Below are 72089 nucleotides of genomic sequence, written 5' to 3'. Positions count from 1 at the left end.
ATCCCTATCCTTTTACATTGAACAGATTAAAAAAAAAAAAAATCCTAACTGTCAAAAAAAAAAAAGATCAAATATCTTTCATATTTGAGGATGGTATCTTTTATCGACTGACAAAGTTTGATCCATGATTACAGATTTTGTGGCCACTGAAAACCCCATTTAATGTAAATTTTGTCATTTAGACTATGGACTCATTATGAAGTGCTGTGCAATGCCAAAAATCCTTCCAATGGTGGGGGTGGGGGGGTGGTCACTCTTCTGGTCACAGGATGATTCAATATGACCGGTGGCACAAGAATCTAAATGTGGTATGCATATACAGTGGGGAAAATAAGTATTGATACACTGTTGATTTTGCAAGTTTTCTCACCTACAACGAATGGAGAAGTCTGTAATTACCTCCGCCAAGGAGGTTATGTTTTCGGTCGCGTTTGTTTGTTTGTCTATCTGTTTGTCAGCAGGATAACTCAAAAAGTTTTGAAAGGATTTTGATGACATTTTGTGGAGTGGTTGGAAAGGACAAGCGGAGCAAGTGATTAAATTTTAGTGGTGAACCGTCACGATCTGGATCCCAATGCTAATGCGTTAGCATGTCTATGGCATTTTCAATGTTAAAAGTTAGCATTAAGCAGTTGAAGCTGTCATCACATTCGGGTGCATTTGTTTTCAAATTGTAATATTTCTTAAATTTATTTTTGTTTATATATTAATAATCTAATGATTATTATATACAATTTTAGAGAAAGAGACAAAAAGAAATAGATCACTGTGCTAAGGAGGGAATCTCTTTAGGGTCAGTGACCCTATGGCCTTGTTTAGAGAAGTGTTTCATAAATGTTAAAAAATTCATATATTTGCAGTTTAGTTGAATAATAAATTGAATTTTGTCTCTTATTTGTTTTTGTCTATAAGCACATGCAGTATCAGTATCAGTGCTCAGATGACAGTAGCTTCTGGGAAAGGTGCAAGTTGCAACAAACTGTGATGCCAAGCGCTAAGGATACATGCTATCCAGTCACAGCAGATGAAACTTTTTTTACTACTGAGCAAACATCATTGTTAGACTTTTTTAGGTTCAATGATTCCACGGCGTGTAGATGTTATGGCGTCAGTGACTCCATGGCCTTGGCGGAATGTTTGCACTCTCTGAGTGCTTCTAGTTTTTATTGTAGGTTCACTTAAACTGTGAGAGACAGAATCTAAAAAAAAAAAAAAAAATCTGAAAATCACACTGTATGATTTTTAAGCAATTAGTTTGTATTTAATCACCTACCAACAGCAAGAATTTTGGTTCTCACAGACCTGTTAGTTTTTCCTTTAAGAATTCCTCCTATTCTGCACTCTTTAACCTGTATTAATTGCACCTGTTTGAACTCGTTACCTATATAAAAGACACCTGTCTGTTACTTTATTTTATGTGATGAGTGATCTCAAAAAGAATTGGACAGGAAATGGACTTCAGAGCTTAGATGTTGTATTGAAAGCTGCCTACACTGATACAGAGAGTATGATATTTGAACAAACCACATGCAATGTTGGAACAAAGAGCCTAGATTTTCTCTCTAAGCTAACTTTTATTCCTGAGTCAAGCCCAGCCCCCATGTGGGTGGGCCGTCCTTAACCTGTCGTGAATCAGTGGCTATGTGATTGGCTGCAAAAGTGAAGTAGGCAGGTATAAGCGGGTGTGTGCTCAGTCACGTTGCGTTCAAATACAAGGGCATTTTGGATGTGCATTGACCATTTTGTGGTATGCATCATAGAACACTGACATGTCGACACACTCAATTAATCACACTCCAACCTATCCACCATGGCCAAGACCAAAGAGGACACTAAGGACACCAGACACAAAATTGTAGACCTGCACAAGGCTGGGATGGGCTACATGACAATAGGCAAGCAGCTTGGTGAGAAGGTAACAACTGTTGGCGTAATTATTAGAAAATGAAAGAAACACAAGATGACTGTCAATCTTCCTCAGTCAATCAATCAATCAATCAATCAATTTTTTTATATAGCGCCAAATCACAACAAACAGTTGCCCCAAGGCGCTTTATATTGTAAGGCAAGGCCATACAATAATTATGTAAAACCCCAACGGTCAAAACGACCCCCTGTGAGCAAGCACTTGGCTACAGTGGGAAGGAAAAACTCCCTTTTAACAGGAAGAAACCTCCAGCAGAACCAGGCTCAGGGAGGGGCAGTCTTCTGCATACAGAGCAAAAAGAGAAAGAAACAGTGCATCATGGGAACCCCCCAGCAGTCTACGTCTATAGCAGCATAACTAAGGGATGGTTCAGGGTCACCTGATCCAGCCCTAACTATAAGCTTTAGCAAAAAGGAAAGTTTTAAGCCTAATCGTAAAAGTAGAGAGGGTGTCTGTCTCCCTGATCTGAATTGGGAGCTGGTTCCACAGGAGAGGAGCCTGAAAGCTGAAGGCTCTGCCTCCCATTCTACTCTTACAAACCCTAGGAACTACAAGTAAGCCTGCAGTCTGAGAGCGAAGTGCTCTATTGGGGTGATATGGTATTACGAGGTCCCTAAGATAAGACGGGACCTGATTATTCAAAACCTTATAAGTAAGAAGAAGAATTTTAAATTCTATTCTAGAATTAACAGGAAGCCAATGAAGAGAGGCCAATATGGGTGAGATATGCTCTCTCCTTCTAGTCCCCGTTAGTACTCTAGCTGCAGCATTTTGAATTAACTGAAGGCTTTTTAGGGAACTTTTAGGACAACCTGATAATAATGAATTACAATAGTCCAGCCTAGAGGAAATAAATGCATGAATTAGTTTTTCAGCATCACTCTGAGACAAGACCTTTCTGATTTTAGAGATATTGCGTAAATGCAAAAAAGCAGTCCTACATATTTGTTTAATATGCGCTTTGAATGACATATCCTGATCAAAAATGACTCCAAGATTTCTCACAGTATTACTAGAGGTCAGGGTAATGCCATCCACAGTAAGGATCTGGTTAGACACCATGTTTCTAAGATTTGTGGGGCCAAGTACAATAACTTCAGTTTTATCTGAGTTTAAATGAAGTTTTACATGAAGCCCCAGCCTCAGTCTGGGGCTTCATGTAAGATCTCACCTCGTGGGCTAAGGATGATTCTGAGAAAGGTCAGGAATCAGCCCAGAACTACACGGGAGAACCTGGTCAATGACCTGAAGAGAGCTGGGACCACAGTGGTTTGAAGTTCACTAGTGACCATCTGGATGATCCAGAAGAGGCATGGGAGAAGGTCATGTGGTCAGATGAGACCAAAATAGAGCTTTATGGAATCAAATCCACTCACTGTGTTTGGAGGGTGAGAACAACCCCAAGAACACCGTCCCAACCGTGAAACATGGGGGTGGAAACATCATTGATATGACAATGACCACAAACACACAGCCAGGGCAACTAAGGAGTGGCTCCGTAAGAAGCATTTCAAGGTCCTGGAGTGGCCGAGCCAGTATCCAGACCTGAACTCAATAGAAAATCTTTGAAAGGAGCTGAAACTCGAAACCTGAAAGATCTGGAGAAGATCTGTATGGAGGAGTGGACCAAAATCCCTGCTGCAGTGTGCAAACTTGGTCAAGAATGACAGGAAACATCTGACCTCTGTAACTGCAAACAAAAGTTTCTGTACCAAATATTAAGTTCTGTTTTTCTATTGTATCCAGTACTTATTTCTTGCAATAAAATGTAAATTATTTAAAAATCATACAGTGTGATTTTCTGGATTTTTTGTTTTTAGATTCTGTTTCTCACAGTTGAAGTGTACCTATGATACAAACTACAGACATCTCCGTTCTTTGTAGGTGGGAAAACTTGGGCAGTCTAAGGCACACCTGTGCACTAATCATGGTGTCTAATCAGCATCTTGATATGGCACACCTGTGAGGTGGGATGGATTATCTCAGCAAAGGAGAAGTGCTCACTATCACAGATTTAGACTGGTTTGTGAACAATATTTGAGAGAAATGGTGATATTGTATATGTGGAAAAAATTTTAGATCTTTGAGTTCATCTCATACAAAATGGGAGCAAAACCAAAAGTGTTGCGTTTATATTTTTGTTGAGTGTACACACACACACACACACACACATATATATATATATATACACAAGGTCTATTAGAAAAGTATCCGACCTTATTATTTTTTTCAAAAACCATATGGATTTGAATCACGTGTGATTACATCAGACATGCTTGAACCCTCGTGGACATGCGAGAGTTTTTTCACGCCTGTCGGTTAAGTCATTCGCCTGTGGGCAGTCTTTGAGTGAGGAGTGGCCCACCCTCTCGTCCTTTTTTCATTGTTTAGGAATGGCTGAGAGACTGCTGCTTTGTTTGATCAAATTTTTTTCAAAACTGTAAGGCACAACTGAGTGGACATCATTCGATAAATTCAGCTGGTTTTCGGTAAAAATTTTAACGGCTGATGAGAGATTTTGGTCTGGTAGTGTCGCCGTAAGGACGGCCCACGGTGCCTGACGGCGAGCTGCGCTTCGAGGCGGCAGCGTTTCACCGTTTCAAGTTGAAAACTTCCACATTTCAGGCTCTGTTGACCCAGTAAGTCATCAGAGAACAGAGAACTTTCAGAAGAAGTCGGCATGAGGAGTTTATTCGGACATTCCATTGTTAACGGACATTTTGTAATTAAAGAACGTGCGGGCAGAGTCGCATGTCGGGCCGGACCCGACCGCGGGGGGTCGCGACAGGAAAAACACCTCCGTTGGAAACCTTAACGGGCAAGTTGGAACATGCCCAAGCTGTTAAACAATTTCTCGTATATACACAGTGGGGAAAATAAGTATTTGAACACCCTGCGATTTTGCAAGTTCTCCCACTTAGAAATCATTGAGGGGTCTGAAATTTTCATCTTAGGTGCATGTCCACTGTGAGAGACATAATATATTAAAAAAATCCGTAAATCACAATGTATGATTTTTTAATAATTTATTTGTATGTTACTGCTGCAAATAAGTATTTGACCCCCTACCAACCAGGAAGAATTCTGGCTCACACAGACCTGTTAATTTTTCTTTAAGAAGCCCTCTTATACTGCACTCTTTACCTGTAATAATTGCACCTGTTTGAACTTGTTATCTGTATAAAAGACACCTGTTCACACAATCAATCACACTCCAACCTGTCCACCATAGCCAAGACCAAAGAGCTGTCTAAGGACACCAGGGACAAAACTGTAGACCTGCACAAGGCTGGGATGGACTACAGGACAACAGGCAAGCAGCTTGGTAGAAGACAACAACTGTTATGATTATTTATTAGAAAGTGGAAGAAACACAAGATGACTGTCAATCTCCCTCGGTCTGGGATTCCATGCAAGATTTCACTTTATGGGGTAAGGATGATTCTGAGAAAGCTCAGGACTACACAGGAGGACCTGGTCAATGGCCTGAAGAGAGCTGGGACCACAGTCACAAAGATTACATTAGTAACACATGATGCTGTCATGGTTTAAAATCCTGCAGGACAGCAAGGTCCCCCTCCTCAAGCCAGCACATGTCCAGGCCCGTTTGAAGTTCACCAGTGAGCATCTGGATGATCCAGAGGAGGCATGGCAGAAGGTCATGTGGTCAGATGAGACCAGAATAGAGCTTTTTGGAATCAATTCCGGTGGAAACATCATAGTCTGGGGGTGCTCTTCTGCAAAGGGGACAGGACGACTGCACCGTATTGAAGGGAGGAAGGATGGGGTCATGTATTGCGAGATTTTGGCAGAGGCATGGGAGAAGGTCATGTGGTCAGATGAGACCAGAATAGAGCTTTTTGGAATCAACTCCGGTGGAAACATCATAGTCTGGGGGTGCTCTTCTGCAAAGGGGACAGGACGACTGCACCGTATTGAAGGGAGGAAGGATGGGGTCATGTATTGCGAGATTTTGGCAAACATCCTCCTTCCCTCAGTAAGAGCGCTGAAGATGGGTCATGGCTGGGTCTTCCAGCATGACAATGTCCCCAAACACACAGCCAGGGCAACTAAGCAGGGGCTCCGTAAGAAACATTTCAAGGTCCTGTAGTGGCCTGGCCAGTCTCCAGACCTGAACTCAATAGAAAATCTTTGGAGGGAGGTGAAACTCCAAACCTGAAAGATCTAGAGAAGATCTGTATGGAGGAGTGGACCAAAATCCCTGCTGCAGTGTGTGAAAACCTGGTGTAAAACTACAGGAAACGTTTGACCTCTGTAATTGCAAACAAAGGCTACTGTACCAAATATTAACATTGATTTTCACAGGTGTTCAAATAGTTACTTGCAGCAGTAACATACAAATAAATTATTTAAAAAAATCATACATTGTGATTTCAAGATTCTTTTTTTAGATTATGTCTCTCACAGTGGACATGCACCTGAGATGATTTCTAATGATTTCTAAGTGGGAGAACTTGCAAAACTGCAGGGTGTTCAAATACTTATTTTCCTCACTGTAGACACACACACACATATATATATATATATATATATATATATATATATATATATATATATATATATATATATATATATATATATATATATATATATATATATATATATATATATATATATATATATAAATATGTGTTTTGGACATGTAGTGTACAGAGGAGCCAGGATATATAGGGAGAAGGATGCTGAGGATGGAGCCACCAGGCAGGAGGAGAAGAGCGAGGCTAAAGAGGAGGTTTATGGATGTGCTGAGGGAGGACATGCAGGTGGTTGGTGTGACAGAGGAAGCTATAGAGGACAGGGTGAGATGGAAACGATTGATCTGCTGCTAACGTGGAGCAGCCAAAAGAAGAAAAACAACATTAAAGATATTTAGCCTTTGTTCTTACGGCTAGTGTGTGACTGAATAGTCATTCCAGACTGTTTCTAAATGTTTTTTTCTTAAATTCTTGTGAAATATGTTTTAAAAATAAATGCAACTCATATAATGGTGCAAGTTATAGTCCAAAACACATGATAAATCTGAATACAAAATAGGTCAAAACCCGGCAACAAATGATTTTACCCACAGCAACACTGCAAAAGGAGCCCAACTCTGAAAGCAACTCCTGGCCATTCAAGGGATTGTAGTCTCGCTCTCTCTCTCTCTCTCTCTCTCTCTCTCTCTCTCTCTCTCTCTCTCTCTCTCTCTCTCTCTCTCTCTCTCTCTCTCTCTCTCTCTCTCTCTCAGCACTGCAGGTTGCTGTTTGTTTGTAACTCACAAACAATATTTGATTCCATGCCGTGATTCCAGCTGACTACAAAATTTGAGTTGCATAGTCCGGGGATACGAGTTACTTAAGAACGAGCTCCACTCGGGCGACTTCACTTGTATTAATATTTGCTCTGATCAGACCGTGGTTTTGTTCATCTTCTCCCAGGCAGCCATCCTCAGCCACTTGGCAACATGATTGCTAATCTCCTAAAAACACACACACACGGTAATGATGTAAGGTATGCATTTTTGTAACAGTTTATCTTGGTCCTGTCCACTGACAGGCCCCTATGGGATATCAGAATTGCTCATACATGAGCTAGTGTTTGTCCACATGGAGCTAGTAGATCTCAGAAACCACTCAGTGGATTTCTTGAATTTGTAGCTTCATGTGACATCAAACTTTCATATTTATGGACAAATTTGGCACAAATCCCAGTGACCATTTAATATGATGCAAGTATCCACCCACAATATAATGTGTCTCTTCATATTTTAAAGTGCCCACACTGCTCATTTATGGCCATAAAATGTTCAAATGTCACAATACAAATTTCGATATTGATATTCAGGTATGATTGATTTACACCTGAAACACCTACTTTCATTTCCATGGCTTTTAATAGTCTAAAACTCTGTTCCCATCACTACACAGCCTTGAGAGGACTACTAGTCCTTATGCTACTAATTGATTCTGCTCAGTGCCATCATTTGGCACTTTGGTGTAATTATGTCTGAAACATCCATGGTCATTTCCACAGCTTTTAACATACACTCCAACAAATTTCTGTTTTAATTTATAGTACCCTACTGGAAGCTAGAATTGCCAGTAGAGTACTGTCATTTAATGTTGATGTACTGTTATATTATACAGTGTGCCTACTAGAACACACAGCAGTTTATCAAAGTACAGTCCCACTTTTAAATGACAGTAAGCTGTGGTTGAAAGATTAATTCTGTAAAAAGAAAAAAAAAAAACACCAGTAAAACAATTCAATCACATTTCACTGGGCTTCTTCCATTTTTCTTGGGGCCACCACAGGAGGTTTGGGATCCACATATTAATTTGATTTTTCTGAATGTAACTCCAGCTGTACAAGGAGGACGGGGCATGACTGAGTAAGTGCACTAACTACATACACAACTAGAAGCACTCCAAGAGCGTAAACGTCCGCCAAGGCCATAGGGTCACTGACGTCACATGGAATACCTTTGGCAAAGAGACTTATTCCACATCGTTTCACACATCTACCCTCATGTTTCAGATTCAGTGGTTAAACCCTTAGATCTTCAGCAAATGTATTTATAAAGAGAAACTGCATGAACTACACAAGTTTTGTATTTTCTAATAAGTTTATTCAATGAGGAGAAACAAATGCTAAATTATTGTTGTGTCATAACTTCATTTTGTTCAGCCTTTGTGACCCATCTTCATGAAGTTAGATGAAAAATGTTGAAATTAGCCCTATCCTGCAATGATAAAGAATCCTTAAAAAATTACTGGATTTGGATCGTGTTCCGGATCATTACCAAAATTTAATGACTTCTAAGTTAGGCCAAGATACACCCCTGGTAAAAATTTCATTGAAATCCATTGAGGATTTTTTTTAATAATCCTGCTAAAAAAACAACCAACCAACAAACAAACGGATGTGACCGAAAACATAACCTCCTTATTGGAGGTAACTATGCCCTGTAAAGTGCACTTGTGTTTGTTAACTTAACTCACCTGTTGAAGCCTCCTGATATACTGTACTCAGTTCTAAACAGACATGATATTTTTCTAAATTTTTCATGTGACCATAAATGCTGAGTGTTGGGGACCCCAGTTGCTGGAGAAGGTCAAGGGGACGTCCACTTTTCGCCTGACTGTGGCAGGCAGATGGTTATTTTAGAGATGTATGAATGGACTGGTTGTCTGCCTGGGTGGCTGCCATCCAGGACCTGGGGTGGGTCTGTGGTATTGTGGATGGAGCAAAGAACAACACCGGCGCATGTTCTCAGACATGCCTATAGAGAGCATTGGAAATACCATGTCTGTTTGGAATTGAGGAGGCCATATCAGGGTAAAACAGATGAGCTAAGCTAACCAATACATTAATACAGTGCACAGTATATGGTGGCGCATGCAGTTAGTGCACTTGTCTCCCAAAGAGTTGCATCAGGAAAAGCCAAATCAACATGTGGATCCCAACTTGAACCTCCTGCAGTCACGCTGAGCAAAACGAAAGAATCCCAGAGAAATCTCATTGAATTGTTTTATTGTATTCTTTTGCAGAATTAGTCTGGCAACCACTGCTGCTTCTACTGTAATTAGCGGGACAGTAATGTAATCTTTTTACAGTAATAAACTGCTGTATGTTACAGTAGACACACTGTAGAATAATGGTACATGACTGGCAAATTTAGCTGCCAGTAGTGTACTGTAAATTAAAATGAAAATTTGTTGCCACTAAGAGTTTTACATGATAACTGCTTTTTTATTCTGCTTAGTGACATCCTTTGGTAGTTTGGTGGAATTACACCTGAAACAGCCATTGTATTTTCTGCAGCTTTTAGCATACGAGGTCTGTCAATAAAGTAACGGTCCTTTTTATTTTTTTCAAAAACTATATGGATTTGATTCATATGTTTTTAAGTCAGACATGCTTGAACCCTTGTGCGCATGTGTGAGTTTTTCCACGCCTGTCGGTGACGTCATTCGCCTGTGAGCACGCCTTGGGAAGGAGTGGTCCCGCCCCCTTGTCGGATTTTCATTGTCTGGAAATGGCGGAATGATTTGGGGGTTTTTTCCATCAGAATGTTTTCAGAAGCTGTTAGAGACTGGCACCTGGAAACCATTCGAAAAATTTATCTGGCTTTCGGTGAAAATTTTACGGGCTTCACAGAGAATAAGGTCTGTTAGTACAGCTTTAAGGACCCCTTTAAGGACGCTCGGCGCGCCGCGCTCCGAGCTGCGATGACGCGGCACAAGCCACCGGACCATTTCTAAACGGATGGCTCTGTGGATACGAGACTGTCGTGTGCTCTTTCTCTGGTTATCACAAGAGCTGGACATCAGCCATTTTCCAGCAGATTTCACTTTTAACAAGAGATTTTGTCATGGAAAGCCGCGCGGAGGCTTCGCGCGTCACGACCGATTCGCTTTGGAAGCGAGACAAAGGAACACCTCTGTTTCGGTGTGTCAGAGGACAATTTAGGACAAGCCCAGCTCTCCACAATTTCACTGATACTTACTGGACTGGTAAGCATTGAAAGCCGAGATAGACATGTCCAAACTTGTCCTCTGACACGCCGAAAGGAGGTGTTCCTTTGTCTCACTTCCAAAGCGAATCAGTCTTTACGCGCGAAGCCTCCGCGTGGCTTTCCATGACAAAATCTGTTATTAAAAGTGAAATCTGCCGGAAAATGGCTGATGTCCAGCTCTTGTGATAACCAGAAAAAGAGCACACGACGGTTTCGTATCCACAGAGCCATCCGTTTAGAAATGGTCCGGTGGCTTGTGCCGCGTCGTCGCAGCTCGGAGCGCGGCACGCTGAGCGTCCTTAAAGGGGTCCTTAAAGCTGTAGTAACAGTCCTTATTCTCTGTGAAGCCCGTAAAAGTTTCAGCGAAAGCCAGATAAATTTTTTGAATGGTTTCCAGGTGCCAGTTTATAACAGCTTCTGAAAAAATTCTGATGGAAAAAAAGTCCTTTTCATTCCGCCATTTCCAGACAATGAAAATCCGACGAGGGGGCGGGACCACTCCTTCCCAAGGCGTGCTCACAGGCGAATGACGTCACCGACAGGCGTGGAAAAACTCACACATGCGCACGAGGGTTCAAGCATGTCTGACGTGAAAACATATGAATCAAATCCATATAGTTTTAAAAAAAGGACCGTTACTTTATTGACAGACCTCGTATATTATACAAATAAATTATGAGTTCAATGGTACAAATATTTCATGAGGTGAAAGATGGTACGTTCAGCCCAGTCTCACGTTTTTTTTTCGTGCTCCCGTCACAAAATGAGTCAAATTTTCGTGACTTTTTTTTAACTCACTATTACTAACGCTACTCCTACCCCCGACCCTAACTTTAACCATAACCTAATCTTAGTCTTTCCCCCCACACACCAGGTACTAACCCTAATGCAAAAGCAAAAAAATCGAGTAGAGTCGAGCCGAGTCGTGCCGAGTAGTACTACTTTTGTGAAGTAGAAAAGCGCCATAAGCATAACCACCCCGACCCCCCCTGCTTCACTTTTAATTTCGTGCAGCCATCACGGAATGAATTAGAATGAATTTGTGCTGCCGTGATGAAAATGAGGTGCTTTTCATCACAATATCACAAACCAATAAATTAATGTATATTTCGTGCTGCTGAACTACGACTTGCCGTGAGACCAACTTGGTATGTTCCATCTATCACCAAATTAAATATTTGTTCCATTGAAAGAATGTAAAAACATTCATTATTTGCTTTGTATAACAGCTAAAATACATCCTTGTCATTTGATATTATATTAATTCATAAACAACAGCAAAGAGACTTACATTTTGGTGTGTGTCACTGGTGCTTTGACATCAACAATCCAACACAACTTTAAATAGGAGTCCAAAATTGTTCTCAGTCAACTTGGAAAAACAGATAGTTCAAAATTAATTCTGACAATGTAGTCTGTGATACTTCCAAAAAAAAACAAAAACAAACCAGTTCTTCATGCCTCCAGATGGCTTATGGCGTAGTGGATTTGTTTGTGTGTGTGTGTGTGTGTGTGTGCGTGTGTGTGTGTGTGTGATGTTGTAGAAGAATCAGCAGCGTCAATTAGCTCATTTAAATTATCGTCATGCTTAGGTAAACGGCACCCCCACTAGTGTGTGAGTGGTTGGGGTTCGCAGCATGCAATAGTACAAAATGTATGGAACCAAATTTGCACAGTAAATGGAATGAATAATCCATGTCACGTAACATGCAAAGCACCAATCAAATGACAAGGATCCACTCAGCTGTTATATAAACATGGCTTAAAGATGTCACAAAGCCCCATAAAAACCTTGACAGAGGTGTCTGAGGCAAATTCATCAGAATGGAGCAGGCGATGCACATTTGTTATGTGCCTGTGTTTGTATGTACCTGTCTGGCTTTCTTCAGAGAGTTGCGGTCAGAGGCCCGTCTGCTCATCATATCAGCACAGTGTGCAGTGTCCTCAATGAAGACAATCTGCTCCTCTTCCTCAGTCCTGCTGTGGACCACTGACAATGCCTGCCACGGATCAATTCCACCTGGACCAGCCGTGGCAGTGATGATATGGATTTGTAAGTGTGTCGATAAAGTGCTACACTGCTGTTTTCCTATCTAATCAGACAGCATGAGGCAGGTTTTGTCAGATATCTCACCGTTGACATAGAGCACTCTGCTCGTCGCTGGTTGGTCTCCCCCATAATAGGTGTTAGTGGAGGCGATGTTTCCAGGAAGGGAGTGCTGGAAAATACCAAACAGCACGGGACAAAGCTTACTCTGGGCCTGCAGGGTCAGCATCCCCGAGAATGGGCAAGTGGCATCCTCACAGGTCTGATCTGCACACACAGGGGAAAAAAAGCCTGCATGGTTCAATATGCATTTGTGCATGTGTGCGTGCATGTGACATACAGAAGCCAAACTCAGTGCAGGTCTGATAGGTCCACAGTCTCTCTGCTCTCCTTTTTGAATGAAGGGACGTGTCCATCAGCTCCTTCACTGTGTGTTCATGGGAAACATCCAGACACAGATCTTCACTGGTGGAACGGTAGACCTGAAAAACACCTCACACACAGAGAAAAGATTTAACGCAAAAATGAAGGAAAAAAAAGTAAAACATTTCTGTATTGGGAGCCCTGGCAGGACAATCTCATTGCAAAGTTCTTCTGTTTTTCTAATAGGAGTAAGACACAGTACCCAAATATAGCTCAACAGCGACATCTTGTGGTTATAACGAGTACATCATGGCCACAGCATAGAGATAAGTAAACACAAGGTACTGTGTGTTTCCTAAAGGTGGTCCTCAGGGACCTCCTATCTCTCCATGCTTTGCCCAAAACTCATTAGCTCATTCAGGTGTTTGTTAGCACTTGTTTATCTGAGCTCACCTGAAGGAGACAATCAGCTCCAGGCAGATCAGGGAGAGATAGAACCAGGACCAAGTATGAGGCATCCAGGGTGTCAAAATAAATAGGAAAATAATATTAAAGCAAATGTTGGAGTACTTAAGAGTGCTACAATAGATGAGAAATAAATAAATAAATATGTCTTTATTCAAAATGACAAAATTCATCACAATAATGGGAAAAAGTGTAAAAAAAAATGTATTCAGAATGTCAACATAAATCACACATTAAATTTTAAAATAACGCACAGGATTTCTGGGAGCCACAAAAATGATAAATTAATTTAAAAATGTTGATGTATTTAAAATGTCAAAAGAAGTCATGAATTAATTTTAGAATAATTAAATACAGGGGCATTTGGAATGACCAAATAAATAAAATTACATTGTGATTTTAAAGTAAATAATGTTGGGTTGTATAGAGTGGCAAAATAAATTATATATTACTGTCAAAATAAATTGCCAAAATTAATCAAATTAATTTCAAAATAAGTAATTACAGGAATACCCCCCCCCCCCACCCCCCAAAAAAGAACAAGTTCATTTTATTTAAAAATAAATTAATGTTGAAGTTTTCAGAATGGCAAAATAAGCCATATATTCATTTTAAAATAAATACTGTGGTGGTATTCAGAACAATACAATGCATCCTAAACTTATGTACTTCTACATAAAGGTAGGGGTAGGCAAAGTGCCAAAATAAATCAAAAATGTATTCTAAACAAATAATTTCAGGGGGTATTCAAACTGCCAAAATAAAGCATGAACTAATTTTTAAAATAACTAAATATGGGAATGGCAGCACGGTGGCTGAGTAATTAACACTGTTGCCTCTAAGCAGGAAGGCCTTGAGTTAACTTCCCACCTGGTCTTTTCTATGTAGTGTTTGTGTGGGTTCCGGCTTCCTCCCACATCCAGTGACATGCAGGTTAGGTCAACTGTTGGCTCTAAATTGACCACAGGTATGAATGAGTGTGTGTGTCTACATGTGGCCCTGACAGCCTGGCAGCTTGTCCTGGGTGTACCCTGCCTCTCACCCAGTGACCACTGGGATAGGCTCCAGCCATGACCCTCAAATGCAATAAGCAGGAATAACAAAGTACAACTGTGGAAACATTCAAATTGCCAAAACAATCTGTGATCTCTGTCAGTACCAGATCCATGCTGTCTGCCAGATTTGTTCTGTATATGTGCACATCAGCTCTGCACATGTGCAGACAGACTGCTTTGGATCAGCAATAACTAGTACTAAGTTGTCTTAACATTAACTGCATACACATAAAACACTCCGTTGTTCCAGGTTTAATGACCAGGCGGTTGTTAAATGTTTTGTGCATTAAAATGTGCATGTGCAGAACAGATTTGGCAGGTGGTAAAGATCTTACAGTCTCCTTACCTGCACTAGTTGAACCAAGTGGTTGTAAGCCTCAGCCTGTTCCTCGTGGGCTCCACTCCTACTGGTCATGATGTCACAGATCTCCTTAACTGACATGAGCACACCTTCCTCATTATACTGCACACTTCCCATGATGATACCAGCCAAGTTTTGCATCAGCTCAATCTGAAGTAAAGGCAGAGAATGGTAGTAACAATGATCATTTTTCTCAAATACATGCTGCATCATAAATGATGGAATAAGTATTTTACAAAATACATGAAGGGAAATAAACATGTTTTGCACATGCAAAGAGAAGAATTGCTTTTTTTTTTTTAAAGAAATCCTCAATCCTCATGGTTTCAAACTGGTTGAATGCTTTAACAGTGAATGGAGTGTTAATTCTGCTCCCAGAGCTGCTTGGAGGTTAACCTAATGTGCATGGCGTAGCACATACAGTGCATCCAGAAAGTATTCACAGCACTTCACTTTTTTCACATTTTGTTATGTTACAGCCTTACTCCAAAATGGAGTAAATTCATTTTTTTTCCATCAAAATTATACTCACAACACCCCATAATGACAACATGAATTTTTTTTTTTTTTTGCAAATTTATTAAAAATTAAAAAAAAAAAAAACGAACTCACATGTACATAAGTATTCACACCCTTTGCTCAATACTTTGTTGACGCACCTTTGGCAGCAATTACAGCCTCAAGTCTTCTTGAATATGATGCCACAAGCTTGGTGCACCTATCTTTTGGCAGTTTTGCCATTCCTCTTTGCAGCACCTCTCAAGCTCCATCAGGTTGGATGGGAAGTTTCAGTCTCTTCAGAGATGTTCAATCAGATTCAGGTCTGAGCTCTGGCTGGGCCACTCAAGGACACTTACAGAGTTGTCCTGAAGCCACTTCTTTGATATCTTGGCTGTGTGGTTAGAGTCATTGTCCTGCTGAAAGATGAACCGTTGCCCCAGTCTGAGGTCAAGAGCGCTCTGGAGCAGGTTTTCATCCAGGATGTCTCTGTACATTACTGCATTCATCTTTCCCTCAATCCTGACTAGTCTCCCAGTTCCTGCTGATGAAAAACATCCCCACAGCATGATGCTGCCACCACCATGCTTCACTGTAGGGATGGTGCCTGGTTTCCTCCAAACATGATGCCTGAAATTCACGCCAAAGAGTTTAATCTTTGTCTCATCAGACCAGAGAATTTTGTTTCTTTAAGTCCAAGAGTCTTTCATGTGCCTTTTGGCAAACTCCAGGTGGGCTGCCATGTTCCTTTTACTAAGGAGTGGCTTCCATCTGGCCACTCTACCATACAGGCCTGATTGGTGGATTGCTGCAGAGATGGTTGTCCTACTGGAAGGTTCTCCTCGCTCCACAGTGAACTGCTGGAGCTCTGACAGAGTGACCATCGGGTTCTTGGTCACCTCCCTGACTAAGGCTATTCTCCCCTGATCACTCAGTTTTGACGGGTGACAAGCTCGAGCAAGAGTCCTGGTGGATCTGAACTTCTTCTATTTCTGGATAATGGAGGCCACTGTGCTGATTGGGACCTTCAAAGCAGCAAAAATGTTTCTGTACCCTTTCCCAGAGTTGTGCCTTGAGACAATCCTGTCTCAGAGGTCTACAGACAATTCCTTTGACTTCATGCTTGGTTTGTGCTCTGACATGAACTGTTGACTGTGGGACCTTATATGTAGACAGGTGTGTGCCTTTCCAGATCATGTCCAGTCACCTGAATTTACCCCAGGTGGACTCCAATTAAGCTGTAGAAACATCTCAAGGATGATCATTGGAAACAGGTGGACCTGAGATCAATTCTGACCTTCATGGCAAAGGCTGTGAATACAGCACGGAAAATAAGTATTTGATTCACTGTTGATTTTGCAAGTTTTCCCACCTACAAAGAATGTAGAGGTCTGTAAGTTTTATTGTAGGTACACTTCAGCTGTGAGAGACAGAATCTAAAAACAAATCTAAAAAATTACATTGTTTAATTTTTAAATACTTAATTTGCATTTTATTGCATGAAATAAGTATTTGATCACCTACCAACCAGCAATAATTCTCTCTCACAGACCTGTTATTTTTTTAAGAAGCCCTCCTATTCTGCACTCTTTACCTGTATTAATTGCACCTGTTTGAACTCGTTACCTGTATAAAAGACACCTGTTCACACACAATCTATCACACTCCAACCTACCCACCATGACCAAGACCAAACAGCTGTCTAAGGACACCAGGGACAAAACTGTAGACTTGTAAAAGGCTGGGATGAACTACAGGACAACAGGCAAGCAGCTTGGTGAGAAGGCAACAACTGTTGGTGTAATTATTAGAAGAGAAGAAACACATGATGATTGTCAGTCTTCCCCGGTTTTGGGCTCCATGCAAGATCTCACCTTGTGGGGTAAGGATGATTCTGAGAAAGTCCAGAACAACACAGGAGGACCTGGTCAATGACCTGAAGAGAGTTGGGACCACAGTCACAAAGATTACATTAGTAACACACTACGCCGTCATGGTTTAAAATCCTCCAGGGCAGCAAGGTCTCCCTGCTCACGCCAGCACATGTACAGGCCTGTTTGAAGTTCACCAGTGACCATCTGGATGATCCAGAGGAGGCATGGGAGAAGGTCAAGTGGTCAGATGAGATCAAAATAGAGCTTTTTGGCATCAACTCCACTACTTGCTGTGTTTGGAGGATGGGAACAGGCCCAAAGAACACCGTCCCAGCATGGGGGTGGAAACATCATTTTTGGGGGTGCTTTTCTGCAAAGGGGACAGGACGACTGCACCGTGTTGAAGGGAGGATGGATGGGGTCATGTATCGTGAGATTTTGGCAAACAACCTCCTTCCCTCAGTAAGAGCATTGAAGATGGGTCGTGGCTGGGTCTTCCAGCATGACAATGACCTGAAACAAACAGCCAGGGCAACTAAGGAGGGGCTCCGTAAGAAGCATTTCAAAGTCCTGAAGTAGCCAAGCCAGTCTCCAGACCTGAACTCAATAGAAAAACTTTGGAGGGAGCTGAAACTCCAATCCTGAAAGATCTGGAGAAGATCTGTGTGGAGAAGTGGACCAAAATCCCTGCTGCAGTGTGCAAACTTGGTCAAGGAGCTCTGTAACTGCAAACAAAGGTTTCTGTACCACATATTAAGTTCAGTTTTTCTATTGTATCCAATACTTATTTCTTGCAGTAAAATGCAAATGAATTATTTAAAGATCATACAATGTGATTTTTTTTTTTTTTTTTTTTTTTTTTGTCTCTCACAGTTGAAGTGTACCTATGATAAAAAATTACAGACCTCTACATTTTTTGCAGGTGGGAAAACCAGCAAAATCGACAATGGCTCAAATACTTATATGCCCCACTGTATATGCAAACACTGACAAAAGGCAAGCTCTCGTTCGGAGGCAAGTATACTAACAGCTAACCATGCATCACACTGCTGCCCATATTTCTTGATACCTTTGATATAATCCTCAAAATATTAAAAACAACAGAAATAGACAACATACAGTGGCAATATGTTTAATAAAATGTCCACTCAATTGTAAAAATGAACCCTTCACCTGATCATCAAAATTCTTGGGGATCTGACAGCAACTGAAATCCTTGACCACCTGGCTGATGTTTCCAATCACGAGTGCTTCTTCCACAGCTGCAAATGCTCTTCTCACGGCTACAAAACACTATGGACAGATGATCAATTTGACCTAATCACATTTTTGTCATTTACTGGCCATCATGTCACTGACAGGCAGCAGGCAGCAGGCAGCAGCCTTCATACCTTCTCTGAGCCACCAACTGCTGTGTTCTTCAGACTCAAGCCAACAATCTGAAACAGAAATGTACAGATGTGAGTGTGAATTAAACTGGTCCTGCCAAAATAAAAAGGTCTATGCTGATGATACATTGCTGTTGCTGCCATTGGTTACTGTCGTTTACATTGTTGTATGCAGAGAAGTCCAGCTGAGCCTTGACAGGAGCAGAGGAGGCCACAGCTCCATACACCAGATGGGGAAACTGCAGTGGAATGAAATTAAATTTTGTATGATTTATTTTGTTGTAACTTTGAAATCTTAAACAGTTCATATTTGGGTTCCATTTTGCACCTTTCCTCTGAACCAGGCAGACAAAGCTCCGGCATAGGAGCCCCCAAAGGTTATCCAGGTGTTTCTGTGGCTCAGACTGAAGCTGTGGCAGATATATCGGTGAAACCCTGCCAAATCAGTAAGCCTGGAAAGAACAAACAAGAAGACTCTTTTTAGCCTTTTTGGCTGCAATCTGCAAACGTCACTTTACAAACGTTACTTTGTACAAATGTGAGTGCAAAACTCAAAGACGTACATTTTGTCAGTGATTTGTGATTTGTTTTTTCTCTGTAAGGATTTGGTGCGTTGTAACATCACATATTCTGCTTAGTGAAGATTTTGTCATCAAGGAGGACTATAAACTGAATTGTGTAAAAAATATCCAAGCAATTAATTGTGCCGTTTTCTCCAGTGTGGAAGGTTTCCGGTTCAAGGCCACCCATGCTCATTCTCCATGTAATATGGAGTTGCGTCAGGAAGGGCATCAATGTAAAACTTGTGTTAAATCAACATGCAGATCCACCTCAGATCAAAAAAAAAATATACTACCCCTGGCAATAATTATGGAATCACCGGCCTCGGAGGATGTTCATTCAGTTGTTTAATTTTGCAGAAAAAAAGCAGATCACAGACATGACACAAAACTAAAGTCATTTCAAATGGCAACTTTCTGGCTTTAAGAAACACTATAAGAAATCAGGAAAAAAAATTGTGGCAGTCAGTAACGGTTACTTTTTTAGACCAAGCAGAGGAAAAAAAATACGGACTCATTCAATTCTGAGGAATAAATTATGGAATCACCCTGTAAATTTTCATCCCCAAAACTAACACCTGCATCAAATCAGATCTGCTCATTAGTATGCATCTAAAAAGGAGTGATCACACCTTGGAGAGCTGTTGCACCAAGTGGCCTGACATGAATCATGGCTCCAACACGAGAGATGTCAATTGAAACAAAGGAGAGGATTATCAAACTCTTAAAAGAGGGTAAATCATCATGCAATGTTGCAAAAGATGTTGGTTGTTCGCAGTCAGCTGTGTCTAAACTCTGGACCAAATACAAACAACATGGGAAGGTTGTTAAAGGCAAACATACTGGTAGACCAAGGAAGACATCAAAGCGTCAAGACAGAAAACTTAAAGCAATATGTCTCAAAAATCGAAAATGCACAACAAAACAAATGAGGAACGAATGGGAGGAAACTGGAGTCAACGTCTGTGACCGAACTGTAAGAAACCGCCTAAAGGAAATGGGATTTACATACAGAAAAGCTAAATGAAAGCCATCATTAACACCTAAACAGAAAAAAACAAGGTTACAATGGGCTAAGGAAAAGCAATCGTGGACTGTGGATGACTGGATGAAAGTCATATTCAGTGATGAATCTCGAATCTGCATTGGGCAAGGTGATGATGCTGGAACGTTTGTTTGGTGCCGTTCCAATGAGATTTATAAAGATGACTGCCTGAAGAGAACATGTAAATTTCCACAGTCATTGATGATATGGGGCTGCATGTCAGGTAAAGGCACTGGGGAGATGGCTGTCATTACATCATCAAAAAATGCACACGTTTATGTTGATATTTTGAACACTTTTCTTATCCCATCAATTGAAAGGATGTTTGGAGATGATAAAATCATTTTTCAAGATGATAATGCATCTTGCCATAGAGCAAAAACTGTGAAAACATTCCTTGCAAAAAGACACATAGGGTCAATGTCATGGACTGCAAATAGTCCGGATCTTAATCCAATTGAAAATCTTTGGTGGAAGTCGAAGAAAATGGTCCATGACAAGGCTCCAACCTGCAAAGATGATCTGGCAACAGCAATCAGAGAAAGTTGGAGCCAGATTGATGAAGAGTACTGTTTGTCACTCATTAAGTCCATGCCTCAGAGACTGCAAGCTATTATACTCGTAAAAGCCAGAGGTGGTGCAACAAAATACTAGTGATGTGTTGGAGCGTTCTTTTGTTTTTCATGATTCCATAATTTTTTCCTCAGAATTGAGTGATTCCATTTTTTTTTTCCCTCTGCTTGGTCTAAAAAAGTAACCGTTACTGACTGCCACAATTTTTTTTCCTGATTTCTTATAGTGTTTCTTAAAGCCAGAAAGTTGCCATTTGAAATTACTTTAGTTTTGTGTCATGTCTGTGATCTGCTTTTTTTCTACAAAATTAAACAACTGACTGAACATCCTCCGAGGCCGGTGATTCCATAATTTTTGCCAGGGGTTGAAAAGTAGGTATTAAAAAAAACAAACATCTATTGCCAATTCTTAATTTATATGATTTGAGTCACTTTTTTTTAGTTCACTGCACCTGGTGTTGAGTGGAGGCCTTACAGAAATAACATAATTAGCCCAGACAGGTCCATAAGCATTTGGACAGTTAAACAATTCTTGTAATTCTGCCTCAGTGAGGGAGCTACCACAATGGAGCTGAAATGAATGGCCTAAGCAGAGGGTCGCCTCGTTGAGTCTGGTCTGCTTGAGGGTTCTTCCTCAATATCATCAGAGGGAATTTTCCTTACCACTGTCACCTGTGTGCTTGCTCTAGGGGTTGGTAAGGTTAGATCTTACTTGTGTGAAACACCTTGGGGCAGCTTTGTTGTAATTTGGTGCTATATGAACTAAATAAAATGAAATTGATTTAAACTGAAATTGAGACTTGTGAGGGAAGCTACAAACACACCTGTGACAACTCAGAAGGAGTTATAGGCTTCTGTGGCTGCGTTAGGAGAAATGATGTTTTGTGTAATCTTTGTCTGCCAGGGGAGGTGATGGTCTAGTGGTTAAGCCGTTGGGTTTGAGACCAGAGGATCCTCGGTTCCAATCCCAGCCTGACTAGAAAATCACTAAGCCCCCTTGGGCAAGGTCTTTAATCCCCTATTGTTCCCGGTGTGTAGTGAACGCCTTGTATTGCAGCACCCTGACATCGGGGTGAATGTGAAGCATTATTGTAAAGCACTTTGAGCGTCTGATGCAGATGGAAAGCGCTATATAAATGCAGTCCATTTACCATTTTTGTCTGTTGCATCAATAGTTGTACAACTCCATGGTGCTGTGGAACAGAGAAGGATTTTCTTAAAAAGAAGATGTCAAATTTCAGTTAAAGTTTTCCAGAAGGCACACAGGAGACTCGAGCCTAGATTTAATGTTTTTTTGTATATAAATATTTTTTTGTGTTCCATTCCATTATGAAGAACTGCTGCAGCAACAAGCAAATTAACATTATGCACAGTTTCTCCATTCACAGCCACAGGGGCCTGTAATATCTTTAGGGTTGTCTGGGTTGATTCCCTCACTCGTCTCGTTGTACGTCGTCACAGTTTTTGAGAACTGTCTACTCTAGATACATTTACCACACTATATCATACATCTGTATTTATTAATGATTGAAGTAAATCATGTTAACAACATACTTGGAAATGTTTCTGTATCCATCCCCTGACTTGTCTAAAGAAAACAAGCTGTAAAAGTGATGTTTTATGTTAAAAAAAAAGTTTGTCCAATTGCATATAGACTCTGAAGATGGAGGGACTGCATTTAAAAAAAGGGATAATTCCACAAAGTTAACACAGAATTCTGAATTAAATCTAAAAATCTAAACTATAAGCACATTCTGACTTTCATTTCAACTCCACTGTGGCGTTACACAAAGGCAAATTTGCAGTCATTGTGTCTACATACTGTCTTGACTGTAGTTTCAAAATGTTTACTATAGATTTGTCTCTGTGCCTTGCTTTATTATGTTACATTGATTTATTTGTGTGTTATTTTATGTGATATATGGTAATAGTATGTATTGTGCCAGGCAGAATTCAAATAAAATACCGACTTCTGCCATTTTCTTAAATTATTGTGTGAAATGAAAATAAGTTTTGTAAAGTGTTTTGATTTGTTTTTGTGTTCAGAATTATGTTATATTAACCCGTTTATGCCCAGATTTTTTTTTTTTATAAGTGGAAAAAGTTGCATTAGTACCTTTGAGATTTTTTATTGTGAGTAGAAAATTACAGTGATACACTTCGGCAACAATTGTTGCCTGTGGGACAAAACGGGTTAAGACTAAAAGTGTTGCTTTAGGTATGAAGTACTCAAATACTCATGCCTGCTGGCTACTCAGGTCTGCCATGTTCTCCAGTTTGAGACCATCAGCATTGATGCTGTCACCGTAGAAACGATGCTCCAGAGCCAATAGGAGAGCCCCGTGCTCTTCAGCCATGTTAACATGATGACCTTTGAAAATGTAGTGAAATCCAATAAAGTTCTCTCTCACATAAGTTAAGTCCTATTTCTAGGCCCTGAGGACCGTTGGCGCCTGTGCTTATCTTCAGATTCCAAAGCGTGAAGCAGATGAGAGTCTACAGCTGTCCCTGGACAGGACAAATGTCCGACACAGGTTACTTCCTCAGCCAAGACCAGTACCCATTTACACCTGGGTGGACTGGGATAATCTAGATTAAATGTCTTGTCCAAGGAAATATACAGAGAGCATGAGTGGAGAGTCAAACCCAAGTCTATTGTCAGGCCAACTCCATATCCTCTGAGCTTCCTGCTCTATGGGTAGTACTCGGCCTCGCTGTCTACTGGAGCCAGGTTTTATTATATACATTATGAATCTGATGAGTCAACAAAATGTCATGTTTAGGATGTCACATGGAGCAGCACTTTTACACTTCTATTTAAAAAATGCATCAGGTGGCATCATGCTTTACTTATCATGTGTCAGTGATTTGATACCATCATCTGTTTTTTAGGAACACACTGATTTAAAGCTTTCAAAAGAGATACGAGGTCAAGAAATATATCTAACCTGCCAGAAGATCAAATTCAGAAATGGGTCCTTCTCCTCCAATGAAGAGGAACACTGGACCATCAGGGCGCAACCAGAATTCCTCATTCACAAAGAACCTCTGGAATTAAGACAGAGACCCAATAAGAATTAGAGCAAAACTCTATAGAGAACATACCTCTATGAGTGTAAGAAACAAAGGATAATCTAAAAAAAAAAAAAAAAAATGCTTTATCCACCAGATTCAGAAAGTGCTCTGGATCTGATGGACTTTAGTCCAGATCATTTGCTGGACCATTTTCTACACCTGTGGAGAGACAGTCAGTGGATATGTGCTGTGCGCATGATTTTTCTCATGAGGCCTGATGCAATCATTGAGCTTGATCAAAGAGTTGCACCAAAAGAGCTGCACCCCCACCCCCAACACACACACACACACACACACACACACACACACACACACACACACACACACACACACACACACACACACACCTGCAAAGTATTGCAAATATCAGATCAATTCTGTCTTTGGCTGAAGTAGAAGCCTTCAGATGATCCATATTGTTGGAATTTTGAATGGCATGGAAAAGTGTGATCATACAGCCTGAGCCTTGGTTGTACAAGTATCTTCATATGAGGGCGGATTTTAAAGTTTTGCTATTTACTTATAGAATTTTGTACGGCTGTATGCTGTTTTACATGGCTTGATTGGTTTGTCCAGATGAGCCTTAAAATCCCAGGAGGTGGACCTGGTGTTTGTTCCTAAGGTTATAAAAAAGACAGTGGATCTTTTGCATTTTGTGCACCATGGCGATGGAACAAACTGTTGATTGAGACTGGGCTGATCTAGACCATAGAACATATTTGTTCTCTGCAAACAACTGTCGATGGTAGACATTTTTACTTAGTATTTTATTTCTGTTTTGATGTTCTGTTATTTTTTTTTTCTCTTATTTGATTATTTTTTATTCTTGGCATTATGTTGTCTTGACTGTATTTTATACAAAAATATTGTTTGTATGGTGTTTAAGAGCTATATAAATAACATGTACATCCACCTCGGATCTGCTGTAGTGATCCTGACTGAAACAAGGGAGAAGCCGAAGGGACTTACTTATAATAAAATGATGATATCGATTGATCATGATTTAAATTTGCTCTTGAAGTTTGATATTCATTATTTAACTTTGACCCTATAACTTACAACTAATTCTAATCTCTAACCTCTCATCCAATTCACAGAGATTTTGATTCTGAACTGATCAAAGACATTTAATATCCCGATGACTGATCTTTGATCCTATCTGCTGAACATTGATCCCGATCAGTAAGACTTGATAATAATGGATGAAGTTTGATCTTGATTCACTCACATTGCTCTCTGCAATGATACACTGATAACAGGATCAAAACTTTCAGGATCAACATTCTGCATTAAGATTAACGTCAGGATCCACCAGTATCTTCTCCTAAATTTAACAGGCTCTTCCTTGTCCCATGCAGAACTGTACTCATCATGTATGAGCATCTGTCAAGCATTGTTTGATCGTTGTGCACCTGAGAGAAGGTGTGAGTCCTTTGGTGGTCAGAGTGGTCCAACGGCTGATGAATTCGACCCTCCTTCACATACTCAGGGTGGTGCCAATTGGTTGCTGCATGTTTCAGAAGAAGCTGTTTGGTTTTCTGGAGCTGGAGATTTCGCACCTGTTCCTTGATCTTCCAAAGAATTTGTCCTGTGAAGAAGGAAAAGCAAAAGGAGTCACACCATAAAACTGTCCAGGACACATTTGGAAGAAGTAAATTCCACTCACCCTCTCAGACATAATACCTGACAAAATACCTTTACTGCAGTAAAACTCCAAAATTTACTATTGAGAATATGCTAAAGAACCAGTCAACATATCAATCAATCAATCAGTGTTGCCACAGTTACTTTGAAAAAGTAATCCAATTACTGATTACTGATTACTCCTTGAAAAAGTAACTTAGTTACTTTACTGATTACACAATTGGAAAAGTAACTAAGTTAGATTACTAGTTACTTTTTTAGTTACTTTTCCCAGCTGCCGACAACAACCCTCTGCCACCTCAACATGACAATGATACCTGTTTTGCCAAAACTCACTTTATAGTCACCCTTTCTTGACTTCAATGAAAATAAATACTTGTTTTATAAAAAGTAAAATAAAGACGTCTTTCTTGACCTCATATTTAACTGTTGACAGCACTGTAACAGTAAAACTTGCCATTTCTAACCTACATTGTTTATAAATGTAACTATTGAATTTTTTTCTAACATTTTTCTAACATTTAAATTCTCTCTAAACATTTTACTTGTCCAAATTATTATTATAAGTAGTATTAGTAGTTGTAGTAAACAAAAAAGGCTTCAAAACTGGACCTTTAATCTAGGGGTGTTGTGGGGGGCACATCCTTGCCCCACGCCCCCATTCCATCTGGATTCGCCCCTGCTTTGGCGTTTGAGCATAAAGAATGGATAACATTTATTTATGCAGAAAACAGGACCAGATTTACAGGTAAGAAAGTTTTATTGCGTTTTCACATCGTGTGGTCCTCAGAAAGAGAGTTTAGGTGCATTTGAGTGGAAAATAGTGTTAGTTGTTGACGCGTCGCGGAGGATCAGCTGTTTTTAACGAGACGATACAGAGCGGCTCAAATCAGAATTATAAATAAAGGAGGGAAAAAAGTATAAAAATGACTTTGTAAAGCTCAGTGCAGGTGTGCTGTTATCACTGCGCTTTAAGAGGTGAGGACGAGTTGTAGCTGCTGTAGAAAACCGCGGATTAAAAGCTCACAGCTCGTTTAAAGTGGGCAGTTCAGTCGAACCCCGACCTCCTGCCCACAGACCAAGTTTAATGCTGTTATCGACCCACAATGAAAAATAATAGTAACGCACAGTGACATGGAGAAGTAACTTTAATCTGATTACTGATTTGGAAAGATTAACGCGTTAGATTACTCGTTACTAAAAAAAGTGGTCAGATTAGACTAACGCGTTACTATGTAACGCGTTACCGGCATCACTGCAATCAATCAATCAATTTTATTTATATAGCGCCAAATCACAACAAACAGTTGCCCCAAGGCGCCTTATATTGTAAGGCAAGGCCATACAATAATTACGGAAAAACCCCAACGGTCAAAACGACCCCCTGTGAGCAAGCACTTGGCAACAGTGGGAAGGAAAAACTCCCTTTTAACAGGAAGAAACCTCCAGCAGAACCAGGCTCAGGGAGGGGCAGTCTTCTGCTGGGACTGGTTGGGGCTGAGGGAGAGAACCAGGAAAAAGACATGCTGTGGAGGGGAGCAGAGATCGATCACTAATGATTAAATGCAGAGTGGTGCATACAGAGCAAAAAGAGAAAGAAACACTCAGTGCATCATGGGAACCCCCCAGCAGTCTACGTCTATAGCAGCATAACTAAGGGATGGTTCAGGGTCACCTGATCCAGCCCTAACTATAAGCTTTAGCAAAAAGGAAAGTTTTAAGCCTAATCTTAAAAGTAGAGAGGGTGTCTGTCTCCCTGATCTGAATTGGGAGCTGGTTCCACAGGAGAGGAGCCTGAAAGCTGAAGACTCTGCCTCCCATTCTACTCTTACAAACCCTAGGAACTACAAATACACATACGAGTATACAGTGAAACTTACTGGGGCGCAAAACACATCAATTACAACATTTACATTCTTTTCAAAAACAACAACTACAAGTGTGGTAAATTAAAATCCATAAAACAAGTAATAGTCTTTTGTCATATACTGGTAGAATTCTAAATTTTAATAAACTTTACTGAGGCATGAGATACACTGCAAAGTACCAGTCAAAAGACTGAGCATTTTATTCTGATTATTTGTCTTTATATTCCTGACTTTCGACCCTAATTGTTAAACGTAGGTCCTAATTGCTTTGATCCTCTGTTCAAGGATTGGATGAATCAGGATCAAAGTCGAGTATTCAAGGTGAAAATTAGGTGTGAAAATTGGTTTTGACGCTTTAGTCTGCCCCATCCATCTACCAACTTTCAAATAAATCAGTTAATTCAGTTTTTTGGTATCCAGCTTTTATATATATATATATATATATATATATATATATATATATATATATATATATATATATATATATATATATATATATATATATATATATATATATATATATATATACGAGGTCGCTTAGTAAGCTATCCTACCTTTTTATTTTTTTAAAAAAACTATATGGATTTGAATGACGTGCAATTACACCAATCAGCTTGAACCCTCGAGTTTTTTCACGCGTGTCAGTGACGTCATTTCCCTGTGGGCAGGCCTTGAGTGAGATGTGCTCCCGCCCTCTCAGCTGAATTCCTTTGTTTCACACGCGCGCGTTGCTTTATCAAAATTTTTTCTGGACCTGTGAGGAATATCCAAGTGGACACTATTCGAGAAATTAAGCTGGTTTTTGGTGAAAAGTTTAACGGCTGATGAGAGATTATGGGGTGTTTCTGTTGCTGTAAGGACTTCCCACGGAGCGGGACGTCGCGCAGCGCTTCCAGGCGCCGTCGTCGGCCTGTTTCGAGCTGAAAACATCCTAATTTAAGGCTTAATTCACCCAGGACGTCGTGAGAGAACAGAGAATATTCAGAAGAGGCCGGCATGAGGACTTTATGCGGACATTCCACTGTTTAAGGACATTTTGTAATGAAAGACGTGCGCGCAAATTCGCCGAGTCGTTTCCGTGACGACTCGACAAATCTGTGTGCGCCGCGACAGGAAAAACACCTCCGTGTTGAAAACCATTTGTAAAATTTAGGCAGCTTTTGATGGCTTTCAACAAGTGAGTAACTGAGAAATTGTTTAACAGCTTGGGCATGTTCCAACTTGTCCGTTAAGGTTTCCAATGGAGGTGTTTTTCCTGTCGCGACCCCCCGCGGTCGGGTCCGGCCCGACATGCGACTTTGCCCGCACGTTCTTTAATTACAAAATGTCTGTTAACAATGGAATGTCCGAATAAACTCCTCATGCCGACTTCTTCTGAAAGTTCTCTGTTCTCTGACGACTTCCTGGGTCAACAGAGCCTGAAATATGGACGTTTTCAACTTGAAACGGCGAGACGCTGCCGCCTCGAAGCGCAGATCGCCGTCAGGCACCGTGGGCCGTCCTTATGGCGACACTACCAGACCAAAATCTCTCATCAGCCGTTAAAATTTTTACCGAAAACCAGCTGAATTTATCGAATGGTGTCCATTCAGTTGTGCCTTACAGTTTTGAAAAAATTTTGCTCAAACAAAGCAGCAGTCTCTAAACCATTCCTAAACAATGAAAAAAGGATGAGAGGGTGGGCCACTCCTCACTCAAAGACTGCCCACAGGCGAATGACGTAACCGACAGGCGTGAAAAAACTCTCGCATGTCCACGAGGGTTCAAGCATGTCTGATGTAATTACATGTGATTCAAATCTATATGGTTTTTGAAAAAAAATAATAAGGTCGGATACTTTTCTAATAGACCTTATATATAGACCTTAATAGACCTTATATATATATATATATATATATATATATATATATATATATATATATATATATATATATATTTCTAATAGACCTTATATATATATATATATATATATATATATATATATATATATATATATATATATATATATATATATATATATATATATATATATATATATATATATATATATATATAAGCAAACAAGCAAACAATGAAACAAGCAAACAAATACACAAACAAGTACATACTGGGGTAATAATATGATTATATATAAATTTCATTAATATAGTAATTATCACCAGTCACTAAGAAAAACATTTTAAATTGCATTTTAATTTGAAATCAAAATGTATTCAATCCCTCGTGTCCAAATGTTTGACTGATGTATGTTTTCTTTGTAAGTTTTCTTTTGTGTATCAATACCTTCAGTTAATTCAAAATGCTGCAGCTAGAGTACTGACGGGGACTAGAAGGAGAGAGCATATCTCACCCATATTGGCCTCTCTTCATTGGCTTCCTGTTAATTCTAGAAAAGAATTTAAATTTCTTCTTCTTACTTATAAGGTTTTGAATAATCAAGTCCCTTCTTATCTTAGGGACCTCATAGTACCATATCACCCCAATAGAGCGCTTCGCTCTCAGACTGCAGGCTTACTTGTAGTTCCTAGGGTTTGTAAGAGTAGAATGGGAGGCAGAGCCTTCAGCTTTCAGGCTCCTCTCCTGTGGAACCAGCTCCCAATTCGGATCAGGGAGACAGACACCCTCTCTACTTTTAAGATTAGGCTTAAAACTTTCCTTTTTGCTAAAGCTTATAGTTAGGGCTGGATCAGGTGACCCTGAACCATCCCTTAGTTATGCTGCTATAGACTTAGACTGCTGGGGGTTTCCCATAATGCACTGAGTGTTTCTTTCTCTTTTTGCTCTGTATGCACCACTCTGCATTTAATCATTAGTGACTGATCTCTGCTCCCCTCCACAGCATGTCTTTTTCCTGGTTCTCTCCCTCAGCCCCAACCAGTCCCAGCAGAAGACTGCCCCTCCCTGAGCCTGGTTCTGCTGGAGGTTTCTTCCTGTTAAAAGGGAGTTTTTCCTTCCCACTGTCGCCAAGTGCTTGCTCACAGGGGGTCGTTTTGACCGTTGGGGTTTTTACGTAATTATTGTATGGCCTTGCCTTACAATATAAAGCGCCTTGGGGCAACTGTTTGTTGTGATTTGGCGCTATATAAATAAAATTGAATTGAATTGAATATCAACAAGCTGTCAAGTTATTTATACTAAAACAGATAAAATCAAACATACGACTGTGAGAAAAATTTCCTGCCACATTTCAGGGTTCTTAAACTTACCAGATTCAGAAAAGGACAAGATGAGGAGAAGGACGAGACAGCAGGTTGGTGTCAGAAGCATCTTCAACCGTGTATCGGAGACAATTTAATCTAAATGTGTACATGACATTTTGGTGAATCTTTATACTGCTTATGAGGCTGTACTAATGACCTGTTACTGAAATATCACCATGGAAACCATGATATTGGACCCCTGTGTTGTTATATTCTGCTTGTGTGTATAGAGTGTCTGTCAAGACCAAAGCAAAAGGTACCGTAGTCTGTGTGTGTGTGTGTGTGTGTGTGTGTGTGTGTGTGTGTGTGTGTGTGTGTGTGTGTGTGTGTGTGTGTGTGTGTGTGTGTGTGTGTGTGTGTGTGTGTGTGTGTGTGTGTGTGTGTGAGAGAGAGAGAGAGCAAGAGAGAGAGAGAAACAGAGCTGGTCAGCAAAAAGACAGTGTTGGTGTGGTGATGTAATGAAATCTGCACTCTTACCTTGTCATGACTTTTCGGCGTGGATAAGCTGCTGCTGCAGCAGGTTATTTTTTTAATTTGTGTTACCTTTCATCACATTTGACATCAGCACATTACCAAAATAAAAATGTAAGAGTTTGTCTGACTATAAAGAAGGTGTGATTTTATTTATACTATTTCAAGCATACACATTGTTACATTGTTCATGCAACTACAACATAAGCATTAGTCAAGATTTTTTTTCTTTTTTTATATCCAGTCAAGGCCAAAGGTTTACATACACTTTTACTAAAAACTTTGAATTTTCTTCCAATCAACATATTTGTTCAAACGAAACACAAAATGATAGCTGCATAGATTAGATCAACATATTTCTGTTTTTACTGTCTATGTCAGTGGGTCAACGGCTTACATACACCAAGATGACAAATGACAAGATGGAAGATTCCAGAAAAATTGTCTAATTAATAATAATAATAATAATAACTTCTGAATGACAATTTGGCATAATTCTGGGTTAACTGGGAGACTTACCGTTTTTTCCCCAATTGCTTATACACATTTTAATAATTTGGCTCACTGTGTCAAAACTCTACACACAGCAAGATGAGGCACAACACTTGTTTTAAAACACCTCACAGCTTTGTCAAAATGAAACCCTTTAATGAAAACCTAACAATCTCTTCTAAAAATGTCATTCTAGCAACAAAATGATACACACATGCACCATTTTGAAACACTTTCAAATCAACAGCAACACACTGATGTGTTTTACACAAAACACTGAAGTCAATATATTTGTATTTACTTTATCTCAAACAAGAGCTGAAAACTACAGTAGTCAGCAACAAAAGTGTTATTTCCCTACTTTTATTTAATTTCCTTTTTTTTTTTTTACAAAGAAATAGAAATTTCTTACAAATACCTAAAGAAAGACAGAGTACTATATAGTTCAAATTCAACACACAAAACAATGAAAACAAGTGTTTACAGTACTGTAGTTTACATACACGGTACAGTAACATCAGAATGATATTGTACTTGACAGTGCTACCCACTGTGTGGTAGCTGAGGTGTGGGTGGACCCTTTGTCCACACACTAAAAAAAAATGAACCTGTCTCAATGAGAAAAAGTGATGTAAGTTACAGTTTTTATTGATTGCTTTGACACAGTAGTCGACTCAAAATCCACATTTCTCAAAACAGTTAACGCAGAGGCCTAAACAGTGGCACCAATGGTCAAAATGACACATTTTGCTTGCAAAAGGCTCTAACTCTGCTAAAACATTTAAACTATGGACCAAAAGCAAATTCTGCCCTCAAACAACACAACTTGCACACAAGTGCATAAGCGCTTCCAATCAGTCATTAGACAAGGGGCATCAAAATACAAAATGCAGCACTCAATGTGAATCAGTGCTGCATTACTGGTCATTGTACCTAATGACTGAGCTACAGTAATGACTGAGCAGCTTACATGTCAGTGCCATTTGTAGTCAAATTTGCCTTCTTGCAAAAAATTGATCCAGATATGCTGTGATGAAAATTTTATTGATTGCAGTATTCATTCTTGTTTTTCTTATTTAGACCGTGGCTAACAAATGAAATATCCCAACAGAAACCACATATAGAATATGAAAGAAAAAATAAAATCCGTCACTGTGTAAGACATTAGGAAAACAAAAATAATAATTCTGTACAATGAAGAAAAAAAATCTCTACTAGTCTATTCTCTCTTGATGAATAGGCCACATGGCCTCATCTACATCACACTCAATATTTTCCCTTGCGATGCACCTAGGGAAGAATCTTCTAGCATGCCTTATCCATCCTTGGCATGCCTCTGCATCTATGTCTTGGGCACCAGCGGTCATTGCATCGAGCAAGGGCATCTGCTCATAGGGGCGGTGGTTGTATACCTTCCATCTCCATGCACTGAAGAATTCCTCTATAGGATTTAAAAATGGAGAGTATGGAGGAAGGAATTGCATCATCATCCTCGGGTGCCCCACAAACCACTCATTCACCACATGAGAGTGGTGGAATGCCACATTGTCCCAGATGATTACAAACAGTGGCATGCCAGGCCTCAACAGCCCTCTTTCCTGAGGCGGGATGAGCCTGTCATGCAGGGTGTCCAAGAATGCAATGAGGCGCTCACTATTGTAGGGGCCAACAGCTGGAATATGGCTGAGGACGCCATCATTAGAAATAGCAGCACACATAGTAATGTTGGCGCCCCTCTGCCCAGGACCTGTAATAGTGGCCCTATGCCCAATGAGGTTCCTCCCACGGCGCCTCACTTTACAGAGGTTGAAGCCGGCTTCATCGACATAGATGAAAATATGATGTGCCCCCTCAGCTTCAAGCTCCATGATACGCTGAAGAAAAGAAAAAGCAAAATTACAATTACATACAGTAAAGGTAACTCCAGTTGACAGTAACTGCATGATATGCCAAGGCACAACAGTATAGTACTGTAATGTGTCCTTACCTCCACATATTGGCATCTGGCCTCCTTCACAGCATCAGAGTTCCTCTTGAAGGGAACTCTGTAGAGCTGTTTCATAGCCATGTTGTTCCTACTGAGGACACGGGCAATTGTTGTCTCACTCACAGTATTTACATTTCGAAATACCACCTGATCTGCAATCACTGCTGCCCTGATTTCACGCAGCCTAATGGCATTATTTGCCAGAACCAAGTTCACAATGGCTGCCTCCTGCTCAGCATTCAAAAGTCTGCGTCTACCACCACCGACCGGTAGCCTTTCGATTCTATAAAGAATACATGACATGTGGAATAAAATTACATGACATACTGTATATCACTACAGATATATCTGTATATACTGTATGAGCAACATTACCTGTTCTCCAGTCGAAAAACTCTGACAATGGATGCAACCGTGTTTCTATTGAGAACAGGTTGGACTCTTTGTCCAGCCTCTCTATGTGAAAGACCATGATTTACCACATGATCAATCACAGTTGCCCGAATTTCATCTGTGACTTGAGCCCTTCCAGCTACACCCCCACCTCGCACACGGACTCCTCTTCCTCGGACTCCTCTTCCCCCGAGCCCTCTACCTCTCACTCTCATGTGCCTTAGACCATCCATGCTTGCAAGTTACAACACACAACGTGGCACCTTTTGACCCTGCAGACTGATTGCAAATTGAAAAGTTGTGTGAAGCAGTGTCAAACAGGTGCTCCAGTGATTTCATGCCGGTCAAGAGGTTTCTACGAGATGGGAATATATGGTTTCTGTTTGGTTACCACAGCTAAAGCAATGGAGTTTGGACTGTTTGAATGACATCTGCGTTAACTGATTTGCAAAAGGGTGGGGGAATTGTGTCAAACCAATGACAATGGGTTAACTCATTTGCAAGAGGTGTTTTTTGCTCTGCTGAGAGAGTGATGATGAGGACTGAGAGGTTACCAGTTTCTTCAAACAGGTTAAAGCAATCAATAAAAACTGTATTTTACTGTAACTTCACTACGTAAAGTTATTTCAACTTACGTAACGAGTGAAGTCTTGTGGCATTATGAAATAACTAAATTGAAATAACAAAAGAAAAAATATATGCAAATTGTTACATCAGTTTTTCTCATTGAGACAGCACCTTTTTCAGAGTGCAGCTTCCCTCAGTGTGAGGCCGTGGTTGATCACATGGTCCACCAAAGTTGCTCGAATTTCATCTGAAACATTTCTCCTTCTTGCTCTTCTTTGTCCTTGTCCACATATCTCTCTTTGTCTTCCTTGTCTTCTTCTTCTTTCTCTGGGTGTTACTGCCTCCATGATTGCAGATTTGACAAAATGTCTTACCTGGGCTCTATTTGTTGTGCCAAATGTCAGACTGATTGGTGGTGAGTTTTTTGTGTGAGTGTTGTCAAATGTGTGCATAAGTATTTCCAATTGCCAGATGTGTTTTGCATTTTTATTAAAAGTGTTTTCCCAATGATAACAAGGTATTTCATCTTTGAGTTCAGTGTCTAATGTAGGAAACTGTGTGTAATCTTCTGCAACAACTGTGTTGAAGAATTACAAGCAAAGTGCAAAGCAGAAAATGTGTTTACGGTATTGTCACATTGTGTTTTAGCTACTGTTAAAAGAAGTTTTGGATTTGAAGTTTTAGTCTAAGCATTCACTTTTTTGGTGTAAGCAGTTGGCAAAAACTGTAATTGGGGAAACTTTGGCTGCATTTAAAGATTGACCTGTAGAACCAGTGCCTTCTTACTTTGAAGAAAAACCTTAAACAATTTAATCAAGGCAGCAGGATCAAAATTTTGTATCTCCAACAGTCAGCTTTCTATTTAGAATCTATCTAAAAAAAAAAAATAGGATTCATTGTGCCACAAGCAACTGTACAATCAATTAAACAAAACAAGAAGGGACGCCCAGAGAATGCAACACTCAGATACAGAATCATGCAGATTAATTCTTTGTGATGCCATAATATTTAGTTTTGTGTGTCCTTGACATTTGATGAAGTATATCCAGAATTGAATCACATTATCCTTGACTAACATGCAACTATTCCACCATGCTTAGTCCATATTAGATCAAAGGTTTTGAGTTAAGCAGTCATGACCTTTCAAGGACAAAGGTCATGTGGCCAGAAGAAAGCTAGCATTGAGCATCATATTAGTTTTTCCACAGAAGCCAGAGGTTTATCTTTTATCAGTTACTTAAAATAACCAAATAAAAAACATATGACTTCATTCTTGGCTGGCCCTTAACCATTTCACCAAGTTTGATAAAAATCAGATCAAATTTCTTCAAGATATTTTGTCCACATATGGACAGATGGATGGCCGGATGGATGGATGGAAAATGTAACACATTTGGAACGACATAGACTTTACATCATTGAGGAAGGAAGCCTAAATTAACATCACAGAATTAACTAACTTTTGCTTCAAAGGTCCAGCAGAACCACGGGACTAAAACCATGAGGGAGATGAAGGCATCAAATAGATACAGTCCTGTGAAAAAAGTTTGTGCACCCTTGAACTTTTACATGTTTGACATTTTTTAGGACATCAAAACAACACAACAAAAATTCTGGCTTCTTTATCAAAATTTCTAAAATTATGCCTTTTTGAAAAATAATCTCTACATGATGAATTAGAATAAATAAAATTCAACCAGCCAAAAAGATGATGTGAAACTAATTCATGCATTTATTTCCTCTAGGCTGGACTGTTGTAATTCATTATTATCAGGTTGTCCTAAAAGTTCCCTGAAAAGCCTTCAGTTAATTCAAAATGCTGCAGCTAGAGTACTGACGGGGACTAGAAGGAGAGAGCATATCTCACCCATATTGGCCTCTCTTCATTGGCTTCCTGTTAATTCTAGAATAGAATTTAAAATTCTTCTTCTTACTTATAAGGTTTTGAATAATCAGGTCCCATCTTATCTTAGGGACCTCATAGTACCATATCACCCCAATAGAGCGCTTCGCTCTCAGACTGCAGGCTTACTTGTAGTTCCTAGGGTTTGTAAGAGTAGAATGGGAGGCAGAGCCTTCAGCTTTCAGGCTCCTCTCCTGTGGAACCAGCTCCCAATTCGGATCAGGGAGACAGACACCCTCTCTTCTTTTAAGATTAGGCTTAAAACTTTCCTTTTTGCTAAAGCTTATAGTTAGGGCTGGATCAGGTGACCCTGAACCATCCCTTAGTTATGCTGCTATAGACGTAGACTGCTGGGGGGTTCCCATAATGCACTGAGTGTTTCTTTCTCTTTTTGCTCTGTATGCACCACTCTGCATTTAATCATTAGTGATTGATCTCTGCTCCCCTCCACAGCATGTCTTTTTCCTGGTTCTCTCCCTCAGCCCCAACCAGTCCCAGCAGAAGACTGCCCCTCCCTGAGCCTGGTTCTGCTGGAGGTTTCTTCCTGTTAAAAGGGAGTTTTTCCTTCCCACTGTCGCCAAGTGCTTGCTCACAGGGGGTCGTTTTGACCATTGGGGTTTTTACGTAATTATTGTATGGCCTTGCCTTACAATATAAAGCGCCTTAGGGCAACTGTTTGTTGTGATTTGGCGCTATATAAATAAAATTGATTGATTGATTGATTGAATAAGCAAGTGCACCCTTTATTATAACACATGTAAACCATCACTTTTACATACCGTCTTCTTTAGACAAGTCAGGGGATGGATACATGAACAATTATAAGACACTGATTGTGTCTTGGACTTTATTTTCATCAGCTATGAAGAAATACAAACAGTATGACACTCTATGGTAAATTTCTGTGGAGCAGACATTTCTCAAAAACTAAAGGACCGTGCAAGGAGACAAGTGAGGGAACCCACAAGACACCCAGACAACCCTGAATTTTTAAATTTTGCATCACCAGTTATAGTTACAGAAGTTTTATAGAGGTTGGGTTTTTTTAAGAAAACTTGAAAGTTCAGCTACAGTTTACCAGACGGCACATTGGAGATGCAAACCTAGATTTGATCTGTGTTGATGAAAGAAAATTCTTCTGTGCTCCACTCCACTATGAAGCTATGAGTGGTGATGCAAAATGCAAAACATGCACTATAAGCAATTTCTCCAGTCGCAGCCACAGAAGCCCATTCTTCTGGGTGTCTTGGTGGTTTTCCTCACTCGTCTCCTTGCATGGTCCTTTAGTTTTTGAGAACTGTCTCCTCCACAGAAATTTATTACAAACTTATTATTACTAATTTATTACACATTTATTATAGAAATTAATACAAACAGTCATACTGTTTGTATTTCTTCATAACTGATGAAAATAAAGTCCAAGACATAATCAGTGTCTTATAAATTTTCATGTATCCATCCCCTGACTTACAGTTACTCAGTTTTGAGAACTATCTACTCCATGCAGATTTACTATGGCGTGCCATACTGTTTGTATTTCTTCATAACTGATGTAAATAAAGATCAAGACATAATCAACATCTTGGACATGTTCATGTATCCATCCCCTGACTTGTCTGAAGAAGACTGGATGTGAAGTTTATATGTGTTATATGTGCACTCACTTATTCACGCCATCATTTTGGCTTTTAGATTTTTTTTCTTTTAATTCATGATGTAGAGATTACTTTTCACTATGAGTTTAAATGTCATAATTTTAGAAATTTCAATGTAAAAAGCCAGAATTTTTGTTTTGATGTCCTAAAAAATTTCAAATACGTAATAGCTCAAGTGTGCGCAAACTATTTCGTTATACTTTACGTGACATCATCTACTTTTAAGAGTTTTTCATTAATACAAAAAAAAATCTAGAAAACATTTATAAGTTTTATAAGGACAAAGGCTAAACTTCAACTTTATGTCAGTTTTGGATGAATTCCTTGTCAGTTTCTATGCAGTTGCTTTATTTGTTCTGTTGATGCTCTGTGGGTCTTGCATACTGATAATACCTCTTTTGGAGAAGGGCTAAAGAGTTGCGAATGTTGGCAAGAAGCAAAATGTTATTTAAAATATATCTAGAAAACTAAGTAAGTACAGTATCAAGATAGAACCTGCTGAGATGGCAAAAAAAAAAATGTTTATAAGAACCACAGTTCGAGGCTGAGGTAGAGTAGCTTCCTGTTATGTTGCAATGATATAGTCAAAAATAACTCTTTTCCGGTTAAAACTGATAAGAAATGTGGGTTTTGTGCAACATTCAGTTAATCACGTCATTATTCTTTCAGGCTGAAGCGTAACATGGAAGGTTTAACCCTGGCACACACTGTGTACGCTGTGGTATTTGGTGCCATCATGGTGTTGGGTCTACCTCTGAACGCCGTATCACTGTGGATTTTGATACGCCGCCACAGCCTGAAATCCTCCAACGCCATCCTCATGGTCAACCTGGCATTCTCAGACCTTCTGCTGGCATTCTCGCTCCCCATGAGGATCTACTTTTACAGCACGGGCACCTGGACATTCAGTGTGGGAACATGCACGTGGCTCACAATGCTCTTCCGAAACAACATGCGCTCCAGCTCTATTTTCATAACCTTTATCAGTGTTGACCGCCTGCTGGCTGTAGTTTATCCTCTCAGATCGCGCCACCTGAGAACGAGCTCCAACGCCTGGAAGTCTGCCATTGCTGTTTGGCTCATTCTCATGGTGGTGACCATCCCAGGTGGTGTGATGTTTTCAAGAGGATTAAATAGCTGCAATGATTCTACATGTTTTGAGTTGCCTCGCTGTGAGTGGAATAACCCAGTAAAAATTGTTCTGCTGTATTCTACCTCTGCTTTTCTGTTAATTGTCTTGGTTGTTAACATTGTGTCCACCGCTTTGGTGGCTTGGACACTTAGCAGGCATCTCAGCGACTCTGCACAGGTCAACAACAAGGTGAACGTCATGCTTATATATGTCATGAATCTGATCATGATTATCGTATGCTTCTTGCCCCTGTCATTGGCTCTTTTGTTCAATAGTTGGAAACCTGCTCGTTATCCACTGGTATGTCTTACAAGTGTGAACTGCTGTCTGGATCCATTCTTGTATTACTTTTCTTTGGATGCCTTCTGGAAGAAAAAAGTATCGCACAAGAACCCAGCAGTCTGGAACTGATGCCATAAGATGACATTTGCCAGTTGTGGAGTTTTTGCATTGCGCAACATAACAGATTCTTCAGCAACTGTTAACTCAGATTGTGTGATGAGCTTTACCATGAAATCCTTGCCAGCAATGGGACTGATTTTGGGTGTTGAGGGTGTGCGTGGGTGGGGTAGTGCTTTTTATAACTGGTCTTTCATCACTAAACTGCCTGTCATACATTTGCATCCACCTAAAGGAATGTTTTTGCTCCCACTTGTTTTCCAGGAGACTTTTTGTTTTTCCTCAAATTCAAATGAGCATATTTGAATAAAATAGCTATTTTTGTGTGATATATGTGGGGAAAACTGACTCAACAATTGTGGTAATTGCAGAGTTGTTTGATGCATTCCCGCTACAAACCTATATCATTATCGCCATACGGGGGAAAAAAAACCATACAGGATCAACACATGCATGTGAAAATTTCTTTGTAAACTAAAGCACATTGGACAGATACAGTGAGGCTCAAAATATGAACTGCATAAGATAAAGGTGCGAGCGAAAATTGACTATACTGAATATTCAACGTTTGACAATATACTTCATTAAAAATGTGTTTATCCATAAAAAATAAGTGCTATGATGCTGGGTATTATGTTGAACAATAAAAATCAACGTAAAACTGTTGTACGTACGCTGAAATGTTGTCATTCTGGAAGTTGCTGACATTGTGGTCATTTACATTATTATTTTCCGTTACCCTTAGTGGTTATCTTGTGGGAAATGTTTGCAAGGCTACCAAATATAAAATGTGCTGCTTGTGTTTAAACGTGTGAACTGTAGGTGTAATAAGATTTGGCTTCTACGCAACTCAGATGAGCCAGCGCACTCTAAATAATCACACAAGCACTTTTAAAATATTCATTATTTGAGAAATAAATTAGACACTTGGAGAATGCAACACAAGCACCGTGTATGACAGACTGGTTTTGAAAATTGAGCAAGTGTTAAACACAACACAGAGTAAAGGTTGCGACCATTAGAAAGATGAAAAGATAGTAGGGGGAAACCGAGGCACGGTGAATCAAAGGGCACAGTGAATCAGTAGCTATATCTGCAAAACTACATATACATTTGCAGCAGTTATGCCACATTTTTATGCATAAAGACATCCCCCTTATAAATTAGTGTTTTGTTTTTGAATATATTAAGGGTAAAATTAAGTGGCAAAGTGAAGTCAGTTTTTTCCTATCAAAAGTACATTTTGTAGATGTCAGTGTCAGAGGCTGGATACATGAACATTTCCAAATCACAGAATTTTAATACTTCATTTAAATAAATTAACAAATACAAACAGTATGGTACTTTATGCTAAATCTATGAAGTATGCAGTTCTCAAAAACTGACTGACCCTACAAGAAGATGAGTGGCAGAAGCCACCAAGACAAGGAATTACAGTGACCCCCCCCGCATTAACGCCACCTGACCTACAGACTAAGAGTGGCCAAATCAGACGGGTGGCCTTTGTTGAGGGGGAGACAAAATCCAGCAGGTATACAGTACTTGATGACATATTGAAGTATGGGGGAAAATATTAGATTTATTGACTACTGTACAGTCAGAAACAAACCATGTCTTCCACTCAATCCAAGTTCAAAATATCACAGTACAAGAACTGTATGTTTAAAATCACAAAAATGGCATAAAATCAAACATCAGTTCACTAAACAGTTAAACACATAAAATCTTTAACTTGCCTGGCAACATCCGATGCCTTGGAAACATCATCCATTACCACCAAGACATGATGCAAGAGTTTCTTCCTGTAATGCATCTTCAGCGTTTGTATGAATGTTATTGATCTGCATTTTACCAACACTGAAATCAACAGCTAACTTTCAGAAACCTTCAGGAACCTTCTCCTTCAAATGAATGGCTTTCACTTTTTCTTCCAACGTTAAAGCCTTTCTTTTCCAAGATGCAGATGTTTTGCCAACTGGAGATTACTGGTGTAATCTCGCAAGCACACATTCATGGGAGAGTTTTGATGCAACTTCTATCGGAAAACGTTGGAAATTTCCACGAAATGGCGACTGTTGAGGGGATTTTCCTCCTTTTGAGTGAGCTGCTGCCTGCGTTTGAGGGATGGCCTCTCTTGAGAGGTGAAATCAATAGACAGTTGTTGCAGTAGAAATGTGGCCATATTTGAGAGGCTGTAATATACCTTTATATTGGAGTGACAGGATTTTCATAAAAGGAAACTAATCAAATCTAGGCTCATCTCCTATGTGCCTTTTTGTCAAACTATAGCTGAAATTTCACATATTTGTTCAGACAATCCTAAGTGCCACTCCATCATGAAGTTGTAGAACTGTACAGCTTTGTAGATAGAAGTTATTCTCCAAGCCCAGTTAATTTTTATCCAGGTTTTTGCATTATCGCACATGGATGGTTAGTGGACGCGGGGTTAACAGTAGATTCGGTACAGGTATGGTTATCAATGAGAGAAAGTTTATCCAGATGTGTAAAATAATGTCATTACTGTTTCACAGCGGTTATATTGCCACACAACTCTGTGGGAAGGAGTTTGGACAAATGTAACCTTAGTGCGCCCACACACTTCTCTCAATACACATGATTTAGAAGTTTCATGTACAGGAAGGTTGAAATGAGCTTGTCAGTTTCCTTCATCTCCAAATCATCTTTTGCAAATTGTACTGGAAGCAACCGAGTACATTATTTTGTCAGTGTTAAAATATGCATACGTGGACACCTCATATTTCTATTTGTATGTCTTGGTGTGTCCATGTGTGTTTGAAGAATACTCAGTTATTGGTAGGGATGGGTATTGATAAGATTTTATCGATATTGATGCCATCATCGATTCTGCTTATCAACCCGATTCCTTATCGATTCCCTTTTCGATACCTCGTGAATTTTGTACTAAAAGTAGGCTTTACAGGTTTTCTATGTATTTCATTGAGTCTTAAAGTAAATAAATATGAAATTGGTCACTGTATCCTTGATCTCTGGACATAAAACGGTGTTTCGCTTTGAAGTTATTAATTCTGCCTGGACTCTATCGTTCTAACTTGACTCGTCAGAGAGCCGCGCAACGTTTGGAGCTGTGTGAACAGAACGGAGGATGATTCTCGTTTCTTTCTCGCAACGAGACAGGAGTCCCAGTTAGTAACTTTAATCTGCACAAAAGTGACTCACGATTGACATATTCAGGGATGAAAGTGGTGAAAAACAAAAAAAAAGATGAAACCCAAAATTACCCCCCCCCCCCCAAACACCATGTGCACGAAAATGTTTGAATTCTAGAAGCTCTGAAATGCAATCTGGGACTATTCCAGACAGTAAACTGCAGTGAGTGCAGCATCCATTTAGTGAGAAAAAACCCCAACTTTCCTCATTCAAATTCATTCCAGTAGTATTCTGCTCTTACTAGGATGCAGCAGTTTTCTAGTTTGGGAGATAGTTCTGCAGGAAATCACTGAAGAAATTAACAAATTGAAAATATGGTTTGACCGAAACAAACTGTCATTAAACTTAAATAAGACAGGGATGAAATGGAGGTGTAAGAGTCACTAGGTGTTCACAGGAAACATTTATGTATGTTCATTGTTAGTTGCTTTTATATTTTCTGTTGTGTTTCTATTCAGGTTCTTTTTGTCTCTTTCTCTAAAATTGTATATAATAAGTATATATTGTATATAATAATCATTAGATTATTAATATATAAACAAAAATAAATTTAAGAAATATTACAATTTGAAAACAAATGCACCCGAACGTGATGACAGCTGCAACTGCTTAATGATAACTTTTAACATTGAAAATGCCATAGACATGCTAACGTGTTAGCATCGCTCCCGTTTTTTAAGTTATAAAATACATCAGCTGTTTCAGAAAACCATAACAGGTCGATTTAACATAGAAAAGGTAAATAATACTCAGACGTATGCTCTTTAGGATTTTAGCGGGGGAAAATTAAGCGAAAGAAAGAATAAACGAAGCAATAGATCGAAGCATCGCTTCAATCTGCGAACCACTGCTTCGATTGGTTCAAGGTTCAAAGCAAAGCCGCGCTGCAGAAAAGTTGATTACAGACCCGCTGCAGTGTCTGTAATCAATGTAGCGAAATGATCATTTTCCTGACAAACACCCCCCAAAACAACGGCCACTCTAAAGGACCGATAACAGAATCGTTAAGCACAAAGCTTATTGATGTCGGTGGATCGAATCATTTCTTAACGATACCTGAAAGGAACCGGTTCTTGATACCCATCCCTAGTTATTGGTGTTGAAAAATGAAATACATCTGATTAAAAGGATCTATAAACCCACTGTTTTGACATATCTAAAATGACTGTGTCCTTTAAACCAAATGTTTTTTCCCCACTGTGGCACTTAAAAACAAACATATCAAAGTTATTTTCACTTCTTTATTCACAGACAGATTTCATAAGCAAACAAAATATACAGATCAAAGTTTAGGTTGGTTTAACTAACACATGTGCTTCCTTTCAGTAGTACTGACTTTAGTCCAGTTTCTGACTCTGGACTAAGGCTTTAAACGTGATATTGTGAAACATTTTAACAGTGCTGTTTCCTCTTACCCATAAAACACATGCAATGAAAGCCAAAATGGTATTTTAAAGTGACACAAATGCAAGCCTTAGGGGGTGGACGGGCAACAAATGAGTGTATATAAAATAAATAAATAAATTGGGTTTTCACCCTTTTCAGTGATGAAATATTACCAAAAAAGTGAGTGTAGTCTAATGCCCAATGTCTTCTTCGTTGCTAACATAAGTAACCAACACGTCACTGAATTTCTACCACTTGGTGATGGTTTTACAGAGGCATAAATAAGCAGAAAGGAGAGCAAGGCAGCAACAGGATGCAAGCAAGGAGCCAACAGTAGTTAGATTACATGATTAATGTGAGAAACAGATAAGTTCAGTCTCAATAATATTTGTTCAGAAACATAGGATTTGACGCTTTACACAGCAGATGGAAGGAAGAAGAAGAAAAAAAAAAACAACAGACACAATCCTCACATTAGAAGAAAAAAAATGCAATCACCTTGATAACACAGAGACAGAGTCATCTCCCCTGACAGTAACTGCCATACAAGAGCCCAGAGGACATGCCTCAAAATTATTAATCATTACTGGCTTAAGGACTTTGCTACATGGAAAATCCTGTGATAGAACCAACAGTGTCGTATTGCATCACAATTAATGAGAAGTATTACCTTAGGGGAACAGGGAAGAAGAAAACAAACAGGCAGGTCTCCAAGACTAAAATAAGTTGCCTTTTTTTTTTTTAAAAAAAGGACATCAAATCCATAACTACAAGTAAAGTGGGACTTAGACATGATTAAATCCACAGGAGGGTGCTACAGTGGCTGAGGAAGTGACAAGAAATGTGCTTTTTGGGTGTGTGACACAACATGGGTTACCAAGACTGATTACGCTTCATCACAAATGACCGTCTCCATTACGAATGTGTTCTCAAAGTGAAGGATGTGGTGGCAGTCCTTTGCCTCCCGCTTGTTGATGCCTGCAAACAAAACAGGAGAATACAGGGAATCGGGAAGTTGTGATGCAACTTTGGTACATGCAAAACTTCAGCTCTTCTCACAACAACCTTCAGCCGGAACTCACGGGGAAAATGAGCTTTTAAAAGCTGGATATGTTGGAGGTAAACCCAGCAGAAAACTCCCTACTAATGGCAACTTACGTCTGCGGGTGACGCGGCGACTGAGGCGGTACGTGTCCTTCCCATTGCACAAGCGGTAGATGAAAGGTCCCAGCTGACGTATGTCATGCACTTTGCCACTCACCACCATCTCTTCATGGATGATGTAGGTCTGAGGCAAGTATGTCCCCTTCTACAAGATACAAAATGAGACTAATGCAGTAACAGTGAGGACGGGACCCTACTACCTCACAGCTTTTCACCCTGTATAAGATTAGGGTGATGTGAAACAGCCCACTGGCAGACAAGCTCAGTGCTTTTCTCATCATTATGATCCAGTTTTTTTCCCCTCATTTAGTTATGTGGAAGAAACAGTAAATGGCAAAATGAAATGGTAAATGGACTGCATTTATATAGCGCTTTTCCATCTGCATCAGACGCTCAAAGCGCTTTACAATAATGCCGCACATTCACCCCGATGTCAGTGTGACCAAAGTTCTAAGATGACAGGACCCAATCAAGCAGACCTATACCACTGCATAGTTGGATAACAAGTAGAGGTGTAACAATTCTACCTACCGCATATAGAAATAAACAACCCGGAATGCATTGCTCCATCAACATACATGTAGCCCCCCCCCCCCCCCAAGTCAGACGATTTTCCAGTCCCATTGTTTGCAAAGCTTGGTGTCCATCTTTTCTTTGTTTTATGTGTGTGTACAAGTCATGCAAGTTCCTCTGATTTGGAAACAGCGTGACCATGAAGGCTTGGCTAGGAAGTGACATCACATTAGGAATCTCAAGAGGACAGCTGTGGTGTGGAAACAGACATTAAAGGAGTTTGCGCTGCTAGCTGTTAATGACCTCCATGTTCACCGACTTACTGAGTGTGCCTGGACAAATGAAAATCAAAACATACAAAGGTGACAATGGCAATCTGATATTTAATGACAGTCATATGGAACTTTAAAATATGTCAGATTACAAAGCCCTGTGAAGCAGGAAGCATGATCAGACAGCACAAAGATATTCTCCGTGTTTACTGTGTGCTAATTCAGGAGACATAAAGTCAGCTGTGTTGCAAGGTGTGTATTTACTATTTGTTAGTTTCTCCAGTCTGGTTTACACGTACCGAATGTATTTTTAACTCTGTCTGCGCCAGTTATAATGCAAAACAATAAAGGGCCGACTGTAAATCTCTTCAAAATAAGACAAATAATAATTAAGTGCCTCCCCCAGTGGCCCAGATGTGACTACATGCGGTAGGTAGAATTAACAAACAGGAATCAAAAACTGATTTTAAAGTGACAGACAGAAGTAAAAGATCCCTGAACTGAACTGATATAAATTTACTAGAACTTGTTCACAGCTCAATTTTAACTTAATAAAATCAGATGAATTAAGCCGTTATGCTGCTACTTCTGAGTTTTCAAACTTGTAAAAGTTCAAAGTTCAGAGTGAGACTCTCGTCACACTGGTCACAGAAACAATCAACTTCATTCGGTTCACAATTCATATCGTCATACCAGTTCAGAAGGGAAAGTTACGTTATGCTAACAACAGCTGGCTTGTTCTTCTGTGATTTTTCTATCCTGCAATGTCTGCTACTGTATGTGGTGCTGCGCCCGCTGCATCACAGTAAAAAAAAAAACCTGAAGAAGGGCCCTGGATTTTCATAAAATGTAAATTTGTAGATAAGCAATGACAATTTTGGGTTATTTTAATTCATCATGGAAAATGAAGATTTACACTTTTGCATAACTTCAAATCAGAAAAGGCTGGGATGGGATGCAAAATGCAAAAAGTAATTCTTCCATTTACTCTGACTTCTGTTTCATTGCAGATAGAACAACCCCAAGATATTTTATGTTTTGTGTGGTCATAACTGCATTTATTAATATGCATCCATTGTTGCATTTCAGGCCTGCAACGTTGCAAAAAAGTTTGGACGCTAAAGCATAAAGCATTTGCCACTTTGTGATGTCATTCCTTCTTGTAACATTTAAAAGATGTTTTGGCTTTGAGGATACCAAGAGATGAAGAGTTTCAGTTGTTATTTTGTGTGTGGGGGGGGGGGGGGGGGTCCATCATTGAAGTTTAGATGCACCCTTGCAGAACTCTGCGCCACATTTCTCTGGAGATCATGCAGCAAACAAGGCAGGTAGCCAGTTTATGAAATAAAAGTGCATTCATTGCACACAAAAAAAAGCCATTTGCAAAGCCAAAAAGTTGATTTGACAATCATCTGACATAACCGGGGTCAAAATAACACTGCTATCTATTGGTTCCCACACGCTTAGTGAACACTACTGACCAGTAGATGGCAGTAGAGGCCTTGAAAACAAAATTCCAGATATAGTAATCCCTGTCTGCTACATTTAAAATGCGTGGAATTTAATAAACGCAAATAAAACCAACATCTATAAACGCAGAAAATATATTCAAGACAGTTTTAGGCACTAGAGTTTAATGCTGTTGTCCGTGGAGCCTGAACAGAGTGTCTGAAATGCATTTGTCCTGTCGTGATGTACTGAGATTACATCATCCTACCCAAAATGCATTGCGGGTCACAGGATGTGCTCACAAAACCTTAAAAATTAGCACATTACTTTAAAACTAAAACATATATCTGATATTTTCACTTAATAAAACTTCAGACATGACAGTAATTTTAAATCACTTGTCCAAAATTAGTTTGGTTAAAATTTGAACCATAAGTTAAAAATGTATGCCTCTGGATGACTTAGGTGATATCACCAGCATATCGGTATGGTGTTAAAGAAATTTTTTTTTTTTTTTTTTTCCTTTTGGGGCTGTTTCTCCTTTGTCTGCAGAGGATTGAGATGCTTTTTATATAAGCGGCTCTCTTCTGTTTGCAAATGTTATAGCTGTGCGTCTGTTACAGAACTTTTAACAGGTGAGTGCTAAACTAATTTTAAAAGTGTTTGTTGCTATTCAGCTTTGTTTATTTTGTTTATCGGTTTAAAAGTTATCGGACAAAGATTAAATCGGAAGATAATTGGTCCGATAATGGTTTTTAAAGTTACCTAAAAAGATAATCCGATAAAGAAAACATTATCTTCGATAATTATCTGTTATTGGATTATCGGAAGTGTGCCCACCACTGGTTAATGCTAAGCCTAATATTTACAAACATCAAGCTAAATATTTAGCTAAATGTTGAGACAAATATGCACCTTAATAAAAGAGCTAACTGTTCCTCCCTGAAAGACAGATTAATAAAGTATCTAATGCAAGGCATGTTTATTCAAACTTGCAATTCACGGATGTTTTGTTCTGAAGTAATACTGTAGCCTGCAGGGTTTTGATGTCAATTTCAATTGCAACTTCAGGGGCACTTCTAAAATATTATTATTAAAATAATTAAAAATGGCCGTTTGTGCAAAATTTTGTCTGTTTTTTTTGGGGGGGGCGGCTCAGACAGAGTGTCGCCAGGGAGTAATTCAGTGTAGGACTACAACTGTTCCATACCATCCCAATGGTTTCTGACTGGGGCTGTATCACATTGTACCACATAATTCCCTCCAAAAAAATAAATAAAATAAAATGTCCCTCAATCATATTGTAGCTCATCTATCTAGAAAAGCATTGTATCAGTTCATAACGGAGATACACACCCCTGGTAATTAACATGTGATAAGAGTGGCTGTCAAAGTGTCAAAATCAGGAAGCAAAAGGTTTATTGGGTCTTTATTTGTCAAACAGAGACTCAGTCTCCAGCCTGTATACAACCAAAGGAGGAGCTGTATCCGCATTACACGAGATCAGTTCCAGGTGGATATTGGAGCCTGCCAGGGCTGCCCTTTGTGACCAATCCTGCTCGTGATGTTAACAGACAGGAAGTCAAAGCACAGTCAGGAACTGGAGGGTGGTCAGGTCCTGAATTAAAGCTTTGCTTTTCTGCAGATGATGTGGTTCTGTGGGTTCAGACTGTGTCCTCCAAAGTACACTGAACAAGTTTGAGGGAGAATGTGAATGAGTGACATGTGGATTAGCACCTCAAAGTCTGAGACCATAGTCCTCTGTTGAAAAAGTGTGGACTGCCCCCTCTGTGTCAAGGGAGAGTTATACCCCAATCGGGAGTGTTTAAGTATCTCGGGGTCTTGTTCATGAGTGGGGTAATTTGGAGTGTGAAATGGACAGATTGGGGCTGCATCTGATGTTTTGCAAACATTGTACCAGATCATCACAGTGAAGAAAGAATTGAGCCAGAAGTCCAGACTCTCAATTTACACTTCTATCCTCACCTATGATCATGAACTTTGGGCAATTACTGAAACAACAAGGTCATGGATACAGGCAGTGGAAATAAAATTCCTCCGTCGGACATCTGGGCTTACACTCCAGGACAAGGTCAGAAACTTGAATATCTGGAAGGGACTCCGTGTAGAGCAACGGCTTCTTCAAAATTGAAAGCTGACAGATGAAGTGATTCGGACATTTGGTGAAGATGTTCCCTTTTTGTCTCCCTAGGGAGGTCCTCCAGGTACATCTAAGTGGGAAGAGGCCCTGGGGAAGATCCATGACATGCAGAAGGGATTACAATTCGGAGGTAATTTGGCAATACCTCAAGATTCCTCAGGAAGCTAAAGCATGTGGTCAGGACAGAAAGTGTGGGATGACCTGCTTGGTCGACTGCCATTGTTACCCAGACCTGGATAAGTGGCAGAAAATGAATGAATTTGTCACTGAATTTTTTTCTACAATTGATATTGGCAAGGGTAGAGAGTGTACCCAGGCATGAAAGAATAGTGACTGAAGTGGATTTCAATGGGCATGCTAGAGCTAACAAGGAACTAATAGGTAGATATGGTATCAAAGAGAGGAATGTGGAAGGGCAGATGGTGGTAGATTTTAGAACAAGAGTCACCAGGAGATGACATATCCCCCCAGCCTCCGCAAATCCGTAATACAAAGGGTTCGGGGGACACCCAAGTACACGTTTACGCTAAATATGAATTAAACTGTTCAACTGGTTCTTGTGATATTGCGCTAACAAGGGCAGCAATGACAATATCTTAAACATCTTGCCTGACCTTGAAATTGACCCTAAGGTCACTGTAATCGATTGGTGTCGCGGGATCACCCAAGTACACCCTTATGCTAAATATGAATGAAATTGGTCAACTGGTTCTTGAGATACCACGCAAACAAGCAAAAAACAGATGGGCAGACATGCTGATCACTACATCTCCCCGTATTTCATACCAGGGATAAAAAGGACAGAAATGGAGCACAGGGTGACAAATATAAATGGAGGAAGGTGCACCCAAGTGCAGTACATTCTATGTAGGAGGTGTAACCTAAAAGAAATTGGAGATGAAGGTGCTACCAGAGGAAAGTGTAGCTAGATCGTATTGAGTGGATTGTAGGTTGACTTTGGAGGTGAAGAAGATGGAGAGCAAGAGCTGAACCAAGGATACAAATGAGGAAGGTAATGCGTGTGACATCTGGACAGAGGAAAGGAAGGCAAGAGACTTGGTGGTGCAATGAAGATGCTCAAGAAAGCATAAGGAGGAAGAGGTTAACCAAAAAGAATTGGAACAGTCAAAGATTATGAAAGTAGAGAGGGGAACAAGGAGATGTGGAGTAAGGTAAAAGAGAAGTGGCAAAGGCTAAGGAAAGGACATATAGTACGATGTACATGAAGCTGAACACTAAGAAGGAGAACAGGACTTGTAACAATTAGCCAGACAAAGGGACCAAGCTGGAAAGGACGTGCAGCAGGTTAGCTTGATAAAGGACGCAGATGGTAAATGTGCTGCCAAGCAAGCAGAATGTATTTAGAAGGTAGAAGGAGTATTTTGAGAACCTCATAAATGAAGAAAACGAGAGAGAGAAAGCTGGTTGATGTGGAGACAGTAAATCACTTAAGTGCAAGGGATTGGTAAAGATGATGTGGGGACAGCTATGGAGAAAATAAAGAAAAGAAAGGCAGTTGAATCAGAGAGGTGAGATTTACAACCCCAATTCCAATGAAGTTGGGATGTTGTGAAAAATGTAAATAAAAACAGAATACAATGATTTGCAACTCCTCTTCAACCTATTGAATTTATTGAATAATATTGAATAAGACGTTGCTTGCCATCCAAGCAACGTCTTTTCCAGGGACGTCCCTGCTTATTTCAGCCAGACAATGCCAAGGCACATTCTGCACGTTACAACAGCGTGGCTTTGTAGTAAAAGAGTGTGGGTACTAGACTTGCCTGCCTGCAGTCCAGACCTGTCGCCCACTGAAAATGTGTGGTGCATTATGAAGCTCAAAATACGACAACGGAGACCCCAGACTGTTGAACAACTGAAGTCGTACATCAAGCAAGAATGGGAAAGAATTCAATCTACAAAGCTTCAACAATTAGTGTCCTCAGTTCCCAAACGCTTATTGAGTGTTGTTAGAAGGAAAGGTGATGTAACACAGTGGTAAACATACCACTGTCCCAGCTTTTTTGAAACGTGTTGCAGGCATCCATTTCAAAATGAGCAAATATTTGCACAAAAACAATAAAGTTTGTCAGTTTGAACATTAAATATCTTGTCTTTGTGGTGTATTCAATTGAATATCGGTTGAAGAGGATTTGCAAATCGCATTCTGTTTTTATTTACATTTTACACAACGTCCCAACTTCATTGGAATTGGGATTGTAAAAGATTTGGACATGTGCAGAGGAGAGACCCAGGGTATATAGGGAGAAGGATGCTGAGAATGAGGCCACCAGGCAAACGGACGACTTCCTGTGGCGACCCCTAACAGGAACAGCCATAAGAAGATCAATAGAAAAAAAAAAAAAAAAAAAAAGAAATTCCCATCGCAATTTTTCAGAGCCAAGATGCAACATTGAAAATACGCAGGAGTCAGGCCTTACGCACTATGCATGTTTTTCATATAGTGAGCAGTGACAGTGCTTTTCTGTAAGACAGAACAGACAGATGTGAACACACGCACAGACGTGGAAAATAAGCAGAAGTCTGGCTCACATGGAAAATCATTTGGGTGAGAGTTGAGTGAGTAAACGCGAAAGATTAAAACTGTTTGTCACAGAATGTTTTTTTTTTACCTTGACATTGACTAGAAGTTCCCACAGGTTGCGTGGAGGCATTACGATGGTGGTGTTGAGTTCAATGACGTAGCACTTGTCCAAAGCGATGTCATGGTAGGCAGTCAGTCCCTGGAAAATTTAGCAGCTTAGCAAAACACCCTCATTATTTTTTGTTTGTTTGAAATCTTTTGTTTATTTAATAAGCTCCTTGCATATATACAGATGAACCTCTTTATCTCACGCAAGTTGGGGTCCACAAAATCAAACCGTGAGTTAATGAGGTTGACCAAAAACATACAGTAGTCTTTGTACAGTAGTCTAAATTTTCAGGGTTCATAAATAAACCATGAGTAAAGCCGAAAAAGCAAGTTAACAGGGTTCACCTGTATGTGTGTGTATATACATACATACATATACATACATATACATACATACATACATATACATACATACACACACACACGCGAGGTCTGTTAGAAAAGTATCGTACCTTTTTATTTTTTCAAAAACTATATGGATTTGATTCATATGTTTTTACGTCAGCCAAGCTTGAACCTTCGTGCGCATGCGTGAGTTTTTCCACGCCTGTCGGTTGCGTCATTCGCCTGTGGGCAGGCTTTGAGTGAGCACTACTCCACCCCTCTCGTCGTCGTTTCATTGCGAGGAAATGGCGGAATGATTTGGGCTTTTTTCAGAAACTGTTAGAGACAGGCAGCTGGAAACCATTTGAAAAATTTATCTGGCTTTCAGTGAAAATTTTACAGGCTTCACAGAGAATAAGGAGTGTTACTACAGCTTTAAGGACGGCCCACATTGGCACACGGCGTGCCGCGCTCCGAGCCGCCATCGAGAGGCAGAAACCACCACATCATTTCTAAACGGATGGCTGTGTGGAGCCGGGACCTTCGTGGCAAATTTCTCTGGTTATCACAAGAGCTGGACATCAGCCATTTTCCGGCAGATTTCACTTTTAACAAGAGATTTTGTCATGGAAAGCCGCGTGGAGGCTTCGCGTGTCACGACCGATGGCGGCTCGGAGCACGGCGCGCCGTGCGCCATTGTGGGGCGTCCTTAAAGCTGTAGTAACACTCATTCTCTGTGAAGCCCGTAAAATTTTCACCGAAAGCCAGATAAATTTTTTGAATGGTTTCCAGCTGCCTGTCTCTAACAGCTTCTGAAAAAATTCTGATGGAAAAAAAAGCCCAAATCATTCCGCCATTTCCTTGCAATGAAACAACGATGAGAGGGGTGGACCAGTGCTCACTCAAAGCCTGCCCACAGGCGAATGACGCAACCGACAGGCATGGAAAACGTACGCATGCGCACGAAGATTCAAGCTTGGCTGACGTAAAAACATATGAATCAAATCCATATAGTTTTTGAAAAAAATAAAAAGGTCTGTTACTTTTCTAACAGACAGACAGACAGACAGACAGACAGACAGACAGACAGACAGATAGATAGATAGAGTTGTCTTCCCCTTGGTGCCCCTATTCACCATAGCAGGAGCACACATGCACACATATATACACTGTCAGCTTTATATATTAGATACATATATATACACACACACACGTTTTTTTAAGGCATGTTAAACTATATTTGTGTCACACAAAAAAGTTTTCAGTCTACTAGCCACATAAGGTTCATCGCTGAGAGCTTTTTGATGGGGTTTCCTCTGACATGTCCTGACTCCCTGCACAGGGAACAGTTGGCACTATATTTGAATACATTATCATCTGAAAAACAAGGCATAAACAAATGTGCAATTTTCTGTCCATATGATGTTTTTAAATGCGCGAGTAAAATAAGAAAATACTGTTGCATCACAGTTTCCATTCATAAACATGAATGCTCTCAAAGGGTTATGCAGAGAGGGAAAAAGCCCTGCAATTGGTTACTTGCAGTAAAACATTAACTGTGTTAAACTTAATATGTACAGAATCATACGTGTTTGTGCTCACTCTGTGGAAGTCGTGGATTATGTCAGCAGGGTCGCTGCCTCCAAAGTGAGGTACGGGTACACTGATTTTCTCATAGTTGTCGGCCAAGTAGATGCCGACATTCTCCTCCAGCTCTTGGCGCGAATGCAGCGGGGCGTACACAGAGTCCTCATAAAGCACCCTGCAGTGGAACAGGTTCTCCTCTGGGATCTGCGCACACACAGGTATTGCACCAGCTGCAACACTCGCAAACAAGATTGTGGTAAAGAATATTGTTTGCATGCAGCAGAACAGAATAAAAAAACTCCAGCTTTCAAATTCATATTAACACCCGGAGCTAAGAAATGAATCAGTAAATGATTTATAAGTTAGGCATGTTTCTAAATGGAGCCCGATGTCAGACAATTGCAGAAACAGAAGGCGTCTCTTACATGAGGTATGAAGTAGTAGCGGTAGACGTAGATGGAGGCCATAACAAGACCGGCCATGAAGACTACCAGAGCAAAGGTTAGGCAGCACAGTCCGTTAAGAGGAGACTTTTGAGGCCTCAGCGGCAAAACCAACTCCTCCTCATCCTGAAAACATACAAAGATAACAGAATGGATCACAGCATTATATACTCGTGTGTGTATATATATATATATATATATATACACACACACATATACATATATATATATATATATACACATATATATATATATATATATATATATATATATATATACATATATATATATATATATATACACACACACACACACACACACACACACACACACACACACACACACACCAAAAACACAACACTTTTGTTTTTGCTCCCATTTTTTCATGAGCTGAACTAAAAGAAAAATCTAAAACATTTTCTATATACACAAAAGACCTATTCCTCTCAAATATTGTTCACAAATCTGTCTAAATCTGTGTTGGCGAGCATCCATCCCACCTCACAGGTGTGGCACATCAATATGATGATTAGACAGAGCATGATTATTGCACAGGTGTGCCCTAGGCTGGCCACAATAAAAGGCCACTCTGAATTGTGCAGTTTTATCACACAGCACAATACCACAGATGTTACAAGTCTTGGGGTAGCATGCAATTGACATGCTGACTGCAGGAATGTCCACCAGAGCTGTTGCTCGTGAACTGAATGTTCATTTCTTTACCATAAACGTCTCCAAAGATGTTTCAGAGAATGTGGCAGTACATCAAACCGGCCTCGCAACCGCAGACCACATGTAACCACACCAGCTTAAGACCTTCACATCCAAAATGTTCACCTCCAATATTACCTTAGACCAGCCACCCGGACAGCTGCTGCAAAAATCAGTTTGCTGAACCAAAGAATTTCTTCAAAACTGTCTCAGGGAAGCTCATCTGCATGCTCGTCGTCCTCATCGGGGTCTCGACCCGACTGCGGTTTCTCATCGTAGCTGACTTGAGTGGGCAAATGCTCACATTTCATGGTGTCTGGCTGCTGATCAACTCTATGTAAAGGAGATGTGTTGCACTGCATGAGGCAAGTGGAGGTCACACCAGATACTGACTGGTTTTCAGACTATTTATATATACACACACATACATACACACACACACACACACATATATTCCCCCCCCCCACTGAAAGTACTAGTGGTGTAGCAGACCAGAGATCTGTGATCTGTATGGGATCTGCTCACAGTTCAGCATGCACATGAACTGCAGATTAATAGTTGTCATGATGCCATTTTTAAAATTCATAACTGTATAAATCTTGATGCAATGCTGCAGTGAAATCAAAATGTGAGCAGGAAAATCGATCCTCTACCAGAGAGGTCTTAGCTGTTCCTAGGACTGCACTCTTCTGGACAGAGACTTATGATGTTGTGCCTGGAATCTGCTGTAGTCACTTCTCCAATTTCTTGATACTTCTTGATTTTCTTGTGCTCCTTCTTTCTGATGTTGCTGTCAGCTGGTATTGCCACGTCGATCACAACTGCGGTTCTCTTTCCCTTGTCAACCACCACTATGTCTGGTTGGTTGGCCAGCAGCTGCTTGTCTGTCTGGAATTTGAAGTCCCACAGGACCTTAGCCCTGTCATTCTCAACCACCTTCAGCGGTGTCTCCCATCAGGACTTGGAGACTTCTAGTCCATATGTGGCACAGATGGTCCTGTACACTATTCCTGACACTTGGTTGTGCCTCTTAATATACGCTGTTGCATCTTGCTGGACTGTCTCTGGGGCACAATTTCACAGCCTGCAGCTTGGCCCTGTGAGCTGTGGTAGACTCCTGCCTCTATGGATCTGGTGCTGAGGGTTTGTTCTTGTGCTGCCATAATCAGAACCTCTGTGTTGTCCTTTAGCCCGGCCTCTTCTACCCACTGGTAGGTCTTCTTGATGATGTCAGCCACTTCTTCTATCTGTCAATGGTACATCCAATGGGGGTCTTGGTCTTCCATGGCAGCATCCTCCTCCTGTTCTTTATCACCATCTGTATTCAACCATCTGAAGAAAGTGAGGGGCTGTGTGTGCTTCTCCAGGTAAAACTGGAGTTGCATCAGGAAGGGCACCTGGCGTAAAACTTGTGTCAAATTCCAATGCGGATCCATCTGTATGCACTGTGGACCCCAAACAAATGGGAGCAGCCAAAAGGACAACAACAACAATATATACACACACACACCTGCCTGGTACAGTCTTGTCACACACTGGAGTCCAAGAATGTAAAAAATCTTTTCAAAATATCAAAAGATGATGACGGAGTGCCCGCCACCTCTTCTACATGCCGCCCAGAGCTCACTAAACTTTAGTTTAGTGCGCTCTGCTCACCTCCCCTTTAGACCATCACCTCTAAAGGGGAGGAGATGGTCTAATGGTTAAGGCATTGGGCTTGAGACCAGAAGACCCTCAGTTCAAATCACAGTCTGACTGGAAAAATAACTAAGGGCCCTTGGGCAAGATCTTTAATCCCCTATTGCTCTTGGTGTGTAGTGAGCGCCTTGTATGGCAGCACCCTCACATTGGAGTGAATGTTAGGCATTATTTGTGAAGTGCTTTGAGCATCTGATGCAGATGGAAAAGCGCTATATATGAGGTCTGTGAGAAAACTATCCGACCTTTTTATTTTTTTCCAAAAACTATATGGATTTGAATCATGTGCACTTGCGTCAGACAAGCTTGAACCTTCATGCGCATGCGTGAGTTTTTTCCACGCCTGTCGGTTGCATCATTCGCCTGTGGGCAGGCTTTGAGTGAGCACGGGTCCACCCCCCTCGTCGAATTTTTATTTTTTAGGAATGGCGGAGCGACTGCCGCTTTGTTCCATGAAAATTTTTTCAGACACTGTGCCAGACAGCCAGATGGAAACCATTTGGAAGATTCAGATGGCTTTCGGTGAAGATTCTATCGGTATCACACGGATTAAGGACCATTAAAACTGGATTAAAAACGGCACCGCGCCCCGAGCGGCCATCGACAGGCTGGAACAAGCAGATCACTTCAAAATTTAAGGCTCTGTTGATGCAGGACGTCATGTGACTAGCAGAGAAGTTTCAGAAGAGGTCGGGATCAGCACTTTATCGGCACATTCCACTGTTAAAGTAGATTTTGTAATGAAAGACGTGTGGACGGATTTGTGCGTCGCGACGCAGCCGCTCATGGCACAGGACAAACAACACCTCCGTGTTGGAAGTCTCACAGGACAAGTTGGAACATGCCCAGCTGTTAAACAATTTCTCGGATACTCACTCAACTGAAAAGCCAACGAAAACCGTCTGAGTCTTACGAATGGTTTCCAACAGGGAGGTGTTTGTCCCGCGCCATGAGTGGCTGCGTTGCGACACGCGAATCCGTCTACACGTCTTTCATTACAAAATCTCCTTTAACAGTGGAATGTGCCGATAAAGTGCTGATCCCGACCTCTTCTGAAACTTCTCTGCTAGTCACACGATGTCCTGCATCAACAGAGCCTTAAATTTGGAAGTGATCTGCTCGTTCCAGCCTGTCGATGGCCGCTTGGGGCACGGTGCGCCCTCCGCCGCTGTGGGCCGTTTTTAATCCAGTTGTAAAGGTCCTTAATCCATGTGATACCGATACAATCTTCACCGAAATCCATCTGAATCTTCCAAATGGTTTCCATCTGGCTGTCAGGCAGAGTTTCTGAAAAAATTTTCATGAAACAAAGCGGCAGTCGCTCCGCCATTTCTAAACAATAAAAAATCTGATGAGGGGGGTGGACCAGTGCTCACTCAAAGCCTGCCCACAGGCGAATGACGCAACCGACAGGCGTGAAAAAACTCACGCATGCGCACGAAGGTTCAAGCTTGTCTGATGCAAGCACATGATTCAAATCCATATAGTTTTTTAAAAAAATAAAAAGGTCCGATACTTTTCTCACAGACCTCGTAAATGCAGTCCATTTACTAAACTTGAGAAAAATAAACTTTTTCTGAATGGTGCGACTGCTCAGGATAACAAACATATTTATTTGGAAAGTCCAATATAAATTAAAAGTTACTGCTCTTGGCAAATTATAAACCAATTTCAAATTGGTCTTTTTGTTTAAAAAAAAAAAAAAAATTAAAAAAGTTGCCTCACAGCAGCTTGTGGACTATCACGTTGATAATCATCTTTTCGAGCCACTGCAGTTGGCTTTTAGAGTATATTCTACAGAGACCATGTTTGATAAAGTGATGAATTAACTTTTGATGGCAATGAACTAGACCACCACCACAGTGTTTCCTTTTCTGGACCTCAGTGCAACCTTTGATACAAACTGATTAACATACGAGGGCTGTCAATAAAGTAACGGTCCTTTTTATTTTTTTCAAAAACTATATGGATTTCATTCATATGTTTTTACGTCAGACATGCTTGAACCCTCGTGCGCATGCGTGAGTTTTTCCACGCCTGTCAGTGACGTCATTCGCCTGTGAGCACTCCTTGTGGGAGGAGTCGTCCAGCCCCTCGTCGGAATTCCTTTGTCTGAGAAGTTGCTGAGAGACTGGCGCATTGTTTGATCAAAATTTTTTCTAAACCTGTGAGACACATCGAAGTGGACAGGGTTCGAAAAATTAAGCTGGTTTTCAGTGAAAATTTTAACAGCTGATGAGAGATTTTGAGGTGATTCTGTCGCTTTAAGGACTTTTCACGGTGCGAGACGTCGCTCAGCGCTCTCAGGCGGCGTCATCAGACTGTTCAAGCTGAAAACCTCCACATTTCAGGCTCTATTGATCCAGGACGTCGTGAGAGAATCGCTAAGTTTCAGAAGAAGTCGGTTTCAGCATTTTATCCGGATATTCCACTGTTAAAGGAGATTTTTTTTAATGAAAGACGTGCGGACGGGTCCGCGTGTCGGGACGCAGCCGACGCGGTGCGGCGGCTCAGGAAAAACACCTCCGTGTTGATAACCATTTGTAAAATCCAGGCGGCTTTTGATGGCTTTCAGTGGAGTGAGTATATGAGAAATTGTTTAACAGGCAGGACATGTTCCAACTTGTCCTTAAGGCTTTCAACAGAGGTGTTTTTCCTGTGGCGGAGCGTCGCGGCGGCTGCGTCCCAACGCGCGGACCCGTCCGCACGTCTTTCATTAAAAAAATCTCCTTTAACAGTGGAATATCCGGATAAAATGCTGAAACCGACTTCTTCTGAAACTTCTCTGTTCTCTCACGACGTCCTGGATCAATAGAGCCTGAAATGTGGAGGTTTTCAGCTTGAACAGGCTGACGACGCTGCCTGAGAGCGCTGAGCGATGTCTCGCACCGTGAAAAGTCCTTAAAGCGACAGAATCACCTCAAAATCTCTCATCAGCCGTTAAAATTTTCACTGAAAACCAGCTTAATTTTTCGAACCGTGTCCACTTCGATGTGTCTCACAGGTTTAGAAAAAATTTTGATCAAACAACGCGCTAGTCTCTCAGCAACTTCTCAGACAAAGGAATTCCGACGAAGGGCTGGACGACTCCTCCCACAAGGAGTGCTCACAGGCGAATGACGTCACCGACAGGCGTGGAAAAACTCACGCATGCGCACGAGGGTTCAAGCATGTCTGACGTAAAAACATATGAATGAAATCCATATAGTTTTTAAAAAAAATAAAAAGGACCGTAACTTTATTGACAGCCCTCGTATATTGTTGGATTGGCTTGAAAACCACTTTAGTATCACTGGTCAGGTTTTGTCATGGCTGACATCCTATTTGTCTGAAAAACCACGACCCGATCAGAAACATGGGTTTCGAGTACTGAATCTGCATAGAATTTTTAGTCCATTGATTGTAACCAGAATGAACTGCTGATATAGAGTCTCACAGAAACAGGAGAGCTGGAATTAAAAGTGTAGGAGAAAAAGGATGACAAAGCATTCGGCAATGAAAACTTGGGTGAGATGGTGAGTAATCGACTCAGCCGCCTCCAGTCTCGCAGTCCATCTGGCAGTGTCACGCGCCCAGCACAGGTTGGGCGCGTGCAGGGTGGCACTACACACAGATAGTAGCCAGTCAGTGTGCGCTTCCTATTTACAAAAATAATGACTGAAAAATGACACAGTGCTTGCTGTGGCTGTAATAGATGCACATTTGAAAAGTAGCACAGTTACTGTATATTTAAAAAAAAAAAATGGTATTCTTAGTTTAAAATACAAAGTGATCAGACACCATGAATGTGTTTAAAGTGGTTCTTTGATGATACTTAAAAGGATGATGACAGCTTGGTGTGAGTGGCAAAGAATGACAGTGGTGCGTTTTTCACAATATATGCATCGTGAATATTTTTGCATCTATTATTAGGACGGTGATGAGCTTGCAGATTTTCAAGTTCATACATGCGGGTCAGCGTACAGTTCTTTGTGCAAGCATTTGGAGACAGAAGGTGCAGCAGAACAAGGCGACAACTGTGCGTGAGCTAAGTAACACAGAGATCTGTCAGGCAGTTCTTTGTGTTCCTTCGCCCCTCTAAGAGAAAGAGGCTCTTTCACAAGAACAGCATGACACAACATGAAGCCTGTTCAATACTTTTTTTAAAATCATTTATATACACACACACACAACTTTTTATCCAAAATGCCTTCTATTCAGCACAACACAAACTTTAACTTAATCTTTGATGACTATCTGGATTCAGATCAAAGTTTAGTCTGTTATTATGATCATCTGTGCTACCACTAGTGCTGTGTCTAATGATAATTGTTATTTTGTCCGTAGAATAGTGAAAAATGTCATTCACAAATATTCAGCCTTGTCCAGAACCCTCTCTGACAGAGAGGAGCAAAGAAATTCATCAATACACTAGAAAACATTCACATTTAAGAAACGGAAAAAAAGACTAAATGACTGATTATCAAAACAGTTTGTAATTAATTTAACAGTCAGTTTATAAAGGATTCATTGTTGCAGCTCCAGCTGCCAGTAAGATTTTGTTTTCAAATTCATGGCATGCATATATTTTAACCAAAACCCTCCTTGGTGGTGGTTTTTATTCTGGCATAATCAATCTGTCAACATTTGACATCAGTCTGTTCAGACTGCACATTCAAATCCTCAAATCTATTTCTAAATATTTCCTATATCTTAAATGACAGATGCTTCCATCACTGCTTGCTCTTTTGGGAACAACATACATAAAAATAATAATAATGGGCGCATTTCAAAAATGTTTGTGCTGAGGTAGCTCTTTGACCACAGTGATCAGAATGTAGTTTTCCTGTCTGGCTGCGATCCAGAACCCAGGGCAGTTCCGTAGTGTGGTGGATGCGGTGGCCCACGGGGCCTGTGCATGCTTTCAGTCCGGACCTGATCTGAATCAGCAACACAAATTTTGCTCCTTTTTGGTGGGAAGATCCACAGGTTCAAAGATCCTTAAATATTCACTCTTCTCTGTCAGATGTTTGATTTATTATTCCACTACTGCACTGGATGCTAGGTTGCAATTTACTTGTATTTTATGGTTTTTCAACGAGACAAAATAGATCTCTCAATCACACAGTGTTTATAGTGTCTACACACAAATAAACTATAAAGACTTGAAGTATTCTAACTTGCCTAGAGATTCGTCTCAGGATAAGTTAGCCAGCTGGTGCAAATCTGTAGCTTTGCATTATTCACTTGTTATGCATCCCTGATCCATCTTCATTTGCCCTTCGACAGACTGTTAAATCAGGCTCCTTTAAAATTAATCAGTTTAAATCCAATTAAAAGTAGGTTCCTGCAAGTTTAACACCATTTAAATAAGTTTCAAAAACAGTTACGTGGTATAAAACTAAACCAGTTAAAGAGTTTACATTAGACTAAGTCTGCTTTTATCCACTGTAAGTTTTATATGGTTGGAGGGTTTCATGTTAAAAGATTTCCAAATTTTCACACTCTGTGCTTGTAGAAACACTCCTATAAGCAAACGTCAGGTCTGAAAGAGCTCATTTCAGACCTCTGTGACATATGTTACTCCATCTCTGTGAGGCACAGACACCCACTTGGACTGTGTTCTGAAGACACACCCACGCGGTCTCTGGGGTAAGGCTACTCTCACACCTGGTAGATTTTGGCATTGTATCAGGCGATAATCCTCAAAACTATAACTTTGCACGCTTTAGTCAATATCCCCAATTGACGATGAGCTGCCCTCACACCTGGCAGAGTTTGGTGCCAAGCCTTCCAGAGGAGTGACTGGCACAACTCCCCAGAGGGAACATGGAATACCACTTGGCACAAGTTGGAACAGGTTGAGGTGTGCTAGGCTGGACAAGACTATGTAGATTCTGGGTGAACTTGGCAGACAAAAAAAATGAGACAACAAGCTACGAGGAATGACTGAGAAGTTTTGAGTCTGACCCAGATAAAGGTGATGGTGGAATGTGTTGAGAATGCGTTAAATTTTGACTCACTGGGAACAATTCTGAGAAATGCTGATTTTTCAGAATGCAAGAGATGGGAGAGCAACACCCTACTTTTTCTGGGTAAGGCTCAAAACTTCTCAATCACCCCTAATGCTACAGCTGAGTACAAGTTAGTTCAAAATTTGAGTTTACAAAAATTCTGAACATGGTCAAAACTAGTACAAGTTTAGCCAACCCCTCCAACTGGTGCCGAGTCACGCTAAGCAACAACATGGCAAGTTCTCCACAAGGCATATGCAAGCCGTACCAAGATGCTACTCAGGAAAACAACGCCACACTCTGCCTGGTGTTGGAGCTGATAACTGAAACCTTCCCTAACATCACAGAGGGTGTGGCTAGCAGCAGTGCCTTTCTATTTAACAAACAGGCAAAGAAACTGGTTGATTCTTTGAGAGCTAAAAATAATTTCTTTAAAAAAAAAAAAAATCATGACTTTAGCATCTATTCTGCACATGAAATAACTGGAAGAGTTCCAGGTTGTGTTCCTCTCTACAAGGATTCACATTTTCAGCACTAATATTTAACCCTCTGGGGCCGACGCCGTCATATACAATGGCTAAGACCAAGCTTTACTAAATTATAAATAACTCTTTAATGATATGAGATAGAAACTTACTTTTTTTTTTTTGCTGAAAAGTTAATTCCGGAGTTTCGGCCATCTTTGTACTCCTGATAGAAGCTGTGTGATGACGTGCGCAATGTGAGTGTCCAATCGGAATTGGTTCACCGTCACATGGTTTTCCAAAATCCAATTGTGGGCAGATTTATCTCACGTGAAAAGCCAAAGATCATTTTCAGGAGTGATATGTTACTAGTTGGCCCATTTGAATAGGCCCCTGGGTGCTCCAATGAGTACATACTATTAGTACATACTCAGTGTGTCCTGCGCCATTACGCACAGCGATCTGTGAAAGCAGAGCAGACAGAGAGCCTCTGATGATAATCTCACGTGCTCAAACAAAGTGTGTAACTATCAGGATTGCTCCACTAATTTGTATGTGAATGTTACTGGATAACTCTGTTGCTTTCGCTGTGTAAAGCACTGTTTACCATATCAATGGACAACAAAACGCATAGACCATTTTGTATATATTGTTCAAAATGTGCATATTGTTTGAACCTTTCTATTGTGCAGTCTTTCACACAAGACCTCAAATTACCTTTATAAAGTGTCAAAACAGTTTATTATAGTTTGCAGTGTGTTTTGAATAAATGTGTGTGGAAAATTATTTTTCGCTTTATTTTTTCCTTGCCCATTTTTGATTGTAAACCTTTATCACACTTATAAAACACAACAAAAACATATATATCCTGAAAGCACAGGTTGTCCTGAAAAAAAGAGACATAAAACTTGATTGTGGGATGCAGGGAGAGCTGTTAACAGCAATAATAAAACTGTTAGATAATATCTGTGCTAATTCTCTGTTTTATGTTAGCTATTAAGTATTTGTGTTATTTGTTTGGAAGTTCTGAGAAATATGTTAAGTTTTACTCTATCATCTGTCCAAGTTTCAGATACAGGGAGAGCTCCCCAGTTGGTGAGAGCCAGTAACATTAGAAATACGAGACTAAACCACACCCATGTTAACACCCGCAAGGTATAAAAAGTGTTGTACTCATTTTAGGGGCCTTTCACAAGATGGACACTGTCTGTGGGGGTCCCAGGCCTGGTTTCTAACCTGACCTTGAATAAACTCAAAATGAGGAATACAGTGGTTTGGTTTTTGGTAAGGGGCAGAATTTTACATAAAAAGAACCAGGTAGAAATAAAACATTTATGCCAGGCGAGTGAACTGTCCAAAAAAAATGCCCTCGGACCCCAGAGGGTTAAGATATTTCACCTATATAGCCATCCTAAGCTTGCCAAAACTCAGGGGATTGTCAACTACAACAATGAATAACTTTTGTTCAACACATTTTTGCATGAATACTCAAGGAAAGAACACAAATAACTCAAAGTAAAAAGCACATCGCCAAAACAGGCATTCCGCCAATGATTTCACGTACAGGCACAGTTGCATGATGGGTCATGATGAAAACAGAATATGACCCCTTTAATGATGCCTTATAATTGATTTGGGGCCACTTCAGAAGCACTTCAAACTGCTATAATATCTATCTGAAAACTGTTTGGACCATTTTAACAGTTCAAATCTGTTTGTCCTCAATAACACACACACACACACACACAGAGAGAGAGTCAAATCTTTAGCCTTTTTAAGTAAGTCATCAGAAAGCTTGAATTTGGTTTTTCTGTTATTCAACTCATCAGACGTCTTTAACCTGACTGGAGTGATACAACAAAGTGGAGGACTTCACTGCTGTCTGGAAAAATAAATAAAATAACAATAAATACAGTAATATATGTTCTGTAAGAAACAGCAGCTCATCTGCCATTTTGGCAAAAAAAAAAAAAAAAACCGTCAACATTTCTGCATTTTAATTCTGCATTCAAAGCAAAAAAAAAAAAAAAAAACAGTCAGAGGCCTTGTCACCTACAAAGCACACTGCTCTCTCTCTCTTTTTTGGTTAGTAATCCTCTTAAAAAGCGCAGACATTTTCCAGCCTGTGCTAACTTGCACCATAATCGGCGCTTTGGCGCAGAAACCACAGCAATGACATGTTTCTAAATGGCGACAGATGTTGTCCGGAATAAACAAACAAACAAAGAAACAAACAAACAAATCCTGCTGATCACACATCACATCACATCACATCCATCCTGAACGACACCGGTGATAATAAATGTGCTCACCATCGGATGCGGGATGAGGATTTCGGTTTTGTCGCCGTAATTCTCCTTTTCCACTTTCTGTCCCGCGACAGTCTGGAAACTGATTTTCACCATGACTGGGTGTCGGCTTCAGCTTCAGCACCTTTTAATGCTTCCACCGTTTGTAACCGCGTCGGTCCGGTCGGCAGGCCGTCCTGAGTTCCCTCTGCTCTGATCTTTCTGTCTTTGTCGACAGGAAGTCAGCCCCCCCAAGCAGAGCCGCACCAACAATTCCAGGTTCCGGTCTATGGGCTAAATTGGGCACCACGCCCACCCTCTTTATCACCGTAATTCAGGCATTTGCACGTGCTTTGTGAGATTCTCAAAAATGCCCATCTGTCTTTGTTAAATTAACAATAAAATGATCATTGTCCATTATGAATTTTTTTCTTCTAACTTTTCAATGACCTTACTGGCATCAATGTCAGCACTTTGCCCTTATCCCACAGTCTAACATTTCAAAATATGATTTATGTGAAAACTTTTAATATAAATTAATATTCCAATTATTTAAAAAAAAACATTTAATGTGAGACCTGTCTTTTTAAAAACACAAAATACACCTGTCACATTTCATTGCTGTCATTTCCACCACAGCAATGAAATTTCCCTCCAAAAGGTCTGAAGCACAGCTCACTTATTCCCAAAGTGTGTGCAAGGGTTAAGGTACTGCAGGTGGGCCATGAGCAGTTGTTAAAAACATTATATCGTCAATATCCTCAATTGACTATATTTCTTCATGTCTTTAAGTTTGATGTGTGCCATTATTATGGTAAACAAGTAATAATTGAGGATTAATTGTTGTATTTTGAGGCAATTGCAGTGTAAACGTAATCTCGTTGTTGTTGCATTTGTAATGACAATGATAGTAAATCTCATTCCATTCCATTCCAATTCCATGTCCCAGTCCTGGAAGAATCTTAGAGGTTTAAATGTATAGCCATTTGATGGACATAAGGATTAATGACAAGCTAGAAAATAAAACAGTACAAAATCAGTTTGAGATGACACAAAGGCATGAATTAATATTGCTGCATCCACCACAGACCGGTCAAATCTTTATAATAGTACACAGATGAAATAAAGCGTTCTATCACATCTCCAATTTTGCATATCAAAGGACAGCATGAGCTCAAAGGTCGCCCCGTGATTTTTGTTTGTTTGTTTCATTACTATGGTGAATGACGTATAAAAATGCTAGTTATCTGATCAAACTAGTGTAGGACCAGTGACCATCATCTCATTCTTGTCTGAATTTAAAAGTTAGAATTTACTGGACATCCAGTTTTCCACTTGCACCAGGCAATCTTCTAAAATCCTATTTTGAGAGAGATTATTTGCATGAATTGGCACATAAAGCTGAGCGTCAACAGCGTAACACTGAAAAGTAATTCCATAGTGCCACAGTATCTGAGAGGTGCTATGTAAAAAGAGAACAGCACAGGTCCATCAGGGATGTAAAGCAGCGGATTTAGGATGAGAGGATGGTTCAAATCCCTGTCAGACCTTGGCCATTGGGTAAGGTCCTTAATCCCCAAGTTGCTCCTGATGTGCAGTTGAGATATACTTTACTGATCTCACAGTGGAGAAATTATGTTTACACTCCAGTTACCTCAGACAGCAATTAGTCCACAATTATTACTTGTTTACTGTAATAATGGCACACATCAGAATTAAAGACAGCACATACACATTTGACATTATTTATGTGCACTAAGTTTGAAGAAGTCCGTTATCTGAATTGAGGCAAGTGGGTGAAGGTCGAGCAGCAACCCTGAGTTGCACCACCGTCAGCTTGGGGGGGACCAGCAGCAGCTAAAACTGTGCCACCCCCGCAGAAGGGAGGTGACGTGAGCTGAAGCTGCAGTGGGAGGTGTGTGATGGGGGGTAGGAGGGGGGTGGGGAGAGGGAATGGAGCATGCTTCAGTCCTATGAAAAACAGTTTATTGTCTTTGTGGGTTGAGATAAGAAAGAAAGGAGCCAAATAATCACCAAGGCCTGGAGACATTCCTCTGGAGGAAAACAGTCGGGCAATTTGTCCTTCAGGCTTGATGAACCTGCCGTGTTGTGGTTTGAGCAGTGAAAAACACATTTTACAGTTCCACTTGAACAACCAAATTCCAATTATGAATTAAGAATATTCCCGGCCTCCAAAATCTTCAACTTCATCTGCAAGGCACGCATCTGCTCCAAGATGTCATCCAACATGTTTAGCCGCATGTTCTCCTTGAATTGCTGGCTGTCTGAGTGGTGTCCAAAAAATGAGGTGGGCTTCATAGATAATTGGCAAAGCTTCTGGGGAAAACCTGGTCTTGTTAGGAGAGACGGCATCCATCCCACTTTGGATGGAGCAGCTCTCATTTCTAGAAATCTGGCTAATTTTCTTAAATCCTCCAAACCGTGACTATCCAGGGTTGGGACCAGGAAGCAGAGTTGTAGTCTTACACACCTCTCTGCAGCTTCTCTCCCCCTGCCATCCCCTCATTACCCCATCCCCGTAGAGACGGTGCCTGCTCCCAGACTACCAATAACCAGCAAAAATCTATTTAAGCATAAAAATTCAAAAGAAAAAATAATATAGCACCTTCTACTGCACCACAGACTAAAACAGTTAAATGTGGTCTATTAAACATTAGGTCTCTCTCTTCTAAGTCCCTGTTGGTAAATGATATAATAATTGATCAACATATTGATTTATTCTGCCTAACAGAAACCTGGTTACAGCAGGATGAATATGTTAGTTTAAATGAGTCAACACCCCCGAGTCACACTAACTGTCAGAATGCTCGTAGCACGGGCCGGGGCGGTGGATTAGCAGCAATCTTCCATTCCAGCTTATTAATTAATCAAAAACCCAGACAGAGCTTTAATTCATTTGAAAGCTTGTCTCTTAGTCTTGTCCATCCAAATTGGAAGTCCCAAAAACCAGTTTTATTTGTTATTATCTATCGTCCACCTGGTCGTTACTGTGAGTTTCTCTGTGAATTTTCAGACCTTTTGTCTGACTTAGTGCTTAGCTCAGATAAGATAATTATAGTGGGCGATTTTAACATCCACACAGATGCTGAGAATGACAGCCTCAACACTGCATTTAATCTATTATTAGACTCTATTGGCTTTGCTCAAAAAGTAAATGAGTCCACCCACCACTTTAATCATATCTTAGATCTTGTTCTGACTTATGGTATGGAAATAGAAGACTTAACAGTATTCCCTGAAAACTCCCTTCTGTCTGATCATTTTTTAATAACATTTACATTTACTCTGATGGACTACCCAGCAGTAGGGAATAAGTTTCATTACACTAGAAGTCTTTCAGAAAGCGCTGTAACTAGGTTTAAGGATATGATTCCTTCTTTATGTTCTCTAATGCCATATAACAACACAGTGCAGAGTAGCTACCTAAACTCTGTAAGGGAGATAGAGTATCTCGTCAATAGTTTTACATCCTCATTGAAGACAACTTTGGATGCTGTAGCTCCTCTGAAAAAGAGAGCTTTAAATCAGAAGTGTCTGACTCCATGGTATAACTCTCAAACTCGTAGCTTAAAGCAGATAACCCGTAAGTTGGAGAGGAAATGGCGTCTCACTAATTTAGAAGATCTTCACTTAGCCTGGAAAAAGAGTCTGTTGCTCTATAAAAAAGCCCTCCGTAAAGCTAGGACATCTTTCTACTCATCACTAATTGAAGAAAATAAGAACAACCCCAGGTTTCTTTTCAGCACTGTAGCCAGGCTGACAAAGAGTCAGAGCTCTATTGAGCTGAGTATTCCATTATCTTTAACTAGTAATGAGTTCATGACTTTCTTTGCTAACAAAATTTTAACTATTAGAGAAAAAATTACTCATAACCATCCCAAAGACGTATCGTTATCTTTGGCTGCTTTCAGTGATGCCGGTATTTGGTTAGACTCTTTCTCTCCGATTGTTCTGTCTGAGTTATTTTCATTAGTTACTTCATCCAAACCATCAACATGTTTATTAGACCCCATTCCTGCCAGGCTGCTCAAGGAAGCCCTACCATTATTTAATGCTTCGATCTTAAATATGATCAATCTATCTTTGTTAGTTGGCTATGTACCACAGGCTTTTAAGGTGGCAGTAATTAAACCATTACTTAAAAAGCCATCACTTGACCCAGCTATCTTAGCTAATTATAGGCCAATCTCCAACCTTCCTTTTCTCTCAAAAATTCTTGAAAGGGTAGTTGTAAAACAGCTAACTGATCATCTGCAGAGGAATGGTCTATTTGAAGAGTTTCAGTCAGATTTTAGAATTCATCATAGTACAGAAACAGCATTAGTGAAGGTTACAAATGATCTTCTTATGGCCTCGGACAGTGGACTCATCTCTGTGCTTGTTCTGTTAGACCTCAGTGCTGCTTTTGATACTGTTGACCATAAAATTTTATTACAGAGATTAGAGCATGCCATAGGTATTAAAGGCACTGCGCTGCGGTGGTTTGAATCATATTTGTCTAATAGATTACAATTTGTTCATGTAAATGGGGAATCTTCTTCACAGACTAAAGTTAATTATGGAGTTCCACAAGGTTCTGTGCTAGGACCAATTTTATTCACTTTATATATGCTTCCCTTAGGCAGTATTATTAGACGGTATTGCTTAAATTTTCATTGTTACGCAGATGATACCCAGCTTTATCTATCCATGAAGCCAGAGGACACACACCAATTAGCTAAACTGCAGGATTGTCTTACAGACATAAAGACATGGATGACCTCTAATTTCCTGCTTTTAAACTCAGATAAAACTGAAGTTATTGTTCTTGGCCCCACAAATCTTAGAAACATGGTGTCTAACCAGATCCTTACTCTGGATGGCATTACCCTGACCTCTAGTAATACTGTGAGAAATCTTGGAGTCATTTTTGATCAGGATATGTCATTCAAAGCGCATATTAAACAAATATGTAGGACTGCTTTTTTGCATTTACGCAATATCTCTAAAATCAGAAAGGTCTTGTCTCAGAGTGATGCTGAAAAACTAATTCATGCATTTATTTCCTCTAGGCTGGACTATTGTAATTCATTATTATCAGGTTGTCCTAAAAGTTCCCTAAAAAGCCTTCAGTTAATTCAAAATGCTGCAGCTAGAGTGCTGACGGGGACTAGAAGGAGAGAGCATATCTCACCCATATTGGCCTCTCTTCATTGGCTTCCTGTTAATTCTAGAATAGAATTTAAAATTCTTCTTCTTACTTATAAGGTTTTGAATAATCAGGTCCCATCTTATCTTAGGGACCTCGTAGTACCATATCACCCCAATAGAGCGCTTCGCTCTCAGACTGCAGGCTTACTTGTAGTTCCTAGGGTTTGTAAGAGTAGAATGGGAGGCAGAGCCTTCAGCTTTCAGGCTCCTCTCCTGTGGAACCAGCTCCCAATTCAGATCAGGGAGACAGACACCCTCTCTACTTTTAAGATTAGGCTTAAAACTTTCCTTTTTGCTAAAGCTTATAGTTAGGGCTGGATCAGGTGACCCTGAACCATCCCTTAGTTATGCTGCTATAGACGTAGACTGCTGGGGGGTTCCCATGATGCACTGTTTCTTTCTCTTTTTGCTCTGTATGCACCACTCTGCATTTAATCATTAGTGATCGATCTCTGCTCCCCTCCACAGCATGTCTTTTTCCTGGTTCTCTCCCTCAGCCCCAACCAGTCCCAGCAGAAGACTGCCCCTCCCTGAGCCTGGTTCTGCTGGAGGTTTCTTCCTGTTAAAAGGGAGTTTTTCCTTCCCACTGTAGCCAAGTGCTTGCTCACAGGGGGTCGTTTTGACCGTTGGGGTTTTACATCATTATTGTATGGCCTTGCCTTACAATATAAAGCGCCTTGGGGCAACTGTTTGTTGTGATTTGGCGCTATATAAAAAAAAAATTGATTGATTGATTGATTGATTTGCGTCAAGAGTCATCGCAGTCTGAGAATGCAATGCCTTGCCCACCTCGTTAATCTTGACGGCAAGCGAGGGGCCGTGGTTCTTGATGCCACCGTCTTGCCAATTTTCTGATAGATCAGGGCAGCACATAAGCCAGAAAGTGCAGGCCCTGCTACCATAAGACCAAATATGAATAAATCCTCAACGTCCTCAACGGAGAAAGGCGCCAAGCATGCAATACGCCAAGACCCCCAGGAGTCGAGAACATAGCCCACAGGATACGTTCCATCTGGGCAGGTAGGATCCCTCGGTCCTGACCTTCTTGTAGAAAAGATGGTGTCAATAGCGTTCAGAGACCAGCTGATCAATTCCATGGTTAATCCAATAATAGTCCAATAGAA

At 40.3% G+C, this 72089-nt stretch overlaps 4 protein-coding genes across 4 annotated transcripts; 1 reads left to right on the top strand and 3 right to left on the bottom strand.

Moving 5' to 3' along the window:
- Positions 1–7326: 7326 nt before the first annotated feature.
- On the bottom strand, positions 7327–13141 carry LOC117508917 (thymus-specific serine protease-like). The gene is made up of 5 exons (XM_034168754.1): positions 13118–13141; positions 12833–12974; positions 12580–12759; positions 12317–12465; positions 7327–7406 (listed from the first exon to the last, which is right to left on the bottom strand). The coding sequence occupies exons 1-5, from the start codon at positions 13139–13141 to the stop codon at positions 7335–7337; spliced, it is 567 nt and encodes a 188-aa protein (XP_034024645.1). The 3' UTR covers positions 7327–7334.
- A 5299-nt stretch (positions 13142–18440) lies between these two features.
- Positions 18441–30527, bottom strand: LOC117508916 (thymus-specific serine protease-like). The gene is made up of 8 exons (XM_034168753.1): positions 30467–30527; positions 25161–25336; positions 23622–23721; positions 22917–23044; positions 22831–22850; positions 18825–18948; positions 18648–18735; positions 18441–18547 (listed from the first exon to the last, which is right to left on the bottom strand). Exons 1-8 carry the CDS (start codon positions 30525–30527, stop codon positions 18441–18443), a joined length of 804 nt encoding a protein of 267 aa, XP_034024644.1.
- An 8082-nt stretch (positions 30528–38609) lies between these two features.
- LOC117508186 (lysophosphatidic acid receptor 6-like) lies at positions 38610–39735 on the top strand. The gene has a single exon (XM_034167851.1). The coding sequence runs from the start codon at positions 38611–38613 to the stop codon at positions 39469–39471; it is 861 nt and encodes a 286-aa protein (XP_034023742.1). The 5' UTR covers position 38610; the 3' UTR covers positions 39472–39735.
- A 4148-nt stretch (positions 39736–43883) lies between these two features.
- Positions 43884–65958, bottom strand: itm2ca (integral membrane protein 2Ca). The gene is made up of 6 exons (XM_034167852.1): positions 65779–65958; positions 54583–54726; positions 54173–54361; positions 52227–52337; positions 45193–45343; positions 43884–45012 (listed from the first exon to the last, which is right to left on the bottom strand). The coding sequence occupies exons 1-6, from the start codon at positions 65869–65871 to the stop codon at positions 44921–44923; spliced, it is 780 nt and encodes a 259-aa protein (XP_034023743.1). The 5' UTR covers positions 65872–65958; the 3' UTR covers positions 43884–44920.
- Positions 65959–72089: the final 6131 nt, after the last annotated feature.

The sequence above is a fragment of the Thalassophryne amazonica genome, chromosome 4, assembly GCF_902500255.1.
Source record: "Thalassophryne amazonica chromosome 4, fThaAma1.1, whole genome shotgun sequence".
Taxonomy (NCBI): Eukaryota; Metazoa; Chordata; class Actinopteri; order Batrachoidiformes; family Batrachoididae; genus Thalassophryne; species Thalassophryne amazonica.
Note: the sequence above shows the minus strand (reverse complement) of the source record. Positions and strands in the feature narration are given on the sequence as shown.

Bases quoted from the DNA above. Each gene is read 5' to 3' on its own strand.
- LOC117508917 (XM_034168754.1), bottom strand. From the start codon at position 13,141: ATGTCGCTGTTGAGCTATATTTGG. The intron at 12,975-13,117 runs GTACTGTGTCTT...GGTGTTTTTCAG, and splicing joins CGCTGTTGAGCTATATTTGG to GTCTACCGTTCCACCAGTGA. The intron at 7,407-12,316 runs GTACATACAAAC...GTGTGTTTTTAG, and splicing joins CTCTGAAGAAAGCCAGACAG to GAGATTAGCAATCATGTTGC.
- LOC117508916 (XM_034168753.1), bottom strand. From the start codon at position 30,527: ATGCTTCTGACACCAACCTGCTGTCTCGTCCTTCTCCTCATCTTGTCC. The intron at 23,722-25,160 runs GTGCACAACGAT...TCTTAATTCCAG, and splicing joins GGACTCACACCTTCTCTCAG to AGGTTCTTTGTGAATGAGGA. The intron at 22,851-22,916 runs GCATGAGTATTT...TTTGTCCCACAG, and splicing joins CAGACCTGAGTAGCCAGCAG to GCAACAATTGTTGCCGAAGT.
- LOC117508186 (XM_034167851.1), top strand. From the start codon at position 38,611: ATGGAAGGTTTAACCCTGGCACACACTGTGTACGCTGTGGTATTTGGT.
- itm2ca (XM_034167852.1), bottom strand. From the start codon at position 65,871: ATGGTGAAAATCAGTTTCCAGACTGTCGCGGGACAGAAAGTGGAAAAG. The intron at 54,727-65,778 runs GTGAGCACATTT...GTATGTTTTCAG, and splicing joins TCCTCATCCCGCATCCGATG to GATGAGGAGGAGTTGGTTTT. The intron at 54,362-54,582 runs GTAAGAGACGCC...GTGTGTGCGCAG, and splicing joins GCTACTACTTCATACCTCAT to ATCCCAGAGGAGAACCTGTT.